General features: G+C 56.7%; 3 protein-coding genes and 1 non-coding gene across 5 annotated transcripts in view; 2 read left to right on the forward strand and 2 right to left on the reverse strand.

Annotated features, from left to right (window-relative positions):
- The window catches only part of BRD3OS (BRD3 opposite strand), a 4,779-nt gene extending 2,997 nt beyond the window's left edge, over positions 1 to 1,782 (forward strand). Inside the window, exon 1 of the mRNA XM_072985054.2 lies at positions 1 to 1,782. This exon is cut by the window's left edge and continues 2,997 nt beyond it. The gene's annotated coding sequence lies outside the window, so the exon portion shown is untranslated.
- Positions 43 to 17,268, reverse strand: BRD3 (bromodomain containing 3). The gene is given in 13 exon segments (XM_072985053.2): positions 43 to 2,776; positions 3,169 to 3,336; positions 3,715 to 4,013; positions 4,272 to 4,513; positions 6,460 to 6,654; positions 7,469 to 7,597; positions 8,384 to 8,755; positions 9,726 to 9,896; positions 9,898 to 9,962; positions 10,473 to 10,620; positions 11,020 to 11,157; positions 12,031 to 12,377; positions 17,001 to 17,268. Coding segments are annotated over 12 exon segments (2,244 nt in total). The 5' UTR covers positions 12,232 to 12,377; positions 17,001 to 17,268; the 3' UTR covers positions 43 to 2,660.
- A 2,722-nt stretch (positions 17,269 to 19,990) lies between these two features.
- On the forward strand, positions 19,991 to 28,688 carry WDR5 (WD repeat domain 5). Of its 2 annotated transcripts, none has more exons than XM_072985056.2 (14): positions 19,991 to 20,094; positions 21,709 to 21,870; positions 22,261 to 22,369; positions 23,008 to 23,081; positions 23,683 to 23,772; positions 23,924 to 24,013; positions 24,223 to 24,306; positions 24,875 to 24,930; positions 25,506 to 25,552; positions 25,656 to 25,731; positions 25,991 to 26,024; positions 26,964 to 27,038; positions 27,386 to 27,473; positions 27,784 to 28,688. In XM_072985056.2, the coding sequence occupies exons 2-14, from the start codon at positions 21,790 to 21,792 to the stop codon at positions 27,882 to 27,884; spliced, it is 1,005 nt and encodes a 334-aa protein (XP_072841157.1). In that variant the 5' UTR covers positions 19,991 to 20,094; positions 21,709 to 21,789; the 3' UTR covers positions 27,885 to 28,688. The 2 variants fall into 2 exon arrangements, with proteins under 2 accessions (XP_072841157.1, XP_072841156.1); XM_072985055.2 differs by lacking the exon at positions 19,991 to 20,094 and adding an exon at positions 20,271 to 20,496.
- Positions 28,689 to 30,370: 1,682 nt separating this feature from the next.
- LOC140703007 (U6atac minor spliceosomal RNA) lies at positions 30,371 to 30,498 on the reverse strand. The gene has a single exon (XR_012082291.1). It is a non-coding gene; the product is annotated as a U6atac minor spliceosomal RNA (small nuclear RNA).
- Positions 30,499 to 68,430: the final 37,932 nt, after the last annotated feature.

The following is a 68,430-nucleotide window of genomic DNA, read 5'->3' on the forward strand; positions in this document are numbered from 1 at the left end:
GTCCCACGTGCCTTAGTAGAGAAGTGGCGTCTGCTCTGGAAATCGGGTCTTTGTTCCTTTATTTTTTTAAATTTTTTTCCAAACTGTTCTACTTTAAAACAAGATACAGAGAAAAAGACCAACGTGGAAGGAGACTGGGAATACACAAATAAAACATGCTTTATCTGGAAGTTACCAATACCTGTAAGTCCAAAGTCTGTACAAAAAAGAAACCAAACAAAACCCCCAACGATGCTCGCGCCCCACCCACCCCCAACCCCCACCCCCAAACTGAACACACATACAAGGAAGGAAGAAGCACCGGGCGCAGGAAACGATGCAAAATCTGTAGCACCTGTTGGTTAAAAAGTCAAATACAGTTAAATAAAAAGGACTCCCAATTCTTTAGAGCTTAGGTTCTAAAAAACAACGCAAATCTGCATTCGTCGTCCATTGTAGTTGTCTGCTGTTCTTCAAAACGCAGGGCACGTTTTTAAGTGACTGACGGTGTTAATAAATAAAGTATTTCTATATACATGAAAAATAAGGGACAGTCCATTCTGGAGTGTGTCGTTTGCAAAAGAGCAGGTCTCGCAGGACAGGCTGGAGAGAAAAAAATAGCTTCTAGAAAATCCACAAGCCTTACAAAACAGTGTGATTTTCCCCACTGACCCCTGACCCCCCCCACCTCCCTTCCCCTTCTGTATTTTCTGCACACCTTGAGGTAAAAGGTTTAATTATTTGGAAACCTGCCCTTCCGTGACACACAAGGAGACCTCCACCCTAAGAGCTTCCTGATGGTTGCGAAAGGTCCAAAGAACTCGGATCGGGGGCTTCTCCCTTGTCCCCGGGGTGGGTGGGGGTGGGGTAGGAGAGCTGCTTGGGGGGGGGCTGCGAGGTTTTCTACGGCAAAGGGCCCTGCTGGTGCCTTGGAAGGGAAGCCCCAAAGGCCTACCACACCCGGGGGGACTGGGTTTTCTGGCGGCCACAAGGGCTGACACGAGTCCGGGGTTGGGAGTGGTGTGGAGGGGGAGGACAGTCTTTCCAAGCAGTCTGGCGGCCACACCTGGTCTCGAAGGTCTGTCCCTCCAGAGAGAGGCCAAATCCGTGGGTCCTCTTGGCCTGCCCCCCCCCCAAACGCTGTTGCAGGACACCCTGCAGGAGGGACCGCAGCAGAGAATGTGGCTCTTCTTCTTCCACCCGAAGGGAGGGTGGAACGGGAGAGCCGGGGCACCCCCAGGCCCAATGGACCAGGTCATGATCCGTTAACAAGTGCTGCAAACTCTTTGCTCAACAGAACCAGGATTCAGAAGCCTTCAAACACCCGCCGCCGGCCAAGGAGAAGGGGGCCCACGCTGTGGTTGTTGAGGGCGTCTCTCTCTGCTCCCCGGGGCAAGACAAGACCTTGGTCCACACCCAAGGGCCACGGCGGTCCCTTGCTCTTGTGTCCAGGATAGCCGAGGTGGGTTTCCGTGGCGCAGAGGGGCCAGGCCCCCAGCAGACCCCCCAAGTTCTCCCTGGGTGTAGAGAAGCAAGGTGCTGCGTAGCCAGCCCTCTGCCCCGATCCGCAGCCTTGCCAGCCACCCATCCTGCCCGGCATTTCGGAGAACGTGGCCTCAGTCCACCAACCAGTCTCTTGGGAACGGCCCCGCGTGAAGGTCTTGATCATTTTTTTTTTAAGATAAAAGAAATATCTAAAAAGATACAATTTTTAAAAACAGTCCACAGTACAGGAGCTTTCTTTTTCTTCCCTCATATATATATATATATGTATATCTATTTATATATATACGTGTTTTTTTTTATAAAAAAAAGGGGGGGGGGAGAATGGTCTTCACCACAATGCAGAGACGGAGGACCCAATCCGCCAAAGGTCTTCTCTGCAACGCTCCCCTCCCGCTGCCTTGCCGTGAACGGGAGCTGTTTTTCTCTTCCGCGCCGTCGGCCCTGCTTCCAAACGGGGAACCCTCTGGTGCAGAAAGAAGGGGCGCCCCGGCCGGACTGAGCCCACAGAGGTTAGGATTTCTACTGCTAAGAACGAACACATCAACTACTTCAAAAGCTAACATCGCTCGGAGACCGTACCATTTTACAGAGAGGGGCCACCTCCTTCCCTGCCCCCCTCTTGAAGGCTCTCCCCTTCCACCCACTGTCTCTGCTTCGTGTTGTGTCCTAAAGAGGAAAAGCCACTTTCCGGCTGCATCAAAAAATAAAAATAAAACTTTAAAAATATGGGACAATTTCCCCAGTAGAAATGTCACCTGGTCAGCCTTTCTCTCCAGAAGTTCCTCTGACGTTTCAGCCTCTCCTTGGCAAAGCAGAACTTTTTCAATTTTTCAAAAAAGTATAGAGACTTTTAAGGGGAGATGCCATCAAGTCTAGTCTCACTCACACGCACGCACGCACACGCTCACAATCGTTAACCTCCTAAAAGTGGGGCGGGGGGAGAGAAATTAATTTAGGAACTTATCTTTTTAGGATACTGAAGCCTTTTAAAAAAAATATTTAAAGACTGGAGGGGAAAGTGGGGCAGAGCAGGAGATTTCAAAAATAAAAATATAAAAAGAGGAGAGTCAAACCCCAGGGCAAGGCAGCACAGTTCCGGGGGGTGGAGGTGGGGGTGGCAGGTGTTTGCGAGGCCTCCGTCGGCTGTCCAAGGGCGTTCACGAGGAGTCTGTGGTCTACTCAGAGTCGCTGCTGTCGGAGCTGGAGCCGCTGGAGCTGCTGCTCCCGGATTCGGAGGAAGAGCTGCTGCTGAGACGGGACGGGCCTCCCGACGGGGCCGAGCCGGATTTTTCTGTGCAAGAAAAAAGGGGCCAAGCGCCACCGGTGATTTGAAGGCCACTGGCCTTGGTGGATTCGGGGAAACCCGACCGGGCGGCTTCTCTCCCGCTGAAGCCCTTGTCGCCCGATGCTCTGAGAGTCCCTCCCCAGCCCTTGCTAGAAAGGAGGGAGCCCTTCTGCGGGAGCCCCTTGGCAGGCTCAGCCCCACCGACGCCGCCTGGGGAGGCTGGGGGCGGCTTCGGCTGGCTTCTCTGGGCTGACCGACCGACTCCCCGCAGGAGGCGCTCTCTGGGGGGGGCCCCCCCAAAAAGTGCCTCTCCCTGTTTTCCCCTGGCCCCATGACCGGCTCGCCCCTCCCCAGCCCCGGAAGGAGAGGGCAAACCATGCCTGATGCCCGCCGGTCACCTTTCTTGGCAGGCTTCTTGTTGCTGCCACCACCGCCGCCGCCGCTGTTGCTGCTGTTGTTGTTGTGGAGCTGGCCACTGACGTCCTGGAGGCGCCTCTCCAGCTCCTTCTTCTTCTCCTGCGCCATCTCCTCCTTGGACCGGGCCGCCTGCTTCTTCCCTCCGGCCGCTGCAGGGAAGAAATGCCCACCTGCTGAGCCCAGGGTGTGGCGGGGCTATGGTGTGCATGCACGCACGGGTGTGCATGCAAGGGGGGAGGGTGCGCGGCCTGAGCCGTGCAGGCAAAAGCGCAACAGCACAAAAGGCACGCACGAACGCCCTTCCGGTCGGCAGGATTTCACAACTTTCAGCCACTGAATGGGGATTTTCTTTCTTTTTGAGCCTCTTTCCGAAAGCAAAGCAGCAAACCCTACTTGCAAGGCGGCATTCACTTCGGGAGCCATTTAAAAAAAAAAGACTGCCGCCTCCGGCCAGGTACGGGCACAAGCCGTGAGGCCCTTGCTTTTCGAAGCCCGCCCGCCCACGACAACCAGCGCCCAGCACTTACAAAAGGGTTTCCGCTGCTTCTTCTGCAGGCAGGACTTGACGTATCTCTCCAGTTCCCGCAACGTGGTGGGCTTCAAGGTCTCAAAATCAATTTCGATCTCATCCGGGTTCGAGTCGCGCAGGGAGGGCTCCCGCGACTGGATGATGTGCACCACCCGGCCCAGCTTCTCTCCCGGCAGGCGGTTGATGTCCAGGCTGAGCTGGCGCTTCTCGTCGTACGTCATGGGCAGGCCTTCCTCCTCCTCCTCCTCCTCGGAGTCGTAGGTGGCCGGAGCCTGCTTCCCGCCCTTCTTCGGCGGCCTGCGAGGGAGGGACGGGAGGAGAGGGCTAGGGAACGGGCGGACCAGAGGCTCGGCCAGCCTGAGTGGGGGGGCAACCCCGCCCTCTCCAAGGGCCGCCACCTCCCCCCCGGCTACAGACTCCCACCGGCCCTCCGCAGAGGTCAGGCCCCAGGGACCCCTCCTCCGGGCCAGGTCCCCCAGTGGCGGACGGGCTCCCTCCTGGCTGGGGGGGGTTTTGCGGCAGACCCCACCCCACCCCCAGGTCCTGCCGGCTCACCGGTTGGCGGTGGTGGTGCTGTTGGCCTTCTTGGCGGGGGCCTTCTTGGGCTGGGCCGGCTTGGCCGGGGGGGCCGCCTTGGCTTTCTTCTCCTCCTCGGCCTTGACCTTCTGCTTCTCTTTCTCTTTCTCTTTCTCCTTCTCCTTCTTCTTCTTCTCCTTCTCCTTCTTCTCCTTCTTCTTCTTCGGCTTGTTCACGGGCGCCTGCGAGAGGGCCGCCAGCTGCTCGTGGACCGCCTTCAGCTGGCGGGAGAGAGGAAGAGACGCGCTCAGCGGGGCTCCGGGTCCCCCTCCAGCCCAGCGGCCGTCTCCCCGCAAACCGCCCCCCCCCCAGGTCAGGGGGAGCCAGGGGAGGTCTCCCAGGGAGGAGCCCAGGACCTCCCCCACCCCGGTGCATGGGCCTTAGGAGCGTGGCACGCCCCAGGGCACCACCATGCCCGTGGGAGGGACCTAGCCAAGGGCCATCCCTTGGAGCCCATGGGATTATTGCAATCCACCACCACCCCCATCGTCCCTTGAGGGAGTCCCATCCCTCTCCCATCCAGTCCTCCTCCTTTCCTGCCCTTTTCCTGAGGTGCTGGTCTTCTCGGGCGGGGCCTCTGAGACAAGGGCACACCTCCCCCCCCCAGGGGTGGAAGCAACCCGAGCCCTTTGCCCTCTCAGGATCCGAACCCTCCTGCCTTTCTCTCGGCCTCCTCAAGAGACTCTACAGAACAAGCGGTCCCCAACCTTTTCTCAACCGCGGACCGGTTTTGGGGGGGGGGCATGAGGTCAGTGCGCACATGGGTATGGCGCGCTCGCACTCTCAGCGGAGCGTGCTCACGGAGGTTGGGGGGGGGGGGAAAGAAGAGATCTGTGTCCATGGCCCAATTCTGCCTAGGCCACGGACCGGGGGTTTGGGACCCCTCCCTCCCCCTGCTATAGAAAACGAGGGAGGCCAGATTCGGGAGGGTCATTTCAGACTCTTCTCTCTCGGTCTCTCTTGGTCGCTGCCAGGGGACCTGCCTACCTCCCGGTGACCTCGACTACAAGGGCCGAGGCTTCGAGGGGGTGGCAGCCGCCTCCCCCCCCAAAGGAGCCCCCTCGCAGGCCACCCGCCACCAAAGAACAGGGAGTTTGGACCCCTAGCAAACTAAAGCTACAGAACGGCACACACATTTCCGCACAAGAAAGAAACCGATAAAAATCAAAAAACAAAACTGGGCCAATACATTCCATCCATTCCATCCTCGGGAGTCTCTGACCCTCTGCCTCAAAGAGCCGGAGCGGTCCTGTGTGAACGAGAAGACAGGCAGGGAAGCAAACGGAGCGTCCACACTCCGGTGCAAGGGAGGTCAAGGGGAGAGAGGGGTGTCCGGGAATCACACCCGGGTCTCCCCCAGAGTCAGGAGGAGGGCCTTTCTTCACTTTTGAAAGGATCAAGTTCCTGGACCTCATGAACACTCCACAAAATGCACAGAAATCCAAGGGTTCAAAGGCGAGGCCACTGCGAGAGCATTTCACACGGAGAAGCCAGCTTCCATCCTTTCTTCTGCGCCCCCCCTCACCCCCCACCCCACCCTATGGACTCAGCTTCGCACTGGAAGCCTGGCTCCACGTTCCCCTTATCTGCTGCACATGTGACCCCTGTGAATCTGAGCCGCCCTCCCAGTGGGGCCGGGGACTCCTGGGGAGGGTCTCCCCAGTCCTCCCCTTCGGGTCCCGGGGGCCCACCTGGCTCCTTAAGGAACCCCCCCCCCCGGGACCCACGGAAGCCAAAAGGCATTGCTCTGCGCTTGCCTTTTGCTCCTGGGGGGACCTTCCTTTAGGGCCGGCGTGCCATGAGACTCCTCTCTCTCTCTCTCTCTCTCTCCTTACTCTCGGCCTGTCCCTAAAACCACTTGGCGTGGTTGCTTCTCCCCTCCCCTTCGATTCTGCCTCCTCGTTTCGTAAGGTGTTTTAGGACTCTTGCCTGCTAGACCCCCCCCCTGGCTTGTGTTTTTCCTGAAGGTTAAAGCAGGACACATTTCCGGCCAGCCAGCCATCGCTCAGAGGGCCGGGGGCTTCTCTGGCACCCCAAGACCATCTCTGTGTGCGGGGGAAGACTTTGTGGGGGACCCATCACACCCCCTCCAGGCCGGGGAGCCTCCCCGGCAGGCTCAGGCGAGGGAAGGAGCCCCGGCGGGGGCCGGGGAGGGGTCGCCTCTCACCTGCTCCTGGAGCTCGGCTAGCCGGGTGGCGCGCTCCTCCTCGGAGTCGGAGCTGTCCGAGTCGGAGGAGCTCTCCTCACTGCTGTGGCTGCTCTCCACGCTCTTGCTGACCACGGGGGCGGCCGGCGGAGGGGGGGGAGGCGGCGGCTCGGCTGGTTCGTCGGGCATCTTTGCAAACCGCATCTCAAAGACATCCTGCAGGGAGAGCCGGGGAGTGTGTGTGTGTGTGAGAGAGAGCGAGGAAGGGGCCTGGAGAGCCAGGCACAAGGCTGGGTTATCGACTAAGCAAACACACTGGACATCAGCAGGAGGCAGAGCAATATAAATCATTTTTTAAAAATAATAACAACATGCCAGGATGATGCATGAACCCCTGATTTAGAGGGAGGCAGAAGGGCATGCAGTGGCTAGCAGACATGTGGGTATCAACCTTCCAGAACAGTGGCTAAACTTACACATCACTTCACGGAACTGGCTCAGACTGGAAAAATATCTACAGTAGGACCCCCTATATAGAACCAAGGGGGGATCAGTTCCAACCTCTGTGGTGTTTGCCAAAAAACCTCAAGATTTACAGCAAACGCTGTTTTTCATAGCAACCACTATGCATAGCATGGTCTCTGGCTCCTCCTAGTGGCCGGTTCTGGTAAAGACATGGTAGAAACTGGTATTTTCAGGATTTATCCTTTAATGTTTTTAATATTTTCAGACTGGGGAATAAGTGAATCAGTGAACAATGACCTTGCAGATTAAGACGGTCCTGCTGTCGCTCTCTTATACAGACCGAAAAGGAATGCCAACAAAATGAGCTGCAACCCAGACCTTCCTACACAGGGAGCAGGAAACGCCCGAACCCTAGAAAGAGGCAGCTGGGCCTGCTCTCGACGCCAGGCAGGAAGTTCTCATGGGGCAGGCCGGGGGGGCGGGGGGGGGACGGTCACCGTTTTATTTCTCCCAAGGGCTGTTTGGGTGTGACCCGTTACGTTTCTCTGCTGGTAGCCACGTTTACCTGAAGCTTCCTGGCCATGGCCACCACCTCGTGGTCGGGAGGGTTGTACTTGTAACAATTAGAGAACATTAACCGAATATCCGCTGCAAAACCTTGAGCATCGTGATATTCTCGGCTGTCCATTTTTTTCTGCAAATAAAGGAAGCCAGAAATGGGGGGAAGGGGGGAGATGGAGGGGGGAAGGGTGGGAAAGGGAAAAAGCCATCAGCAGCACGCCTTCACGGATGAAAAGGGCAAAGCGAGGAAGCTTTGGCAAGGGGTAAGGTACCCTTTCAGACCACGGGGGAGCTGCCATGAACGGTAGGACCACCGCAAGCGTGTCGGACATTCAGAACTGCACCGGGTGTGTGTGTGTAAAAGCAGAGCGATACGTGGGGGCCCAGGCTTTGCCTCTCCCGCTCAGAAAACCACGTGCCAGCCTCCAGCCCACGACTCAGCTCGTTTTCCGAAGAAAATCGTTTCAGTGGAAACGGAGAGACAACCCTTTCAAAGCATCCTCAGGGCAACAGCCGGCCCGGGGCTCGCAACTCCTGCCTAGAATCAAAGACCCCGGCTCGGGGGCCCTGCTCCTCCTGCAACGACGGGCCAGTCGCAAAGGGAGGCAGGGGAAACCTGCCTGCACCCTCTCAGCCCGGCTTGCCCCAGCCTCAGCGGCTCCATAGGAAGTGGCCGCCTGCTGCATTCGCTCGCACACGCCCCCCCCGGCTGAGTCTGCAATAGAGGAACGCCCCATGGGAGGAGATCCTGACGTGGGTGGCTCAGGCCCCAGCAGGCCAGCCTGGCTGCCTTCTGCATCTGGACTGCCCTGCTCCCGGCAAGCCAGTGGGGCAGCCCCCGTCCTGGTGGATCGTGCCCTCTTGGCCCCCACCCAGCCGAACCCCAGCCCCCCCAGGGAGGCCCAGGCGAGAGCCCTACTTTGACGGTGCTGAGGTCCATGGGGTGCTTGATGATGTCGTGATAGTCGTGTAGCTCCAGGGCCTCGGCGTCCACCGGCTTGTAGAAGGGCCAGGCGTAGGCGGCGTGCTTCTTGGAGAGCATCTCCTTGAGGATGCTGTCGCAGTACTTGAGGTGCTCCGACAGCTTCCCCTTCTTGCCGGCGTGCTGGGGCACCTCCCCGTCCTCCAGGTCCTTCTTGGGGGGCTTGATGGGGCGGCCCCCGCTCTCCCGCCGGGCCACCACCTTGGCCTGCTTGGAGTCCGACAACGGGGTGGGCGACTCGCTCCGGCTGGCCGTGATGGCCGACGTGGTCGGGGTGGTCGTGTCCGCTTTCCGCTTCACCCCCTTTTTCTGAAACGCAACCGAAGGCAAACAGGAATCAAGGAGCCGGCCACGGCGGTCGGCCGCCTCGGCTACCCGCACGAGCCCTTGGAAGTCCAGCAACTGGACGACGGCCTTCAGATTCAGAAAGCAGGTCTTGGGGGCCCCTTGGTTTCCCACCCCCACGTCCAATCTGCTCTACCAGAAGCAACTAAATCCAACACCTACACGAGGAAGGCCCTTCTTTTTAAGGAGGAAGGCTGCGGAGTCATGTTTTAAACACAGACATAAAATGAACAAGGGATCTCGGGGCTCCCTTGCTCCCCCCCCCCAGCGGGGTGACAGGTCCTGCCGTGCCCAGCCAGAGATGGGCTCCAGCAACACCGTGTACGTGTGTCCATGTCTGTGGGGCGAGCACGGATCCCTTTCACACCAACGACGGCTGGTTGCAAGCAGTCCTAAATTAGGGTTCTGGCTATCGGGTTCTGAGCAGGGTGCAAGCTGCCCTCGGGGGGGGGGGGCAAGGGGGCTGTCAAGGACAGGAGGCAAAGCCAAGCAAAAATCCAGACAAGGGGTCAAGGGGTCCTGGAAAAGGAGGTCCCCCACCTCCGGCACCCCGATTCCAGGCGGCAGTCACCCGGGGCCCATCCAGAGGCGCTCTGACGGTGGGGGCCCAGAGCATCTCCTCGACCACAAGGAGCAGAAAGAGCCAAACCCCCTCCAAGGGGCTTAAGGTTTCGTGAGTTGTATTGACACCTCAGGGTTGCTTCCTCACTTTCTCCACCGCCCTGGGAAGGGGACTCAGCCTGGCAAGAGGGAAAGGCTGGCCCCACGGCACCCCCAGCACCTCACCCGTCCCAGCCCAAAGCGCTAACCACTGCCTCACACTACCCTCTGCGGCTAGACTGTCAAAACGGGGTATCTGTGTGTGGAAAAGTCCCGTTCCCCCCCCCCTTGCAAGGCCAGGCAACGGAGCGTCTCCCCGCTGCTGACGGCTCACCTTGACGATGGGGGGCGTCGGAGGGACGACGGGCATGATGGGGGCGGCGGGCGCAGGGGGCGGCGGGGGCGGGGGCACCGTGGCGGGAGGCGAGGCGACGGGGGCGAGGGTGGTGGTGATGGTGGGCACGGGCGTGACGGCAATGACGGGGGTCTGCGAGACCGAGGGGGGGGACGTTCTGGAAGGAGGCCGGGGGGGAGGCGGAAGAGACGGCGGCCGAGGCGGCGTGCGGGGCGCCTGTTGTCGCAGAAGAGAAAAGAGAGAGAGAAAAGTTACATTCCAGAGCTCCCCACCGGCCAGTTCGCCCTAAATATCCCCTCCACTGCCTTGGCTTCACCTCTCTGGGGGCCAGGAGTAGTTTTTCTTTTTTCTTTTTTTTTAAAAAAGGGCTAACAAATATTTGAAGCAAACTTTTATGGGGGAGGCAGAGAGGTGAAACAGGCACCCTCGTTCAAGAAGGAGGTGGTCATGAGCCCCCTCGGGGATTCCTGGGCCGTCCAGCTTCAGAAATACATCTGCCGTGGACGTGGCTCAACCGATTCTGTCCAAGGGTGGCCTCCAAGCTCCCATCCCAAGCTGCCCCCCTCCCCTGGCAAGCCCCTTCGGCTCTCAAGAGGAACGGAAGGAGGCTCCTGACTGGGGGGGGGGCACACAAGGGGAAGGCACCCCCCCTCCTGCTGGCGGCTCGGTCAAGCCCCCCCGCCCGGCTGCTTCCCCCCCGCCGCCGCACAGAGCCCTGCGCGTGACCTGCGTTGTGGGCGCCGGCTGCCGTCTTGCGCGCCTTGCCCTTCGGCACCGGGGGGAAGAGCTCCACCTCCTCCTGGGGCATCTGGGCCACTTTCTGCAGGAAGATCTTCTCCAGGGCCTGCGCCATCAGGACGATGTCGTCGGTCGGCTGGAGGTTTGGGAGGAGGGGGAAGAAGGGGGGGGAAGAGAGAAAAAGCCCATGGCACTTCAGGTCCTTGTCCCCATGGACGGCATGGATATGGGCCGTTCCCTTTACAGAAACCACGGGACGGCTGGTCTTGGAGCAAGACCTCCCAGCTCTGGGTGAGTGAGTTTGAGGCCAAACTTTTGTGGGACCTCCACGACTTTTCCTCTCTCTTCGCTGAAGAGAGGCGGGTGAAAGAAGAGCCCAATCTGGAGTCAGAGCTCCCGCGTTCGGGGGGGAGGGGGGGCAAAAGGTACCAAGGGCGGGTCCCGTCCTTTGCCAACACACCCAAAGCGTTCCCACCGCAAGCAAAAGGCCTGAACACCCAGCGGGTGCCTCGGGATCCTGCCCAGATCCTTTTACCTTGTTGTAGATGTAACAGTTTGTAAACATGGTGTTGAAATCCTGCATGCACTCGCTGGCGCTCCAGTAGTAATTGTGCTCCAGCCGCTTCTTGATGGTCCCCATGTCCATCGGGTTCTTGATTATTTTGTGATAATCCTGCTTGGGGAAAGAGGGAAAGCCGCCCGTTATTTCCGTGGCGTTATCGACAAACGCAGCGCTTTAATAAAAGCCGCAACCGTGTCCAGAGAGACCTGTCCTTGGACGAAAGAATTTGAAATGTGGAAGTGGGCTCTGGGGGGGGGGAGGGAGAGGGAGGGCAGAGGAAAACAAAGGGGGCAACAGGGCCAAACGGCTGTTTCCCCCACCTGGTAACTCCGAACCCAACGCCGACAGCCTTCCTTCGGCAAGAAACTCACAGTGAAGGGGTGCAATTCCTGGCCAGGCTTTGTGGCGAGATGACAACAGGGGCTCAGGCAACCTCATAAAACGATCCCCCAGACCAGACGTGGATGGAGGAGGAAGAGGAGGAGGAGGAGGAGGAGAGAGGGCGATTGGCTGGTAGTCACGGAAAGAGCTAAATGGACCCTCCATGTTCAGTGTCCGTCTACCCTGGAATATTAGGGGCGGGAGAAAGGCTGCCTCTGGGCCACCCAGGAGACGGGGCTCGGGTGAAGATCCCGACGCTGTCAGTCATCGGTTATGCGGGAGGGGGGCAAGGGCTGCATGGAAAAGGTGATCCAGCTGCACCTGGGGAGCCAGCAAGCTGCCCACCCTGCCACGGGGGGCGAGGGCGGTCTCAAAGATGATGCTGGGACCCCCTCCGGGCTCAGCCCTGCCAGACAAGACACAAGCAGACAGGCAGGCAGACGGACAAGGTGAGATTCACCGAGGTTGCCCAGTTCCATGCCACCAGGCTGGGGGAAGGAACTCCCCGTCAGTTCCAAAAACTGCCACTCTTAACGATACATACACACACACACACACGTGCGCGCACACAGACTTTCTGGAGGGGAACAGGACAGGACTCACGGGCAAGTTCAGCTTGGCGGCGTCCACCGGCTGGTAGAAGGGCCAGGCAAACTGGTGCTTCCACAGCGTCTTGACCACGACATTCTGCATGTACTGCAGCTGGTTGGTCTTCCGGCCGGGTTTGCCCGGGTTGGTGACCTCTGGGGGCGGGGGGTTGGCGGGGCCCGGCGGCACCTGGACGGCCGAGGTGACCGCAGACATGGCCTCTGGCCGCCTCGTCTCACTTGGGGTCCAGACGGCGACACCCACCACCGGAGCCGCTGCCGTGGGTCGCAGGAGACGGAGGGTCGCTTCTCACAGTCCCCCAGCCGGGCGGGCATCCCATTGCCAGCCGCCGGCCATGCAGCCTGTGGGCAAAGAGGGGAACGGGCACTTCTTCAGGTTCTCGGCAGAGGAGGGCGGGGGCAATCGGCCTTCCGGCCCTCCCGTTCCACAACCGAGGGCTCAAAACCTCAACAGAACCGTGTCTGGAATCTGGCGCCACCAAGCCGGGCCCCTCCTCTTCGGGCAAAGGGGAGGAAAGCCATGGCTTTAAAACCCTCTGGCCTGCTCAGGGTTTGGAGAGCGCAACGCTTGCACTCAAGCCACGGAGCTTCAGAGCGGCCAGCTTCCTTTTTGGACCTCACTGGGGGGGGGAGGAGAGGGGGAAGCCCTTTACACCTGAGCCACCCGGATTTCTCCGTGGACTTCCTTGCGTCTCTGTGAATCTCGCCTTTTAACAGAAATGCCACTTTCCTACTTCCAGTATTTAGATTTCTGCCATGTACTCTCCAAATTTCGCCCAGCAGCTGCCAGGAAGCGTGGTGAAGGTGCACGCAAAGTTTGCATCCACTCATTTATTAAAAGCGTTTCTCGCCTGCCTTGTATCAGCAGATCTTGGGGAAAGGAGCCACCGGCCAAACCAGCGAAGACCGTCCAAAGGGCTTTGAAGGGACAGAACCAGAAGCAAAAGCCCAACAAAACCTGCCACCTCAGAGACCTGGCCGGCACAGCCTCGGCACCCGCTGGGTCTCCCAAAGGAAGCCGTCGCTCGACGGATGGGGGCACTGCCATCAAGGCGGCTCTCCCCCCCCCCCCCCCCCGCGTTTCCACCGGGCAACAGCAGGAAGCTCAGGAGCCTTCCTTTGGGAAGGGGCTCCTCAAAGCCTTCCGTGGCTTGACGCTCCTCTCCACCCCAGCCTCTGCGGCGGTTTCGGAAGGACTGACCGAGAACGGAAGCCATTCTGGCAGGAAGAACGCCGGAGCCAGGGCATGACGGGCTGCCGGCCCCAAAGGTGCTCCGGCCGCGGCAGGGTCCCCGAGAGAGAGAAAGAGAAACCGTCCGATGATGCGAGCCCGCAATTGTGACACCTGCGGGGCGCCAGCGAATCAGAGGCCGGGGAGGACTTTTCAATGGAACCCCGAGAGAGAGAGAGAGAGGGTGGGTGGGAACCGGCCACCTCCTCCATCGGAAGCCCCGGCCAGGAACAGCCGAGAAAGAAGAGGCAACAAGGGCCGTGAGCTTCCCGGATGGCTTCGCTTTGGGAGTCAAGGGCAGCCGAGGGTCCCTCCTCTAGAGGAGGAGCCGAGATCACCCCCAGGAAGACACAGACAGCGAGCGAGGTCTCGCGCCTTCCTGAGTCGGATCGGAGATTCTCCTGGCCCGCCGGCCCTCTCTCACTAACCCTGGACAACCGAGGGGCATCCTCCGCCGTTAGATCCCAATCTCTGGTCCCCAGATAGACTGCCTCTGTACCTGCAGGTTCCATTTGCGCCACGCAGGCGGACTCCTGCGGATCCACGGAAGGCCAGGGCAGGAGGGGCCTCACTGGGGAAGAGGCTGCCTCCCGACATGCCCCCTAAAGGCCGAGCAGGGACCACCTGGAAGCATCCGTCCATCATTTACTCTCTAAGGGACCTCACGGGCTGCCTTCTCTAGCAGGTCCTTTTCTGGCCTCCTTCTCTGGTGTTTCTCTCTCTGCTCAGCTGTTTAAAGCGACTCCTCTTCTGAGGCTTTTTTTTTCCCCAAAAAACTTCTTTTTCCTGTTTTGCTCTGTACCCTTTTAGAGGGTGTGTGAGCGGTGCTCCAGGAACCCTCCGGGCGGAAGGACCAGTGAGAAAGACAAAGGCAATTATTACAGAGCGCGCAGGTGAATTCGGGTGGAGGAACTTGTCAGGGGGCGATCCGCCGCCAGCAGGCACCTGGAGATCTCCTCAGCCCCAGGTGGCTTAGCCAAAGCGAGGGGCACTGGCCAGCACCGGAGGGCCCAAGGCTCCCCCCATCCAACACCTGCCCTCCTGTGACAGAGGAAGGAGGTGTGGGGCACAGCCCAGCCTCTCTCTCCATCCCGGCGGAGCAGCTGGGGGTCTCCTGCCAGAGCAGCGACGACGGCCCTCACCTACTTCCCAGGGGCGGAGAGGAAAAAGCGGGCCAAAGTCACACCACGGAGCGTCTGCCTAGGGGAGCAGCTCCAAAGCAGGCCAGCTTCCCTCGCTGAGACGCTCGACGACAGCAGACACCCCAAGCCAGCCACGCTGGGTGAATCACAGCAGGGAGCTCCAGTGCCAGGGGTGCCAGCGAGGATTCGGAAACACAAACAGGCACCCACACGCCTGCCTGGCTGGCAGAAAAGGGCACCCCTCCCCTTCAAACGTGGGCCGTCCCTGCTCCCTTCGCCTGCAGAGGGAAGGCGGGCAGGCGCCGGCTGGCTGGCATTCCCGTCCGTTTAAAGGACTTCCATGCGCCCCCTCCAGCAGTTTGCAGCCGAGAGCGGCGCTCGTTTAAGGCTACCAAACGGTCCAGTTAGTCCGAGGCGGACGCTGGCCCCACACTTCATCACCTGGGGGGCAAAGCCGCCCCCAGGTCTTCCTCCCACACGCACCACTTGAGGTGCAAGCAGCTCATGGGCACCCGAAGCCCATCCCCCCCCACCTCCTCACAGGCCACCACCGGGCAATCTGAGGCTTCGCTTGGGGGTTTCCCACGTTCCATCGACAGCAAAACGTACGAGCGATCTGGGGCCCGACACGACCATCTCGGGTGAGCGAGGCCCTCGGCCCAAACGCCATTCGCAGCAACCCCCCTAGAAGCAGCAGGGGCAGGGGCAGGATCCAAGCTCAAGTCCCTCACTCACTCACGGCGCAGACCTCTCTTGCACCTGCGTCGGGCAAGGGCGCCCCCCCTCCAAAGGAGGGGCTCCCGTAAAGCAGAAGCCGAGAGCCCCGCTGGCCAGCCGGCCCCTGGGGTTCCCCCCACAAAGCAACCCTCAGCGTGTCTCCTCAGGAGTCAGGCCCACCCAGCTCGGTGCTCTTTTCCCCTGGGTTAAGGCAGGGAGGTCCGCTCTTGAGACTGCCCAGGAACGCTGGCCCTCGGAGGGAGGGGAGCCGGTTTGCAGCCCAACGTTAAGAAGGAGAGGAAACAGATTTGCTCTGGGCTCTCCGGGGAGGGGGGCGGGCGCTCTGTCCTGGGGTGTTTCTAGGCAGCCGTGGGCCAGCCGGGATGCTCGAGCCGGGGGGGGGGGGTCCTGGCTCAGGAGGAAGAGCCACACGATGGGACAGGGCGCCCGCCCCCCCCATCCAGGATCCTATCCAATCCTGGACTTCAGCAGAGGCGGCTCCCGAGTCGGCCAGCACCAGGGCCTGATCCAGCCGGGCTCCTGGCCTTCGCTGCCCCCCCCCTTGGGGGGGGTGAGTGTGCCGAACGGTCTCCTCTCTTGCCCAGACTTGTGTGAGGGGCCTGGTAAGAAACAGGGGCACCCAGCCATCCGCACCCCACCAGTCACAGAGGGCACCCACTGGGGATCCAAAAGGGAGCCAGAGTGCATGGGGGGGCCCTTGTGAATGATGGGGGGGCCCCCTGAAGGCCCCATGAGATTGGAGTGGAGTGATGCTGCCTGGTGCGGGTGCTTTGCCTTAACTGGGGGGGGGGAAGGAAAGAGAGGGGCCAGGTAAGCAGCCACCCCCGGGAGTGCAACAGGTGCACCACATCGGGCCTCTCCAGGCAGTGCTGCCAGCTGGGGGGGTCTCTGGGGAGGGTTCTTCTCCCCCCCCCCCCCGCCAAGGACTCCCGGGGAGGCACCTGTCGCCCCCCCAACCCAGTTCTGCTGAGGTAAAAGAGGGGGCGAAAGGCTCTCCCCCCCCCCGCCTCCTCCTGTCCCAAAGGCTGTGTGTGTGTGTGGGAGGGGAAGGGGGCTGGGCCGGGGGGGGGGAGGAACCGATTCCCCCCGGCGCCCCCCCTCCCCAGAAACACAGGGGACGTGGGGGCGAGGCCGAGGAGGGGGGCCCCGGAGCATGTGCAGAGGGCTCTGCGGGGCCCGGCCGCGACCCTTGGGAGACGCCACGGGGGCGAGGGGGGCACCGGGGGGGCGGGGCGGGTCGCCCCCGAGGCCCCCGTCGGACCGGCGCGCCTGAGGGGAGAAAGAAGCCGCCGCTCCCGCCGCCCAACCGGGGCCGCCTCCTTCCCTTCCTCCCTCCCCGCCTCCCTCCGACCCGACCGCCCCCCCCCAAAAAAAGAGAGCGCGGCCTTCCCGGCCCCGGCGGCCCCCTCAGGCCGCGCCTCCCTCCCTCCCTCCCGCCCCGCCGGCTCCTCCTTTGTGCCGCCCCAGCCGGTCCCCGCGCCGAAAGATGGCGGGCCCCGGAGGAGGAGGAGGAGGTCGTTCGTCGCGTCCCCCCCCCCGGACACCCTCGCCGCCCCCCCCCCCGAGAGGGGAGGAAAGGGAGGAGGAGGAGCCGAACCGGGGGGGGAGGGGGGACTCCCTCCCTCTTTCCGCCCCCCCCTCCTCCTCCTCCGGCGGGGCGCCTTTTGTTACATTGTTGCGAGAAGCGGATCCCGGAGGAGGAGGAGGAGGAGGAGGAGGAGGAGGAGGAGGAGGAGGAAGCGCCGCCGAAAGGGGGAGGGGAGGGAGGGAGGGGGCCCCGACCCCCCCCGCCTCTACCCAACGCGCGCGCGCCTCCCTCCCTCCCTCCCTCCCTCCCCCCGTCCGCGCGCTTACTTGGGCCGGGCGGGGGCCGCCTCCGCCTCCCGCGGTGCGCCTGCCTGCCCGCCTGCCCGCCTGCCGGGGGATCGCCCTCCTTCCTTCCTTCCTTCCTCGCCCGGCGTCGCTCCTCGGGCTCCTCTTTTCCCCTTTTCCGCGCCGCCCCCCCCTCCCCTTCCTCCTTGTTGCTCGAGGAGGGCTGGCTGATGCGCGACCGAAGAACCGGAGCGATCCGCACCGCTCATGCGCCCGCCCGCGCGCGGCCCGCCGGGAACGGGAGTCACGCCGCCCGGGCGGGCAAGGCGCCCCGCCCCGCCCGGCACTACAACTCCCAGACGCCCCTGCGGCCTCTTTCTTCCCTCTTCGCCGCCGCCGCCGCCGCCGCCGCGCCGCTCCCCCTCCCGCCGCCTTTTCTCTCTCTCTCTCTCTCTGGCCCCTCCCCGCCGGAGATCCTGGGGGGGGGGAGGAACCAAGGGGCAAGGAGGGAAAGGCCGGCCAGAGAGGAGACTCCCCCGCCCCCGCCCCACCGTGGCGGGCCTGGTAGGGGGCCGGGAAGGCCGCCCTCGCCCCTCCCCCCGTGTAAACCGGATCGGGCCTACTTGGGCGGCGGAGCGGAGGGGAGCGAGTGTGTGTGTGTTCTGGGCCCGGGCCCCCTCCTCAGGGCCCGATCCACCCGGAAAGGAAGCCCACCTTGTGGCGCCTGGAAGGCGGCAGGTTCCCCTCTGGGGGCACCTCCTCTGAATGGTGTCCCGGGTTCCCTCCACGCAGGATCGTGGGCAAGGATGTGTGTGTGTGTGTGTGTGTGGGCACCAGAAGGCAGAAATGCTGTTGCGAACCCGGGTCCTCAACTTGCACCCCTAAGCTATGCACGTCTCTTGCAGGGGGGCCCTTGCCTGGAATACCTGCCCCTTCCTCCTCTTCATCTGGAGGGTGCTTTTCTAGCTCAGGACCCACCTCTTCTTCAGACCCTAATCTAGAAAAGAGGATGACCCCCACCCACCCACCCCATCATCTGCAATTCTGCTCCCTGCAGATGAAGGGCGGTGGTCTGTCTTCAAAGTGCCCTTGGGAGGAAGCCGCTCGGTGAAGAAGAGGCCTTTGCTTTCGTCTTCGATTGCGGGCAAAGACCCGAAGAACTGAATTACAGAAAAACCTTCACCCCGAGCTGTTTCCAGGCAGCTGGAGGGAACAGGGGACTCCAAAACCCACTCACAACTTTCATCGGATGGGGGGGCCCTCCAGAGGTCCTTCGGACGGGCCTGGGAGCCGCTCCGAGTGTCGCCCGAGGCGGTTTGTCTGCTCCTGCCCCGCTTCTCGCCCCAAGCAGCTCACGACGTGTTTAAACAAAGAACTGGCACAGTACAGGTAAAAACACCACAAGTTATCATTTTAAAACACAAGGTTATGCCCTGCAGAGATTTAAATTCCCAGCCCCAGGCGTTTCAGCCCACAGACGTGGAACTAATAGTGAGCATCTTCCCCTAAGGGGGAAAGGTGTTGAAAGAGGCCCACCATAGACATACAACGGAAGCAGACAGTGGAAATGATCGCTTCTTGATCAAAATTGCCTTCAATACACATTTTTATGCAGTTTCTCAGTAGTAGGATCGTGGGTGTTCCACTTTTTCATTTTTATGACCCCAAATATTGACAGCTTAGTTTCACTGACTCTTCAAAGCCTGAGAACATTTATGTCATAACAATTGCAATATAAGACTCTTGTTGTTGTTTTTCAAGCCACCAAGTGGCCCCAGAATAAATCTGTTCTCCTGACTTTTTCCTCCCATCTTTTTCCCTGCGAGTTCAAAAAACAGAACCTGCTGGAAAAAGTGAATTAGTGTTGAAAGCAAAACAGAACTGAGGCAGTGGTAGCGTGGCAGAATGAGAGAGGCTACTGAACACCTGACACTTATCCTAAGGTGGAAGGGGAAGCTCATGTGGCAATTAAAAAGCACCTGTTAATTGGCCAGGGACGGCAGTGTTGCGGTGTGTTGTCAGGGCATTGCGGAGTGACAGCAACCCTGCCAAAGGCGGGCCTCCCAAAGGTCTCGTCACACCAACAGGTCTTGGAAACTCAGGTGGCAAAAGGTGCAGCTTTGTTTGCATCCCTCGCTCAGCCCACCTCGTGGAGGGTCTTCCTTTTTCCCCCCTTCCAGCTTTTCAGCATATTTCACACAGGTTCAGGGGCTTCCCGTCAGCTGTCGGAGATCCTGTCCCCGAGCCTTTGAGGTGATCAAGGAAAAGCAGCACAGAGCACTCTGAACAAGTCATATACTACTGTAAAGGGAATGCTGAATGTTGGCAAACGGTTTTATTTAGAAACAACCACCAACCTTGTGGCACCTCGAAGACCATCAGGTTTTCTATCCCTCCAGTTTTTGTGGACTTTGACCGGCATCCTGAGAGGGGCCGGAGGCCCTTCAACAGATCCTAAAGGCCACAAGACTTGTTTTGTCATTTGTGTGATACAGAAATTGGGGCGGGGGGGGGGCAGTTACTATAGAAATGAATGAATACTATAGAAATGAATGCCCTTCCTTCACAAAATCAGCTTTTAAAAAAAACCCAGAAAAGGACCATGCAGTCTTCAGAACGATACCAAGCCAGGAGCAGGTGACATTTTAGTATTAGATCGCTAATTATGAGGCGAACCATAAAGGTATTGCCTGCTCCTGCATTTGTAAGCTTAGCATCTGAGCTTGCATTTTAACAGACGGCAAGGGGAAGGTGGCCTTTCTGTACAAACAAGGCACCCTTTTCCTAGAAAGGGGAGGCCTTGCGCGTCCCCTTCTCCCCTCCGTCCCCCAAATGACGAACACGGGCGGCTGGGCAGGGAGGGATCAGGAGGACTTTGCAGGAGCCCAGAAATTTATTTAAAAAAAAACCGGGGGGGAGGAGAACCGACGTGCGGGCACTGACCCTCTTCCGCGCTCTCGCAGGCTTTTTTTTTGCTTTTTTTTTGTCCCTCCAGGAGCGCCGTAGCGGCAACGGTCGGCGCGCACGCCCAAACGGACAGGAGGGCGCTCTTTCCCGCGCGTGCGCGCAGGGACCGGGGCGGGGCCGCCCTCGGACCGCTCCGCTGAGGATTTCTGACCCTTGTGAGGCACCGTAGGTGAAGCGTCGGCGAGGAGGGGGCGCGGGGGGAGTGGTGCTGCTGCTGTTCCGCAGGGTCGAGCGAGCGAGGGAGGGAGGAAAGAAGTGGGCGGGGCTTGCTCGGCGCCCGCCGCGTCCGCCTCGGCACGCAATGCGCCTGCGCGAGGAGGCCTTGCGCGTCGGCTCCCCGCCCCCACCGCCGCCTGGCTCGCCTTCGCTCCTTCTCTCTCTCTCTCTTCCTCCCCCCCCGCCGCCCCGGGGAGGCCGTCCTCCCTCCTTCCCGCCTTCCCTCACCGGCGCCTCGGCCCGAGCCCCGAGGGAGCTCCGAGGGCCCGCCCGCCCGTCCGCCCGGCGTGGCCACCGCCTCAGAACCGAAAGCAGGCAGGCAGGCAGGCCAGGAAGGAGAAGGAGGAGGGTTCAGGTGAGAGGGAGGGAGGGCGGCGTGGCCTCAGGCGGCGTCCCGCGTGGGGCGGCCTCCTCCCCGGGGAAGGAGGGAACCGCGTCTCCCCCCCCTCCCAGGCTGGGAGAGTATAAGGCGGGATGGGGTGGGGTGGGGGGGCGCCCTCTCCCCTCCGGCCTTTCCCTCCCTTCCCCCCCTTGCGCCCCTTTCTCTTATTAGGGGGGGGCGGAGACCCTCCCGGGAGGGGGGAGGCGCTGCTCCCCTTCCCTTTCTCTCCTCCTTCCCCCCCCCCGAGCGAAGGAGGGGTTGGGGGCACAGAGGGTGGGGTCTCTGAGGAGGGGGCCCCCCAACGCCTCCCCTCAGGACGTCAAGGCCAAGGTCCTGAGGTGGGGGAGGGGGAGAGGGGAGGGGGAGGGAGGCACCAGGAACCAGCCTTGCCCCCCCCCACACCCCTGAGGCAGGAGTTGGTCCCCTGGGATGCCTCCCGCCTCCACTGTGTGTGTGTGTGTGTGTATGTGGGGGGGGGAGAGAGGAAAGAGCATCAATGGGTGTGTGTGGCTGGGATGGGGTGTGAGGTCCGAGGCAGCCCCCGCTGGGCCCCACCCACCAGTGCCTGCCCCACCCCCACCCCCCTTTTCCAGCCAGGGAGGAGGGAGGGAGAGAAGCGCACGTGGGCAGCACGGACGGGGGGGGGGGGCGGCTCTTCTCCCTGAGTTCAGCCCCTTTGCTGTCTGGAGCCACCCTGTGGGCACCACCCCCGCCTCGCCTTGTGTCGACCCCCCCTCCCCCTTTTCCTCCAAGGTAGACCCAGACCCGCCTGGCTGGAGAGGCAAGACCCCATCAGGAAGCGCCAGGCCCTGCGGTGCCAGCATTGCAGCCAGCCCCGTGTGCCCAACGTGTGGGCAGAAACACCGTTGCCCGCCAGCTCTCAGCTACGGGTGGCAGCGTTTGCAGGGCCGTGGTGTGAGAACTACCAACAGCACTGGCAGGGGATAGGGAGGCATTCAGCGTTCCTACCCCCACCCAGGGGGGGTCTCCCTTTTTTTCTCCTAGTGCCGTTCTCAGCACTCGGTGGTACAAGTGGGGAACCCAGGATCCCCGCCCAACAGCACCTCTCTCTTCTGATCCCCCACTTCAAGCGCACAAGGTCGCATACACCGCGGTTCCGGGGGCATTTATGATTGTTTTGGGATCAAGTGCTTTTTCTCTCTCTCTCTCCCCCCCCCCCGGCAGAAGTAGACGTCTTGTTCTGAAAAACGCAGCCTCGTCCAGCCCTCGCATCACCCAAATCCTGGCTGGCTTGTTTCTAGAGCCATGGCGACAGAGGAGAAGAAGCCTGATGCAGAATCCACCAAAACGCAGTCGACGCCGTCCTCGTCCACCAACCAGAGCAAGGTGGGTCTTCGGTGCCTCCCAGCAAGGCCCACTGAAGTGCTCGGTGGGGGTGGGGGGCCGGCTGAAGGCAAGGCTGCTTTTTGCCACTTGGTGTGGGGATCTGCCCAAGTCCCTTGACTTGCTGGGCCCTTCTGGGTGCTTGTGGGGCTCAGGCATTAAGGGGGGGGTGTATGTGTGTAGAGCGGGAGCCACTTGTTCTAAGTGCAGTGTCCGTAATTGCCTGAAACTTTAATTCATGGTTAGGTATGCAAGGCTGGTAGATGCTTGCACAATTTCTGACCCACAAAGTGAAAGCCCATCTATTGATTGTGTAGGGCAGCCTGCCAGGAGCGCAACCGACACTCTGGGGTCGGTCTGGTCTTTATACATTCGGGTTTCCTCTCTCCCCAGCCTGCACCCGTAAAGCCAAACTATGCCCTGAAGTTCACCCTAGCCGGACACACGAAAGCTGTCTCATCGGTAAAGTTCAGCCCCAACGGGGAGTGGCTGGTTAGTTCTTGTAAGTATCCTCTAAAACAGTGGTGTCGAACTGTGGCCCTCCAGATGTTCTTGGCCTTCAACTCCCAGAAATCCTGGCCAGCAGAGGTGGTGGTGAAGGCTTCTGGGAGTTGAAGTCCAAGAACATCTGGAGGGCCACAGTTCGACACCACTGCTCTAAAACATGGACTCAAAAGGATTCTTCCCCTTTTTCTCGTGGTTGACCTTTGTGTTTGCTGTCAAGTTAAAGAAGCTTTGGTTTATTGCATTTGCTTATATGTCACCATACTTAATTGGGGGAGAGGGGGCCAAGCTAGCTAACCCTACAGCAGGAATTTTCTCCTGTGAATGCTGTCTAGGCCCCTGTCATTCTTTGTACACGGGGATAGCCTTGAAGAAAATCTGAGAGGTTTAATCATTTTGAAAAATACAGCAACGGTGGTCCTGACGAGAACTGCTCACCAGGAACACGCCTTTCCCCCTTTGAGAGATTTCTGCCTGTTGCTATAACTGAGGAGCCCTGCCCTGCCGTCCTCCGAATGGGGAGTGGAGGAGATGGGCGGGCGGAATTCTGCTTCCTGGGCATGGCATGGATGGCAACGAGGGGCTGATGTACAAAAGTCATCCTTTTACAGCAGTGGCTGCTTCTTCCTCCCACAGCGGCCGACAAGCTGATTAAAATTTGGGGCGCGTATGATGGCAAATTTGAAAAAACCATCTCTGGCCACAAATTGGTGAGTCGCTCTCTGTTCCTGGAGGATTAATTTGATCAGGTATTTACTGGTGGCTGTCTGTCTCAGAAAACAGCAGTGGCTTTTGCTAGCAGAGATGAGCAGCTGTGTGTGTGTGACGGGGGGGGGGTGTCTGTTGCCTGAGATGGCGGGAGCAAGGACCTGCTTGCTTGCTTTCTCTGTGGCTGCCTCTTTCTCTGCCCTAAGCCAAAGATCAGCCTCCAGGGGGGATTTCCGTGGGTCTCATAAAGGTATCACACATTCTTGTTTTTGAAATGTGTTTGTGAAGGGGGTTGTCTGGTCATCATTTGGAAAGATGGGTTGGAATCTAGATGTGATATGGAAAGCAGTGGGAGTAGAATCTTGTCCTGTAAATCCCACCCCCCACCCCACCATGTCATGCAGGTAATAAACTCTTGTTGGTAGGGTGTCTGCTAGCCCTTTCACAGTTCAGAGCAACTTTCTGCTGGGGAATAATGCAAATATATATACTGTATATAGGCCCACATACAGGCTGAAATTCTAATGCCTCATTCCAAACTCATTGTACAATTTATAAATTGTTGTGAGCGAGTAAGATTTTAAAGCACCTTCTCTCTTTCAGGGAATCTCCGATGTGGCTTGGTCCTCTGACTCAAACCTTCTTGTCTCTGCCTCAGATGACAAAACACTCAAAATTTGGGACGTGAGCTCGGTAAGAGGTGGTCCTTTCTCTTTTTGCCTGCTACTTGCCTTACCATCGGTAGAATGGCCTTACTTGTGGCTTCCCAGGGAGAAAGGTCTAGACCGCAAGGCTTCACTGGTCCTGGAAATAACCCCGCTCTCTTTCTCGCGGTCGTTTTCAGGGGAAATGCTTAAAGACCTTGAAGGGCCACAGCAACTACGTCTTCTGCTGCAATTTCAACCCCCAGTCGAATCTCATTGTCTCTGGATCGGTGAGCGTGCTTTGCAGGGGGGAAGTGAGCAAACTCACAGGGGTTCCTTCTCCAGGACAGAAGTCGGTGGGCCGAAGTTGGCTCGCGGGCTTGTGCGTTCACGGTGGGGGTGGGGGTGGGTAAATTCTGAATCTCCATTCTGGGCGTTTTGGAAGGGGGAGAGACCCTGAGCTTTGCAGGTCCTGAATATCTCCTCTCTGTATCTCCAGTTTGATGAAAGTGTGAGAATATGGGATGTGAAAACGGGGAAATGCCTGAAAACGTTGCCGGCTCATTCTGACCCTGTTTCAGCTGTAAGTTCTTTCCAGATGCCAGGGCAGTGGGATTCTTTGGGGGGGGAATTCTGAGCTAGGTTGCCTCCCTTGCCTCTTTCTCACCCTCAAAGTGAGTCAAGGGGAGGCTGAAGTTTCTGCTGGCTGCCACCTGAAGTCCCTCCGAGGCCCTGGGTGCCAATCATGCCTGCCCTTAAGGCTCAACAGGGGGGGACACTTGACAAGTGCCTGAAAGGGCAGCAGTACCAGTGGGGGGAGAACGGTTGCTTGCAAGGTGGAAGATCTGGGCTCCAGTTACGCTGCTGCCCACGGTCGGCCTGGAGGAAGATAGTCCCTCGCGCGTTTCTTCCAGTGGCACTGGGCGCTCCCTGCAGCTGCTGTAGCTCGTGTAGGGAAAGGGTGGGTGGGAGGAAGGCAGGTGGGCAGGGACACAGCAGCGCTAGGTCTCAAACTGGGCCTTTGTGAGTAGGGTGTGTCTTAATTGGGCAGCCTAGCATAGAATGCCAGGGAATGAAGACCATTGTCTGCCCCTCTCCTCACCCTGAAAAGGACCCCAAGGGCCACCTCGGCTTCTTCTCCTTCCCTGCAGGTACACTTCAATCGCGATGGTTCTCTGATTGTGTCCAGCAGCTATGATGGCCTCTGGTAAGTGGATGAGGGAAGGAATATAAAGTTTGTAAAATGGAGCAGTCCTTTCAGCGCTGCTAAAAAACAGAGGGGCTGCGCTTAGCCTTGCTCTTGACCAGAGTCCTCTGCCTGGGCCTGCTTCTCCTGCCTCCCCACCTGGGTCTCGTAACTGTCGTTGGAAGTGACTGCTGCTTTCGCCGTACCTGCAAGCGTGTAGGTGCTTTGCTCTGTGCCCCCTTTGTGTTTTGTGCATGAACATTTTGCATTTTCTGATTCGTTTAATTTGGGGACAGGATCGTTTGGCTGCTCAAAGAAGGTCCCTTGGGGTCAGTCGTAGGCAGAGTGGGTGTCTTGCACCCAGATGTTTCCTCCTCCAAGCTCCTGTAAAAATAATCTGCATTGCCTGTTCAGTTACTAATCTCAATTAGGCTAGGAGAGCTTCTGCCGGCTGAAGGGGGCAGTGCTCAGCTGTGCCGCCTGCAAACCCGCAGATTTGGATCCTGCCCTTTGTAACCCGGAGTTTGGCTTCCGTAAAGCTACTTTTTCCATCCATCTTTTCCTGCATTACTCAGAGCGGCTCTCTCTTCTTTCAGTCGGATCTGGGACACAGCATCGGGGCAGTGCCTGAAAACGCTGATTGGTGAGTGTCACCCCCACCACCCCCAGCCCCAGCTTCTGTTGACCTGTGTCCCCGGTGGGCAGAATTTCCCCTAAACCGTGCTCTTGTTTCCTCTTCCTTGCAGATGATGACAACCCACCTGTGTCTTTTGTAAAGTTCTCGCCAAACGGCAAATACATTCTTGCAGCAACTTTGGATAAGTAAGAGTGGTTTTTCAACAGAAATATAATTCCACTGGTGGGGTTTTTGCTGAGCCTTTAGAGGCAGTAGATGTCTTGATTCCCCTGGCAGTGGAAGAGAGAGAAGGTGCTTCACTACAAGGCCCTGTTCATGAACTGGGTTAAAAAACAACAAAAGCAGAAACTCCTGTGTGAGTGTGTGTGTGAGAGAGAGAGACAAATGTGGTGCCAGGCTTCAAGTCCTGCTGATGGTTCTTTTCTTTCATGTCCTTCTCTCCAGCACTCTGAAGCTTTGGGACTACAGCAAAGGAAAGGTGAGTCTCTAGGATTTTCTCCAAAGATTTGAAAGGAAATCTTTCAAGCGGGAAACTCGCGAAAAAAAGGTCTTTCTCCAAAGTTGGTGATTAGCTGTTTTTTTTTTTAATCTACCCATTATGGCTCTCGCCTGTGCACCTCAGGACCGGATCCTGCTGTGCTCAGTAGGGCTTACTTCCTAGAAGGTGATCCTTGTGACTTGACTTCCCTCTGGGTTAGGCTTGTGTGTGAAGAAGGCGGAGGGGAGAGAGGATAGTTCTCTTCAGAGGCTTGAAAGGTAGGCCTGCCGAGGAGGGGCAGGAGCTCTCCTCGATTCTCTCAGAGTGCAGGACATGTAAGAACGGGCTCAAGCGACAGGAAGCCAGATTTCGGCTGAATGTCGGGAAAGATTTCTCAACTGTTAGAACAGTATGACAACAGAAACCATGACCTCGGGGAGGTGGTGAGTGCTCCAACGCTGGAGTTACGCAAGAGAAAATGGGACCACCCTCGGTCAGCTCTGCTTTGAGTTGGATTTCTGCCTTGAGCAGGGGGTTGGACTCGATGGGCTTCGAGGCCCCTTCCAACTCCACGATTCTAGGATTCTACTGCATGCTTTCTGTTCTGCAGTGGAAATGCAACCTGTATCATTTAATAGCATTGATGAATTGCCATTGTGTTGACAGGGCGCATACTTAGGATATACCCCATCATCTAAATATTCTTAGAGGGTTGGAAAAAAATAACAAAAAATGGTGACAGGGCACAATGGGAGTTGCAGCCAAATCTACCTGGAGGGCACCAGGCCAAGAGAGGCTGGGCCCGGCCACGGTCCTTTTTATCCGGAAAAGTTTGAGGAAAGAGGAGGCCCGTAAAGGTTCAAAGCCTTGGGCCCTGCCGCCCCTCTGCAACTGCTGACCACCTGCCCTGGCTCACTTCCCACCCCTTTTACCTTTCAGTGCCTAAAGACGTACACTGGCCACAAGAATGAGAAGTACTGCATCTTCGCCAACTTCTCGGTCACTGGTGGGAAGGTGAGGATGTTTTTCCTGAGCTGTCTTTTGGGGGGGGGGGGAAACAGAGCCCGGATCCGCAAGTCTCAGAGCATTGCTGGAGGCCTTGTGTGTCAAGTTTCAGCAGTAGGGGGAGAGCATTTGCCTGAAAAGAGCATGCATCTTCTCCACATGGGGACAGGCGCGGCCTGGAGCATTTGTCATTAGGTAAATGCACATGCTTCCTACATGCCTCCTTTTAAAAGGTAAACACCAGCTTTTTTCTTTCTGTACTGCCCCCAGATTTTAGTGATGCAGCCGGGGTGGGGGTGCTGCTTCAATTGTCCATCCTTGGTGTTTTTTTTTAACTCACTCACTTTCTTCTTTAGTGGATCGTATCTGGTTCAGAGGACAACCTGGTTTATATCTGGAACCTCCAGACGAAAGAGATTGTGCAGAAGCTGCAGGGCCACACAGGTAAGGAAGGAGGGGCTGGCCTCGTGCTGGGAGCTAGAAGCCAGCTGTGGGTCTGGACTATACTTCCAGGAGGAGGCTTCTTTAAAAACGTTGAAAGTTGTTGTGCATTTAACCACTTTCTCTCTTGATTGTCATCCTCCTCCTGATGCTTGCCTTTGAAAGCGGGGCCAGCTGCTCTCCAGCTTTTGGAATGGCAGTATCTAAATAGACGCTGACGGATTCTCTTTCCGGGCCATCAGCTGGGCAGATTTTGCAAGTCTTGTCTCGAAACCGTTCCAGGGTGACCGTCTCTTTGCCTCTTTCCACACAGATGTTGTGATCTCCACAGCTTGCCACCCGACAGAGAACATCATTGCCTCGGCAGCCCTAGAAAACGACAAAACAATTAAACTTTGGAAGAGCGACTGTTGAAACCTTTCACGCCAACATCACTTTAGAGACCGTGGGGGGAGGTATCTGGGAGATTGGGGGGGTGGGGAAGAGGTGTTTTGTGTTTCTGTTTTTTTTAAAAAAAGTAAAAACCCACATAAGGAACATTTCAGCCCCACTGGCAAAAAGCCCTGACGCCCGTCTGCGAGAGGCTGGCCTGACGCTCAGACCTTCAGCCTCCAGGAAAGGTTGTCTTCTTGGGAGGGGGTGGATGGATTTCTCCCCACCTTCCCTCCCTTGTCCTGGAGCCCCAGCAGTTTCTGTTTCTTGAGGATACCGGTTGCCTTAATGCTGGAGGGCGCTTGGTCTCTCTCACAACCGGCAAGTTGTAAAAGTTAGAAATAATAATAACCTGGATCTTTTCAGAAGTTTTTCTTGGCCGAAAGAAAGCCAGGCCCTAGCGCCTCTAGACCCCAACGAAGGAAGAGCTGTGTCCTCAGAGACATCTCGCCACTGAAACCAGAACGTATTTTTTTTCAACGCGACCAAATGGATATGTTTCCTGATTCCCCCCCCCCCATTTTTTTTTTTGTCCGGCCCCTCTGTTCCTGGCTTCAGGACCTCCGCCTCACTTTTCTGTGTCCTGCGTCCCCTTTTTGTCGTGCACTCCACTTAGATGCTTCTGCAAGTGACCGTTCTTACAGGCTTTTCTCCCCTCTAGTAACCGTTCAAGAAACCCCAAGTCCTTTTGCTTGTGGCTTTAAAAAAGAAACCCATCCAGACAAAAGTTCATGTTACCTGTACAGTTGTTTCAATGTAAAAAAAAAACTTTTTTTATCTTGAAAACTTCATTGTATGAACTTGTGTTGCTGACTGTATGGCTGTTTCTTTTCTGGCGTTCTTATTCCTGTGCAGTTCTTATTTCCTTTTCCATTCACAATACTTCAGACATCCAAACCGGTCACCATATGCCATAATAAACAGATGCGAGTTTATGTGGATAACTGTAGTCCTGGTGGGCTGATCTGGAGAGATCTGTGGGGCTTTGCCCCTCGCCAGGCCCTGTGATCTCAGCAGCGTCAGCTTCAACCTCCGTCTCTCCGAGACGGCTTTGGTCCAGCTTCTCAGGCCTTTTGTTGCGGAGAAGGGAACAAGGTAGAGCCCAAAACCCACGATAGGCTAGGTTGCCTAGTGAGCGGGTCATTCCGGCTGCCCCTGGGGCCTTGCCTACAGGCCTCCCTCGGGGCCTTCTGGTTGACGGAGCCCCCACCCAATTCCTGCCCTGGAGGTTGAGCCGCACCTCTTAACATTCGGTGCAATAAAGGGCACGGCCTTCGGGTTCAGGCTGGCTTTCTGCTCCCCGCCTGCCTCCTCGGCTGGTTTCTTTCATTATTTATTGAGCCAATGGGTTTAGCTGGAAAACTAGGTTATCCAGAGGCAGATGGTGGGGAAGGTCCGACCGCCTTCGCACTGAAAAGCCCACCGGCACTTTTGGTTCGAACCCATCCTTTCATCCAGCTGTGCTCGCCCCACGCCTGGGTCTCTGTAGACTCTCAGACAAGAGTGGAGGACTCGGATGGGGTTGGGGGAGGTCACCTCTTGACCCCTGGCACTCCTTGCGGGCTGCCTTAGCCTACAAAAAGCGGTTTGCGCAACTGCTTCTCATCTTGACCGTTTGAGGGTTTTTTTTAAAACCACCTGGAGCCTTTAGGAGTGTAAAATGCCTTTAATTCCTGAAGGAAGGTGCAGAGAATCAGCATGGGAGGGACAGGGACCCTCGAAAGTGGGAGAGTGGGGCTGCGTGGCCCTGCTGTGCTTGGCCCCTTTTCCAAATTTCCGCTCAAAGAGGGTCTTTTCAGCTGAGGTTTCCGGCTGCAACTTGGGGCCTTCTTGGCTGGTGGCAGGCTTCTCCAGCCCTGTCCTTCCACTGCCTTGTTCTGGGTTTAGCAAATGGCTTACAGGGTCTAGCCACGATCCTACACCACTTCTGTAGGAAACCCACGATGACGATCCCCCTCCCTGTTGTTTTTTTTTAAATAACAGTAAAGTAGGTTATGTGTAAAATAAATAGGGGGAATCACAGGAGCCGCGCTCCCAGAGTGTGCCTCCAGCCGAAGAGAAATTTTTTCCACCACCCCCCTCCATTGGTGGTTTAAGTGCCGTTGAAATCATCTCTGACTTAATGGCAGCCCTCTGAATGAGCGCTCTCCAAAATGTCCCTTGCTTTTCCCCACCCTGAGAGTCACATCTTCCAGCACTATCTCTCTCTCGTCTGGTTTGGAACAGTCCCTGCCACCTAGTCGCCTCCAGCTCATGGCAACCCTACCAACGAGTCCACCACCGCCTTACTCAGCTCTTGCCAACTCAAGCCTGGGGCTTCCTTTAGGGAATTGAAACTCCTCGTATTGGGTCCCCTTTTCCTGCCACCGTCTGCCCCATACACACACACCCCGTTGCAAGCCAGAGGCTTGGTCCTGTGGGTTTATTTCAGCGCTGCTCCCTTGGGAGTGGGGCGTAAAAGGGTGGCCAAAAAACCATGGTTAGATGCCGCGAGGTAAGCGGCGTTGCCTTAACCATATGCGTGTTGTACAGACCACAAGGGCCTCTTCCATCCTTATCAAGGGGAGTGCTAACCTTCTCTCCTTTCATACAACACGTGTCTACTGCTTTCTCCATAGGTATTTAAATCTGTCTCAGAGACACTTTCTCCTAGTTATGGTGAGCAATATGGAGCCGTATCACCAGATAGACTTCCTGGTATCTCCTGTTTCGTCTATTTGCACCGCCGAATACAGAGCGAGGACCGATTAAAACTCAGAGGCGAACTTGAAGCCCCTTAACTGCGAATTTCTGCACGGCTTCGAAATCTCCCAGGCTCGTTGCGCCCGTTCCTTAATTTATGCATCGCTTCAGCCAATCGGGATACAGGATTGCAAACCTGACTAAAATCCGTTATTTTGCATCCGTTCAAAGTCAGGCCTGGGGCTCCCGCACCTGCCGAACTCCCCTCACGGAGAGACTCGGGGCAGGTTTTCCCAAATAAACTAGAAGACCTCGAAGAGTCCCGGCGCGAAAAGGGCGAATCGGCTTTTCCGGAACGACAGGTGGATCTTCTCGCCATCTTAAGGATGGGCAAACCATGCTCCGCAAGGGCTTCCCGTCCCCCTTCCAAGATGGCGACCGGGGTCCGTGGAGGGAGGGCCGCGGAGATTCCCTGGTTCGAATCTCCTCCGAGCTCAAAGGAGAGCCTTTTCCCCAATTGCCTTAGAAAACGAGGAGAAGAAGCGAGTGCATTTCTATTCCTGTCTTTCAACCTTCGGCATCTTTCATATTCCTTTTGTCCTGCACACGCTCCCTTCCCTCGCCCAGCAATACCCCCCCCCCCGGGCACAAGACAAAGGGGGGGGGCTTCCTTTCACACACACACACACACACAGAGAGAGACACAGACACAGATACACACACACACACACACCCCTTTGTGTGGCATGCTGGCCCCAGAAGAAGGGAAGGCGTGGTCTGCAGGAATCCTGCCTTTGGGCTGCCTGTGTTCTTTTCTTTTCTCTTTTTTTGCAAAAACACTGTGCAAAAGCACCTTATTTTGCACATGCCGCTGATGAAGCTCGCCTCTTTGTGCGATTCTCCTTTGTGCTCAGCCGGGGGGGGGGGAGCAGCACCTGTGGAATTCCGGCCTGTCCAGCCCAGGAGCGAGACGAATGGCGATGAGGGCCACACACAGCCTGCTTCCCCCCCCCCCCAAAAAAAACCGGGCGGCCAGGAAGGGGAGGGAGGGATGGAGGGGAAGGCAACAGCTGGTCCAGCCGCGCCAGAGCTGCGGGATCTCCCGGCCCTGAACGGATCCCGCCGCCGCCGCCGCCGGGTATCCGGAGAGGATGAGCGCTAAGCAGGATTTGGAGACCCAACTGACTAATCTGTGCCGGGCGATCCGCCTCTCTGGGCATCCCGGAGGTCTAAAAGCGAGAAGACGGGGGCTTGTTAATGGCAAATAAAGGGGGAAGGGGGGGACACACCGAGGAATGGGTTCGAACCAAGGGCCGAGGGGGGGGCGCATGCAGGCGCTCTTTGGCCCCCTTGGGCAGGACTGGGCGTCCGATTCAGGCCGGCAAAATCCTCCATCCCAGAATAAGAGGGAAAAGCATCATCATCATCGCCGCCGCCTCCTCCTCTTCCTCTCTCCCCTCTCTTTCCTCTCCTCCTCTGGGTCTGGAGAGGGTTGGCAGCGGCCTTTGGGCGCCTCGGTGGCCCTCCCTCCCTCCCTCCTTCCCAAGGCGCTCTTCCACGCCGCCGGGAACCGCCTCTCCTCGGCCCTCACCTGCGCGGGAGCAGGTCAGGTTGGCTTTTCCTCGCCAGCCTTGACGATGAACCAAACCGACAGGAGGAGAACTAAAAATATATAGGGGAGGACAAGAGAGAGAAGCAGAAAGGCGGCCGTCCTCTTCCCCCCCCCCCCCCCGCCCAGTCAAGGGGAAAGAAAGCCATGCCCCACACCTGCCCCCCCCCCATCTCTCCCAAACCTCAAGGAAGCCGATAAGGGCTTCCACGCCTGGGACCAGCCACGAGGACTGGGGTCCAGCCTCCGGTCTCCCTGGAAGGGAGCATATTTCCCTGCCGGGGTCTGACCTGCTTGGGAAGCAAAGCAAACACTTCTGTGAGCTGCTGCACTGGAGCAAAAGGGTGAAGGTCACCGTCCAGGCTTGAGAATGGGACTTCCTCCCGTTGAGCCCAAATCGGACCCCTTGGCGCCGCTCTGACCCTCTGGACCAGCAGGAAATGAGCTCGCTCCGCCTTCCCTTCCTTCTGGAGGTCTGGAACTGGTTTCCCCCTCAGTCGGCTCTTTTCTGAAACAATCAAGGGCCCCATGGATGGATGGATGGATGGATGGATGGATGGATGGATGGATGGATGGATGGATGGATGGATGGATGGATGGATGGATGGATGGGTCAGTCAATGGATGGGCAGACCCATAGCCGGGCCGACCTCCCCACTGGGTGGAGAGGCTGGAGAACAGAGACTTGGGAGGAAGAGTAGGAGAGGTGGGATAATCAGCCAGCAGGGTCCCCGGCCAGAACGGGGGGGGGGGGGGCGGCTGTCCTTTTGGTCCCTTGGCTTCCTTCAAGGGTGGTCCCTCCTGCCTCTCCACCCCACGGCCGGGTGAAGGGCAGCCATGAGTCTGGGCAGCGCCGTTGGGTCTGCAGGCCTTCCGGGGACAACCACGGCATTCATCTCGGATTACAAGTGTACCTGTCCATCTCGGCTTTGGGCATTCATGGATTTAATTAATCCCATGATTTACGGGCACCGTACCCTGTGGACCACAGCTGCCGGGGTGGGGGGGAGGCAGGGGGGAGCCCTTTCGTCATATTGTGGGATAAGCAGCTGGATCCATTCAGAAGGATGAGAGTTTTCGGTGAAGGGCCTTTCCTGAAAGGAGGGTTTCAAACGGCCTCGCCAAGCGGAGTGTCTTTTTCGCTTGGGTTCAGGCCATGCCGTCGTCGTGCGGAGCAGCTCTTGCTCATGAGGCGACAGACAGCGGGGGGGGGCTTCTGGGTGGTGGCCCAGCTGCAGCCGCCTGCCTTGGGCTTCCGAGCGCTAAACAATGTGCCCAGGGTCACGTCCTTCCTTCCCAATCTGGACGAGAGGCATTCCCTAGAATGTCCTCCTAAGCACTGCCCTGTCCTGCCAGATTCGCTTCTGCTACTTCTATTTAATTCGGTTTGATCCAAATCGGCACCTCCTGCCCTCCGTCTCCGAGATGCGTCTCCTCTCTTTTTCGGCCGTGGGTTCAAGGCCACCCAACCCCCTGCTGGAGGTCCAACAGTGAGGACAGCCTCAAGGGCCAACCTGGTATTTTTATTGGAGAAGGGGATCCTGGAGAGAGGCCTGTGGTGGTGATGGGAGTCGGAGTGTGAGGGGGGGGGGAATTGGATTTAGAAATCTCATGTTTGCAGGAGAAAGCTGGCCTGGAAGGAACCCCCTCTCCTTTTTCCTGCTTATTCTGGCTTGGCCCTCCATGGAGGGTCTGTGGCAGGGATTCCCCCCCCCCCCAAGCCAGGAGTGGCACAAGAATGTTTTTTGGGGGGCAGTCCCACAACCCTCCCCCCCCCCTTCTCCAGATGACATCCTTCCAGGTTTAAAAAATTACCCGTCCTGTTATGCAGTCCTGCCCTGGCATTTTATTTTGCCCTTACAAGGGCCAGAATGGGTTGCGGGGGGGGGGCAGGTCTTGGTAAGAAGGCCATGGGGTGGGGGAGATGAATGAACCGGGTGGGCAAGATTGCGGGGGGGGGGGTAGGGGGTTGCACATGGAGAAGCTTCCTCTAATCCAACTGAATTAGAGGATTTTGAAGTGGATTTAGAGTTAAATCTTGATTAGGGAGAATTTCTCTCCCACAGCCTCTGCACGCTTGTATTAATGGGTAATGATCGTGGGCAGAAGAAATAGGACAGAAATAGCTAAGGGTAACATCACACACAACACAACACACACACACACACACAGAGGTTCATCAACCAGGAACATTTCGGAGGCGGTGGTGGTGGTGGAGGAACCAGACCGGGCGGGTGTGTGTGTGTGTGTGTGTGTGTGTGTTGGGGTGTGTATGTTGCCTGCGTGCTCATTCCCAACGCCAGCCTGGAAAGGGAGGTTCGGCCGAAAGGGAAACCCGGCTCTCGAAAAAGGGGGCTGCTCTGCCCAGAGGAGGGATCCCGGAGACCCACACTTTCCAGAAAGAGGCGGCCACCCTCCACCCTGCTGCCCTCGCCCTGCCGTGATGGCTTAAGAGACCCAGAGGCCGCTCTCTGCCTTTCTCCTCCGGAAGATCGGTGTGGTCGGTTTGCCGGGCAGCGCCGGGGGGGTCTAGGGGGGGCTGGTCTCCATGCTGGTGGGACGCCACTGGGGCGGCACAGCCCGTAGGATGATCCCCCTCGTGACGGCCTCTTTCCTGCTCCCCATGGGTAAGTGCGGCTTCAATTTTAACAAGCAACCCACTGGCGGGCGCTGGGGTGGGACTTTTGCCCTTTTGCCCAGGGATTTCGGAGGGGGGGCCCCTCCTGGATTCTTCTGGTTTCCCGTTTTCAGGTATAGCCTGAGTTGTCCTCGTTGTTGTCATGTTACCTTATTTTGTCCTCTTTAGAATTCTGACACCTGCCCTGGCCTTGCAGACCTTCGGGCGGCTGGCAAAACAAAGCCGAGATCAGCTCAGACGAGCCCAAGAAAGCCGCTCAGTGAGAACAGCTTCACTGGAGCGTCCCGGCCGAAGCCTGAGCCACAGGCAGGCCAAAAGGGGCTCAGGCTTCTCCCGCTCGGCCATCCTTGGGCGGGAGAAGGAACCCCTCTTTGGGTGCCTGCCTGCCTGGGGGGTCTGGATCCACTAGAGGGAGCCCCCTGAGCAGGGCAGCCCTGCCGGAGCGCTTCCCGGGAGGTGCTTTGCTGGCCAGGATTTCAGCTGCCCCTTCGGTCGTTTTGCTCCTCTGTTTTTAGGGCCAGGGCCCCTGCTCAACCTCTTCCCCAAGGCAGGACCTGGCGGGCCCCCTTTCAGCCCCCTCGTCTCCCTCTCATATTTGCACTCCTGTTGTTGTAGTTGTTATTGTGGTTTAGTCAGAGCACGCCAGGCCTTCCACGGCCTCCCAGAGTTGGGTCCAATTCATGTGGGTCGCTTCGGTTTTCCCTCCGACTCACCCCCTAATCGCAGGCCGAGGGTCTGAACTGCAACAGGCTGAAACTCTTTGAGGCGCTTCTATATTCTCCAGAAACCAAATGGAATTCACCCCACTTTGCTCTCAGCGAAGGCACTTCGCTGTCCAATGAACACGTCACAGGTGGGTGAGCATCCTGCCCTGCCAGAGGCCCAGGAAAGCCCAGGAAAGGGTCATCATCATCCTTCCATCGCCAAGGAGCAAAGCCCAGAACAGTCACTCCTACCGAGAGGCCCCCTTCGAGGAGGACGACCCCTTCTGCTCAGGCTTCGTACTCAGATGGGCTCAACGCTGCAGAGAGAGGGCGGAAGGCGAGGGGTGTGTGTGACCGAGTGAGCCAAGCCAGAGCATTAAATCAGGCAGAGGGAAACCGAGGCACCCCCTTTTTCTCTGGGGCGTTTGGGAAACGTGGCGTCCTCTTTTCATCTACCCTTCGTGGCGTTGCTCCTTCAAGAAGGCTCTCCTCCTTCAGTGGAGAAGCCTCGGGAAAGGGCGCCGAAGAAAGAGCCGTCGGCAAAGCCCGGCCTTCTCCTGAAAGGTCCCCCTCTCTCTGGACACCTTCCCCCTCCTCCTCCTGCGCGCGGGGACTTGGGATGAGGGCCGAGAGCGGCTCAGCTTCCTTCCTCCTGCCATCCTCCCCCCCCTCCTTCCTTCCTTCTCGTTTGGCACGTTTCACAGCCGAGATGGGGAACATATGGCTGTCCAGATGTTCACCACTGGCTCTGCTGGCCAGGGCCGGTGATGGGCGTTGGGGTCCAGGAACAGTCTGCCCCACACCCCCCCCCGCTCCAAAGCATCTCTCCCCCTTCCTTCATTCAGTCCGTCCCTGCCTGGCCCTATGAGGGTCGCCTCTTCCGAACGTTGGGTCCCTTAACCTGGCTTGGGGAGTTAGTGCCACAAACGTTCCCCCCCCCCACCGGCCAGCTCAAAGGAAAGGCGGCTGTTCACTGCCTGCTTCCCCCCCCCGCTTTACGCAGCTGCAGGGCTCCAGTGCTACGGGTGCAACATCCTCGTGGGCAGCCGCTCGGTGGCCACCGGCTGCACCCATCCCGAGGTCATCACCTGCTCCCATTCGCACCAAGGGTTCAAGCACCGGTTTTGCATCAAGATGGAAAGTGGTAAGTTGGCACGCAGCCGATCGTCTCTTCGTTTGATTTTGCCCACCGTTCCACGGCCTTCTGCTGGAGAGGTCGGTGGTTTGGGTTTCTGGCCTGCGGAGCCAGAGGTTGGGGGTTCAAATCCCCCCCCCACTGGCCCTCCTGGACTGAGGCTGGACTGGATGATCTCCGGGGTCCCTTTTTCCAGCTCTGCAATTCTAAGATTACTGTTGTTGTTGTTGTTGTTGTTCTCCTCCTCTCTGCTGATGCTCCACACCGCCTGCCTGTCCAGAAAGGACCTTAAAAGTGCAGCTCCACGAGGCTCTTTGCCTCTAAGCACGCGATGGAGGGAGAACGGGCATCTTTGGGTGGACTGATGGGTGGGCCGGTGGTGGTGGGGCTTTCCAGGATCCCACCTGGTCAGGTGCTGGTGGAAGGGTGAAAGACAGAGGCAGAAAAGGGCGGAGGCGAGGACGTTTGGAGGATGGAGGGGAAAGAGGACCTTTGACGATGACCCAAGTGGGTGGGTTTCCTGCACCGTCTTCCTTGAACGCAAAACCTGCATCAGAGATTTTGCTCAAAGATAAATGAACACAGATGCAAACATTTTAAATACAGTAATAGAGACGTAAGCAGCTGCTTCCTCTACTTTCCAAAAAGAAGCTGGTGCTTAGTCCATCTTGGCATGTTGGCAAAACTGAATGGGGGTGGGGGTGGGGAACCATTAAGGAGAATATAGGGTGGCCCTTTCAAGGCAAGATTTTGTAGACGTGTCTGAAAAAGGAGATTTTGCTCCCTGAACGCTTGCGCTTGAAACATGCTTGTTAGTCTTCCAAGGGCCTTCTTGTTTCCCCCGTGATATTTATTCTTTCCCCTTGAATCCTGCCAATGGAGCTGCTCGCGGTTTGGTTGTTATCTTTGCGCCCCCCCCCCCCCCGCCCTTTCTTGGCTCATGCATCCATAAGTCGTTCCTAAGGACCGGAGTGTAAAGTGCAGTCAGATTAGTTTTCCAGGGACAGGATTCAGGGAAACAGTCACAACAAAGCTGTCAGACTTGCAAAGGAAGCTTCTGCTGGCTAGCCACACAAGCAAGGAAGCCACGGGCAAACGGCAGGAGGTGAGGAAAAGGGCAGTTTTCAGCCATTCAGGAAATTCCTTCTCTGAATGATGGATTGCTTGTAATGTTTTCCCAGAAGTCATCTCTGGCACTCCGTCTTCTGATTGCTCTCTCTCTCCCTCTCTCTCTCCCCCCCCTTTGTCTGGCAGAGGTCCTAGGAATCCTCTTGACCAGCGGGTGCGCCACGTCCCGCCACTGCCAGCAACAGGAGCTCCCGGGGGTCCGGATCCACTGCTGTGACAAGGACCTCTGCAATGGGTCCCCCTGGCCCACCCTCCTGGGGGGCTTCTGCCCCATCGTCTGCTGCTTGGTGGCATGCTGGGTGATCGTCCGCGTCTTCCTCCTCTGAAGGAAAGCCAGAGCCCCCAAGAAAGGCCAAGCAAGGGCTCTTCCTCACAAGAAACCCCACCCTGTGGCACAGCCTCTTCAAAGAGCGCCCGGCGGCCTCTGTGGACCATGGAACTCCCTCTCCGTCCCGTTCTTCTCCTCTCCCGGTCCTCAAACCATTTGGCGTTGCAAAGCCCATGTCTGTATCTCATGCCCAGAGGTTCATGGGGGGGGGGGTTTGGGGGGTTGGGGGGGTTGGGGGGGAGTGGGTTCTGGGCCTGTTTCACCTGGGGGGGGAGAGGGGCATGGCCTCAAAGCACCCGAGGGCATGGAAACAGAGAAGGGTCTCTGGCGGACACCTGCTGGCTTCGCTGACCCGGTCTAGAAGAACAGTTGGGTCCCAAATAAAGCATTTGGCCAGAGCGGGTCCTGGTTTTGAGTCACAAAGAGGCCCCTGCCCATACAGCAAGGGGGGGCGCCGGAACAGGGCATTGTGGAAAAGGGCAGCCGCCCCCAGGGAGTGTCCTGGATGCTCCCCTACCAAGGTGGGCAGGCCTCCCCATCGCCTCCCTCCTCTTCCTCCTTCAAGATGCACATGTCCTGAGCCCCATAAATGACATTTCCTCTCGAGACAGGGGACGGGGTGGGTGATCTCCCCATGCAGCCATTTAGTTATACATGATGCCACTCTCCCATGCAGGAAAAAGCAGCTGGGGTTGGTGGGTGGGCGGGCAGGGGGAAGCCCTTGTGTCTATTTGTGTGGAATTTCAGTGTGATCCATAATTTTTAAATTCAGCTCCCATCGACTTTTCTAGCTTCTCCTCCAGCTATTGAATAGAGATCTTTTTTACATAAAACTTTTGAAGTTCCTAGATCCTCCCCTTAATTGTCTCCCTTGATTAAGGTCATCTCCCCTTGTTCTATCTAACGGGTTTTCTGGCTTCCCTTCTGGATGAGCTGGTGGCCAGAAATAAGGAAATAAATTCCTCTGAAGGGAGGTGTCCTTAATCCATTAAGGTGATTAAGGTAAAGGGATAGGCTTGTAGACCAAGAAAATGAAGACTGTAAACAATATAGGGACTTAAAAGAAGTTGGAATAAAAATAAATAATAATAAAAGCAGCCGGGAGTTGTGCCCGATTTATGGCGGCAGATTGTTCTGCCGATCCGGGGGTCGTCTTTAAATGTATTTTTAAATAACCGGGGCTCGGCTCTACCCCACTGAACGCCGCGGCTTCAGCCGCAAGGGGCGCGATCCTGTGGCCTCGGCGCTGCGCCTCTTGCACCGCGCGGTGTCGCTGTTGTTTGCGCAAAGGCGCAATCGCCGCGGGCGCCCATTCTCAGGGCGGGGGGGGGGGAGAGCGGGGAGGGGAGGGGTTCAAGCCCCCCCCCGGGTTGCCAGCTGGGCGGAGAGGGTGGGAGGGCGTCGGAGGGCCGCCGCTCCGCCTCCCGGGGCCGGGGCTGCGGTCGCGCCGGGCCGGCGAGAGGCGTCTTTCTGCTCGCCCGTCCGCCCGCCTGCTCGAAGGGAGCGGCGCCCCCCCCTTGCCCCCGGACTACCCTTGAAGGAGACCTCAAGCCGGATCCTGGCTGAGCCCGGGCTTCTGTGCCTCGCCAAGGGCCCCTCTCTCGCTTCGGCTGCGCCCTCGCCTCCTTCGGCCCCCTTGCGCTGGAGTTAGACGACTGGGGACAAGCAAACACGCAGCCGTGCATGAAGCGGTGATGATGATGATGATGATGACGATGAAGAACGTGATAAGGTGGAAGCCTTCCTCTCCTAGGAACCGGAGGGGGGGGAGGCAGGGCTGCTACAGTCCTCCCAGAATCGCCGAGGTCATGGTCCGCTTGCAAGCCGCCGCCCGCCCTCCCCGCCCCCCCTCCAGTTTTTCACTTAAGCTGTTTGTGCATCAAAAGCCGCCTCACAGAAGGGCTTCAGTAGCTAAAGCGCGGCCTTTGTTTCGGTCCCCAGTGAGTCCCGGGCTTAAAATAATTCCAGTCTAAAGCACGCCTTGACATCCTGCCCAGACAGGCGAGCGAGCGAGCCGAGCCGGGGAGCGTCGCTGCAGGAGAGAGGGGGGGGGGTCTGGCCGCAAGTTTTCAGCTAGTCCGGACCGGGCTTCCTCCTTTCACCTGGCCTTATGCGTATGTGTGTATGTTTGTGTGTGTGAGAGAGAAAGAGACAGACAGGCAAAGAAGGGGGACTGCGAGATCCCTTTAGTCCAGGGGTGCTCAAACGTCGGGGTCTGGAGCAGGAATGTCTGCAGGAACTTTTCTGGAGAGCAAAGCTGCAGGTTAGCATCCTTTCCGTGCACAGCGTCTCACAGAAAAACAGCGCATCGGTCTCTTTGGTGCACATCAAAACAATGAAGCGCATTTAGGCTTGGAGGAGGGGAAACCCTACACCTGCAAACGCCTTTATTTGTTGATTTAAAATATATTTCATCCCACCTTTCTTCTTAAAAAGATTCCCAAGGCGGCTCTACCAGTCAAGATGGGCACCCTGTCATCAAGAGGCTGTCCATGCACCTGGTGATGCTTCTCTCCCCCCTCCCAAGCAAAGACTGGGTGAATGAAGTGGGCGCCGGAGGACCCCGAATGACCAGTTTTATCTTCATGGCTCTGCTGGCCCTTCAGAAGTTCTGTTCCTCAAATAAAGAGCCTTTTCCAGCAGCTGCTCTCACGGTCAGTTGCCATGGGAGGGGGCACGAGGGCCACTCACAGAGAGAGAGAGAGAGAGAGTTCGTACCTTGGAAGACAGGAAGTTCCGGAAGACCTTCAGGGGCTCAACCAAGGGCCTGGAAACAACAGGGTGACCTTGTTGAACAGGGACAGAATCCTAGAATGATGGACTTGGGAGGGGGCCCCTCGAAGGCCATCAAGCCCAACCCCCTGCTCAAGGCAGGCCTCCCAATCTGGAGGTAGGTCATGAGAAAAGAAGACACAGGGGATAAAATAGGAGAGCACCCTTCAAAGATTTGAAAGGCTGTGATACAGAGGGGGGGGGGGCGCAGGATCTGTCCTCCGTCATCCCAGAGTGCAGGACACACGTCATCATGGGCTCACAGGACAGGAAGCCAGATTGAGGATGAATATCAGGAAAAACTTCCTAACTGTTTGAGCAGTACGACTACGGAAGCCCTTGGGAGGCGGGCGGGCGCTCCCATGTGGGAGGGCTTCAAGAGAAAACGGGCCCAACCCTCTCTCCGATCTGCTTTGATTTGGGTTCCGGCCTTGAGGAGGGTGGGTCGGACTTGATGTCCCTCCAGCCCCCCCCCCCCCGATTCTTTGGCTCTCAGCAGTAGATTTCCTTTTGGCCGCCTTCCTGCTCCAGTTTCCAGAAGCTTGTTTTCCGTCACCACAGTAGCGGGAGGAGGCCTCTGCAGTCTGCTGGTAAAGACCAGGTAACCCAAAGAGGGACACTCTGCCCGCCGAAGGTGACCCAGCTGGGCCTGTCCTTCCATTGGGTGTTTGCCAAGGGCCTCCCGGCTGCTCTCCTCCCCCCCCCCCCCCCGAATTCATCCAGCCAGGCTTCAAGGGCCTCCCCTGCTCCGGGTGCCTTGTCCTCCCCCCACCCCCACCCTGTCCTTTTAGCATCTTAACACCCTGCCTGCTGATTCTGCTGAGAAGGATGGAGGCAGAGTGCTTTCCTGACAGGGCTGGCTCTTTCCGTGTCCTTCAGAAGAAGGTCGCCCACTTGTCAGAGTGCGGGAGTGACATGCAATTCAGCAACCTCAGTGCCGGAAAAAGGGGGGGGGGGCGGCAGCGGCAGTGTAGAGAAGGAGGGGAATCTGCCTTGTTTCTAAGGATGGAGGTGGGCGGTGACTTTTCTCTTTGGATTTCATCCTTTTCTGCTCTGTTCACCTTCGTCTCCTTCTCATCCCTCTGGCCAGGTAGGACTTTTAGGGCTTGGAAACACCTGGAAACCTGCTTTGACCAGGCGCTGCTCCATGAGATGCCCAATGGGAAGAGAAGAAGGGTGTTCGTGGGTCCTGGCCCTAAAAAGCAGGAGGAAAACAGCTGGAGCAAAAAAAAAAAGAGTCCCGTACGGACCACATTTCCACCAGACGTGATGTGATTACTGGGAAACAGAAGTCCAAAACATGATCACGTTCAGAGTCAGCCACTGACAGTTGGATTTGGGCCTCAGTGATGGATTTTTAAGAGATCTACTTTCCTCTGCCTCTCAACTGGTGCCTCGTCTTCCATCCTTCTTTTTCAGGCATTATTTGGGGGGGGGGGGTGTTGTGCCCCAAAGAGCGAGGGCCTGCCTGCAAAGATGGCTTGTCTGTTCCCGAAAGAGAAGTTGCTTCTTCTTCTTCTTCTCCTGCCAGGATCCCCTCTTCCACCCCATCCTAAAAAGAAACAGGACCCCCCCCATCTCCCTTGGCCCCAACCCCGCCAGGGAAGCCGATCCCCTGTTTTTAGACTTCAGCCTCAGAGGTCTTGTAAGGAGAGCATCTCTCTCTGGCGCGCCTGGAGAGGCCGCAGAGGCCCCGCGTGTTGTTTTTCTTTCAGTTGCTGCCTCTCTTGATCAAGGAGGCAGCAAACCGTCAGGGGAGGAATCGGAGCTGTCGGATGCAATCAATCCGAAGCTCTTACTTTGGATTCGCCGAGTGGCGAGGAGAGGAGAGGTAGACAGCCACAGATGGATGGAGGGGGATGGTGGGCTGTCGGGCAGGTGGGCAGTTGGGGGGGGGGAAGAAGGTAGTACAGAGAGGGAGGGAGGGAGGGAGACTCCCCCACAAGAAGACACGAGGGCCAAACAAGCCTCACTCCGGCCGGCCGATGGAGAAGGGCCATTTCACCTCTTCCTCTCTGGCCGCAGCCCTGAGGATGGGATTTGCTTTCCGGTGGGTGGGTGGGGGAAGAGAGAGGACATTTCCCCCCAATGAAAAGAGCTGCACCAAAGGAGGGGTGTCTCTCAGAACTGCAGCCAGGGAGGGAGGGGTCCTGGTTTCCCTCTCCATGACAGATCCCCTAATTGCCACCTAGACAACTCCCCCCCCATCCACCAGGTGTCACTTTGCCCATTGAAATAAAAAGCAAAGTACACTACGCTGCTTACAGACCATCCCATAGCGCCTAACACACTCTCTGGGCAGTTTACAGTTTAATTATGCAGGCTACACATTAACACACACACACACACACCTCCCCTGCGAGCTGGGTACTCGTTTTACTGACCTTGGGAGAATGGAAGACAGATTCAACCTCAAGCCGGCTTCCTGGGATTGAACCCGGATCGTGAGCAGAGTTTTGGCTGCAGGACTGCAGTTTAACCACCACCGTGCCGTGAGGCACAAGATGATTTAACTAGGGTGGCCGCCCGATTGCTAACTGGGGCTGATCCCAGGGACCCTCATCTGTGCGTCATCTTGTTGGGTTCAGAGTGGATTTGGGGGGGGGGGAATGACTTTGGCACATCCCGGACGGATGCGCTCTTGCAGGCGACCGATGAGCGACAGGTTATCCTGGAAAGGAAAGTAAGTGAGAAATCGCAACATAGCTAGAAATGAGGGCATAGATGTCTTTAGGAAGAGATGGGGGGGGGGAGAGGGAGGGAGGATCCATGTGACTCTGACAGATGTGTGCAGAATGTACTGCGTAACAAACAGCAGCCAAAGAGGCAAGTTCCACAAAACATCAAAAAATAAAAATAAAAACAGAGAATCTTCTTGAAGGCTTCGTCAGAGGCTTATTAAGGTTGATCTGCCTGGGGGATGGTGGTGGTGGAGGAGGGAGAGAGAGTGAGCTATACGGCATGTGCAACGTCTCTCTTTTCCTCTGCAAAAGAGGACTGCCGCTCCCATGAGCCCCGCTTGGCTTGCCGTTGTGGTCCATGCCTGCCACCCTTGTTCAGGCTGAAACCCAGACCCATGGGGTGGTTTTAACCTCCCCGCTCTGCCTTTTCATTGAAAGCTCGGCCCCTGCACGCACGGAGATTGAGTAGGGGATCACGTCAGCCTCTGGTGAGCTGGGCTCCGCGGGCAGCAACTGATAGAAGGCCTCCTCGGTCGCCTTCTGCGAGGGAGAGGCCAAGGGCGTGATGACATTCGTGGGTGGGCAGCAGGTGAAAATCTCCCAGTCTGGTGTCAGAAGATGTTGAGAAAACTGTGATCGGGCATGCCTTGACGTTGAGTGTTCAGTGGAAGGGACCCTGCTCTGCTGTTTTACTACTTGCCACTCATTAAGTTGGCAGAGCTTTTCCCCACTTCTGTCATTGGATCCTGTCCCTTTTTCTGCCTTGTTTTCAGGTTCCTTTGTTGCTGTTTTTTGGCTCTCTTTTTCCTCACCCCACCTTTCAAGACGCATAGAGCATGGATTCTTTCTCTGTGCCAGAAGCCTAGGGTTTCTCCTGATTGTAACTGAAGAGGATAACTGTGAGTAAAGGTCACTTCTCTTCTCCTAGACACATCTAGAGCAGGAGTTCCCCACCTTGGGCAACCATGTGTTCCTGGACTGCAACTCCCAGAAGCCTTCCTTATATCTGTGCTGCCTGGGGTTTCTGGGAGTTGTAGTCCAAGAACATCTGGCTTACTTGAAGATTAGGAACCCTGGATCTAGAGTTATCACTTCTTTTTTTAATTGCAGAAGAGCCAGACAGTGCGTCCCAAAGGAGGTTTGTTGAGACTGAGATAAAGCTCACACACTTTTTCTCTTCTTCCTGATATTCTGCTGATAAACATCAGTGTAATTGCTTTTAGCCTATTTTATTGGCTGGTTTTGCTCTTTTTTAAAATAATAATTTATCTTTACTGTTATAAAATTTGTATTTATTTTATTTGTTTCTTACCTGCCCAGAGTAACTAACAGTGGAATAAATGAATGAATGGGGCAACAGAGGAAACCCAGGATTCAGCTACCCAGTGACAAGAAGCCGGGGGATTTTCCGTTAATATCCCCATGAAAAGGGAGTGAGCAGATAGCAACCGTTTCAGACCAAAAAAAGCAGGCAAAGTGGAAGCAACCCAATAAGCGAAGAACAGCCAGTCTTAGCGGGGAAATGAATGGGCCATCAGGACGCGGTCGCTCCCAATAGGTAGGTGTTCAAGTCCAGACAAATGAGATTGTTATCGCGTTAGCTCTGCTTCTAGCAGGAACCGGCCTCCGGGCAACAGTGGAAGAACCCGAAAATAATAGGAAAGACATCAAGGCGTGTGGCCGCCACGGCTGGGCCTCCATCGCCTAAAGGATCAACAGCGCAGGCTGGTCTTTCCAGCTTAGTTCTGTTCACCCCCCCCCATGTGTGGGGAGGGCTGTGTTTGCTCTCCCCTTCGCCTTCTTTTGCACCCGCCCAAGGGAGACAAAGGGACCCTTTTCCTCAGATGGGCATCCGCCCACCTGCGCTCCAGCTTCCCTGAAACAAGGAGCCTGAGACGGACGTCCAAAATCAGGCGAGTAAAACTGAATCATCCATCAGCTTGACGTTGGTCACGCAGATCTCCTTGGAGGCTCCCCATCTGCACACATGAGCACACCTCCTGCCCCCAGACAGTCCCCCCCAGGAGGTCTTTGGGCAGCTGCCTCTGTTGTACCACCCTTTTGAGGCAAGGGCAGAGCCGGGGGGTCTGGGGCACAATGCGAGGGGGAAGGGCGGATTCTGTCTCCTCCCTGGCATCACGAAGGGGCGGAAGGTGCCCGTCTTTGGGAATCCTAAAGCCTGTGGCCCTGCCCTGGAGGCTCTGGATTGGCCTTGGGTCCTCCAATGGTCTCGGACTACAACTCCCAGGAGGCTTCGCCACCACCTCTGCTGGCCAGGATTTCTGGGAGTGGTAGTCCAAGAACCCCCCGGTCTAGAACGATAAGTGTTGGAGAACATTCGTTCTCCGAAGAGGACGCATGTGTAGAACGGCGGGCAATTCCTATGGCAACGATGATCTGCCACCATTTGCCCGGATCCGGAGCATTTCCCTGCTTCCGTCTAAACAACCAAGAGCTGGTGACATCTAATCAGCCATTTGTTGCCATGGATATCTGCTAGGGAGATCTCATTTAATCATCCTTTAAACAAGAAGGAAAATCTTTGGCACCTCTTCAGCCCAATAAATTTCGATTCACATTAAATCATTTCTTCAAAAAAAAAAAAAAAGATCTGGCCCATGACATCATCATCCCTGTTGGCTCGCCAAGGAGGTGCTTGGAGAACGTCCACCCTGCCATCATCTCTCCCCCACACACACACACCGCAGCATAAAGGCAGACCAAAGAACGGAGTCTGGCATCATCCCCACCAAGAACTGCATGCCTTGGGGTGCTTTCTTTTTGCAACCGTCAGCCCACCCCACCCCTCCATGACCCCTAAATTAATCTCCACTTTCCCCAGTTATCAGTTTTGCCAAATGAGTCCTTATTTCCCCCCCCCACACACACACAACCCCAGCAGGCGGGCGCTTGACCTCCAGAAGCAGAAGAGGCCAAAGCAGAGCAACAACCAGCTGGGGTTCAAGGCCGCCTCTTTGAACCCCACTTTTGGGAGAGGAGGGAGGTCAGCCGAAGGCCAGGAAACCAGGGTGGACGGGAGAGGAAGGGGCTGCAACCCATTAAGAGCCTTTCCTCCCAGGGAGGGTGGGGGCCCTCTGCACGCCCTTGCGGGCTCACTCCACGGCCTGTCAGGGGTTAGGGGGTGGGAGACAGGGGTGGGGTGGGGGGTCAGGATTGGAAACAGAACCCACCAGCCCTAAGCGTTACCAGCTGGAGCCCTTCCAAGAGAGGGAGAGATTTAAAAAGCAGGCCGAGGGGAAGGACTGAGCTGGGGGGGGGATATCCAAGAAGCCACCTCTGCCCACCCTGATCACAAGGGGGTCCTTGGCCAGGGAGGTCGTCCGGTGGGGGGGGCGTTCATTAGCCCTGACTCCTTGGGATGGAGGGGGCCGCCCTTGCCTGCCCCTCAGGGACCTGTTTCCCCTCCAGGGTAGTCACGATGGGGCTTTTTGGAACACCCACAGCCACAACAACAGCAGGGCTGGGACGCTCCGGAAGGGGCCCTGAGATTTTTTGGCCTTCAACCGGAGGGGTGGGCGGGGAGCCTGGCCTCACTCAGGCACCTTCCTTCTGCTTCTGCTTTAATTCTCCTTTGAACTCCAAGCTCCCTCCCCTGCTTTCTGGCACCACTCAGCTTGCAGTGGGGCAGACCACACTGGCTGGGGGATTGTGGGCATTGTAGTCCAAAAAGGTAACTTTCCCAAGCTCCAGCACAGTGAAGGGTCTGTCCACTCAACCAGACTGAGCAGAGAAGGAGCCTCCCCTCCCTGCCCTCCACCCCAGCAGCCATCGGGACACACACACACACACACACACACACACACACACACACACGTGCGCGCGCGCACGCACGCACACACACACACACATACACAGAGGGCCAGGCGGTGCTCCCCTGCAGCGGCTGAGCAGAGGGGCAGCTGAAGGTCTTTGCATGCAGGCAACAGGAGGGAGAGGGTCCTCCACCGTACCCAGGTGGGCAGGTCTGGCCAGGTCACAGGGCATGAACTGACCTGTGGGACTAGGCTAGCCCCAGGGACAGCTGGCCTTCAGGAGGAATGTGCCAACCCCTCTGCGGCTGGAGGCTCTTGCGCCCATCTCCCTCCGGCTCTGTGATGGCCGGCTGTCCCATGCCAGGCTCCCACCTTGCCCGCCCGCCCACCCACCCGCTGCCAAAGGTCACGCTGGGCCCTGGCGTCTGCAGCCATTCGAGGCCTGCTTTTGCTCGCCTTAACCTTTCCGGCCTCTTGGAGCCCGGGGTCCAGTGTGACTGGCCTCTATGCGTTTCGGTTGGACCCCTTCTGCACTGACCGTGTAGGGCCCCCCCCCTTTCCCACTCCTCTGCAGGCTGTTACTGAACCAAAGTGGAACCGGGAGGAGGACCGGATGGCAGGAGGCTGATTGGCTGGCTTGAGCGCCTGCTCTCTGAGCGGGCCAGCGTTTCACATTTCTCCGTGCTGGCAGGGAAAGGCATCAGCCGCCGCGCTGCTCTGGAAGGGATCTGCTGGGCTCATGGACCGACCCTCCGGGATTTTTCTTCTGGAGCCAAGCTGACCTGACAGTAGCTTCGAGGCTCATCGTTCTTCCTCTTTTCTTTTCACTTCAGTGGGGAGGATATGGGCTTGGCAAGCGCCTGTCTTTCACTCCGGCCTCCCTTGCAGGGAGGTTGTGAGAATAAAATGGCACCGTGGTGCGGATTATTTAGGTGGTGGCCGTGCGGCAGGGAATAACCACCACCATCCCCGTTGCTTTGAGTGAAGTTTTGTGGCCATTTGCTTGTAGGAGGCAGAAGGCAGGGACGCTGAGCCACGGGTGGATAGTCAGAAGGCCACTGGCCTCTGGAACTCTCAGCCACAAGATGCCATGCTAGCTCTATAAAGAGGAAGCCATGGAAATAAGGTGAGATGGTGGCGGCTGGCTGCAGGAACGCTGCCTCCGATGCTGGGGATCCCCCCCCTTCCCAAAGACCTCTGCCGGGAGAGGCAGGAAGGTTTTCTGAAAGGCGAAAAACCAAAGGCGGGAGCCCCCCACCCCACCCGAGCCCGCCCCCCGCCCTTCTCTTTCGAAGAAGAGAGTAGCTGTTTCAAAGGCAGGCGATGGGTCCCTAGAACAAGCTGCCCCACTTAGCAGTTGGGGGCTGACCCAGGCCATGAGGGGCCCCGGAATGAAGAAAAAAAGAGGCCTTTTAATGAAATCATCCTTTAAGCATAGGAATATGTCATTTCTCCTCCGTCCGCGTGTTTGTTGTCTGGAGCATAATTACTTTATGGCACTATAAAAGACATTGTATTTCAAAGCCAGCTTCAGATAATTTATAGCACGCACTCCGTTGCCAATGAACCTTCAGCAAGAAGAGAGGAACCTTTGGAAAAGGGAGAAAGGGAGGCTGAGAACAGCAAGGGCCGACTTCCGAGGCAACTCTTCAGGGCCTCTGGAGATCACCGCGTCCTCTGCTTGTGCCCACCTTCCAACCACGATTTCCTGGCCTTTTCTTCCGCTGCTCGGCCGCTGTATTTTCCACTCCGCTTGCGCTTCCACTAGCAGTTCCATGTCTCTACACCAGTGGGTCCCAACCAAGGCGGGGGGACCATGGCTTTTTACACTCCTACTAAAACGAAGTGTCGGAAGTCCTGCCGTCCTGTTCCTCTCTCTGGCCACTCGGACCGCCAGTTCTGCCAGTTCCACAGGACTTCCACCAGATCCTGTAGCACCCCTCCAGCGGGTGGAACTGAAGTCCTACTATAGGATTGCTCTCACAAACTATTGCTTCTTGAACCCATTTAAGTAAAGCAAAGGAATCTGGAGGGCACATCCTGAATCTTATCCAAAATCTGACCATCCAGCCTGTTAAAAGAAGAAAGCGGTCCTAGTGCATGCTGGGAGTGGTAGTTCCACTGTCCTTTAGGTTCTACAGATGGCGCCTCCCAAAGAACTACGACACCCAGGAAGCGATGCGGCCCTCTGTTGTACATTAGCAAAAGGAAGCCGGCTCAAGCTGGCCAGGGAGCTTGAGGGAGCTAGGCCTGCGTTCAGTTGAGTGACATGGTGATGCCCAAAGGTTTTGGGGTCTGGCATGTCCAGAGGGTGACGAGAAGGAAAGGGCGTCCGTCCCCCACCCCACTGCTTCCCTGCTAGGAAATGTCCATCCACCAGAGTGACCCCTTTTCCCCTCTGAGTTGCAAACAGGCGGAGAGCATGCAGGAGAGATCCTGAGTCTCCTGACCAAGCGCCAGGTGAGACTCCCTTCTCCTCCTCCTCCGACTGACCCTGACCCTAACCGCTGGCCTTGGGGCGGGTCCAAGGCACTCAAAGAGCCGTGCGGGCCCCCTCCCCCAGATGCATCTTCAGCAAAGAGGCTCATAAACGTGGCCCAAGGACTGAAAATCAATCCCGCAAAGTGGAAATCAATAGCTATAACTAATATTAATAGTGATTAGGCTGCCTCTCTTTCACTTTGCAGCCGGGAATGAATTGTTTGGCAGGTTTTAGTGCCCGCTGAACTTTGCAACGCACCGCAACGAGCATGGCAAGAAGTTCACTAAGGAAGGGGGTCTCCGTGGGCAGAAAACGAAGGCTCCTGGAGGAACAATCAGGAGGAGGTTTTAGGGAAGCCTCTCTTGAACCCGTGACCAGGCTCCTAGGGGAGATCCGGGGCGCAGAAAGACGAGACCGGATGGAGAGCTCTCTGGTGGCTTCCCCACTGGGCCCGGAGCCTCCCTGGCGGCTTCCCAGCTGGCCTGATGGACGGCTGTCCCAGCAAGGCCAAGCTCTCTCCAGGCCTCGCTTCTCTCCCTTCCCACAACACCCTTCCTTGGCCGCCTGCCAAGACCAAGCACCCCCAGAGGTGGCTCGGCCCCGGTGGTCGAACCCAGGAGGTAACGTTGGCCTTTCTACGTGGCCCTCCTTGGCACTAAGGAAGCGGGCTTTTACGCTGGGCAACAGGCTGGGCTGGGAAGGGCCGACCCCCCTCCTGGCAGACCTTGTGGGTTCGGGGGAGAACTCAGGTCCATGTGGAAGCAAAACCTCTAGAGGAGGAGGAGGAGGAGGAGGAAGAGGAGGAGACGGGGGGGTGTCTAGCTGCACCCTTGGGTGCTCTCGACAGGGACGGTCCCACCATCCAGCATCGACCAGCCCCAGCGTGAGGGTCTCTGGTGGGCGGCCTCCCTCACAGCCTCCGGGACTGTCTTCCTAAATGGCATCTAGGAACAAACGAGCTGCCGTTCTCCGGGACGGCCTGCGTTGTTCCATCGCATGCGATGCGGAGAATGTGCTTGGCTGGCAGCCTCGGAGGAGGCACACAAAGGCTGCTCCTTCTTGCTTTCTTCCAGGCGGCCTGGCTTGAAGGGCAGCCCGGGCTGGGCTCGGGCCAGCTTTTGGCCCAGCTTCCCCCCCTCCCCACCCCACCCCCCCATGTCCCCACAACACTCTGGAGGGGGGGGCGGAAACAAAGCATCCACCCTCCGAGATCTGGAGTGGGAAGACAGGAGGGATATTGCGGACAGGTGCGTGCGCATACGCGCGCACAAACACACACAGTGTTGTTCATAATTACTGCAAGACCATGGATAGCCTCCTGGCCCAGCCCGGTTGGACGGTCCAGGCCAATAATAACCCTGGACATTTAGAAGCGTTTGTATTTAATTGGGAAGGTTTGGAGGGAAAGTTTGGCTGGCGGAAGGAAGGAAAGGCCGGCCGGGGTTTTCCAGCGGTCTTGCCAACCCCGGTCAGCGTCCCCTCTGGTGGCTGTCTCTCCCCCCCCCCCGGCTGGCTTTTTGGGCCTCCTCCTTTCTGGCCCAGCCTCCTGCTCGGTCCCCCAGTCAGTCCTGCCCGAGGGGGGGATCCCCAAAGATGCCCAGGTGGGAAAGGGCACCCCTTCCGTAGACATCGTTGGGAACCCCGGGCCGACCGAGGCCTTTTTCCTCCTGGGGAGCAGGAGGAGGTCTCCTCGAGGGAGGTGACACAGCCACACGTCTGCCTGGCCGTAAATTTTCTTTTATGGTCCTCTCAGTGTAACGGGTAATGGAGATTTATGTGGCCACAAAAGAGAGGTTTGTTCTCCCAATAACTTAATTAGGGCTATTTTTAGCCTTGGCCACTGCGCGCTGATCTGGCCGGCTACGCCTTGGCTTCGGCCTCTCAGCTTCTCACTCGCTCCTTGCGTGCCCTTGCAAACGGGTGGGGTGCGGTCCTGCCTGCTCTCGTGGAAGACCCGTTGGAGAAGGGAGGCAGGCAGAGCGGGTGCCCTTGGCTTGGCCTGCCAGGCACCAAGGCCCCCCCCCTCCGCTCTGGCTCTGCCTATTTCCAGCAGATGCCACCCCCACCCCTCCGCCCCCACATCAGCCCCCTCAGGGCACCAGCTCCATGGTTTTACCCACACGGCCGGACAACAAACACAGATGAATACCAGCTTGTGTCCACAGATCAAGGGAAGGCGTTGGACCCTCTCTCCTCTGCTTGGGTTGGACTGCAACGGGGACCCCGTGTCCAGTTCCGGCACCACAGTTTAAGAAGGATCTTGAGAGGCTGGAGCGTGTCCAGAGGATGGCCCTGCTGAAATATCTCCACAGGAGGACAGTCCACCACCCTCCGAGGTAGCCGGCCCCACTGCCGGACAGCGCTTAAGTGTCAAGAAATGACTCTTAACATTTGGCCGAACTTTCCATTCTTGAACCCCCCACTTCTAGTCCTGCCCCCCTGAACCAAAAAATAAAATAAAAACCCAACCCAACAGGCTCTGTTCCATCTTCCATGTGACAACCTTTCAAATGCTCAGATAGTCACCTCTCCTGTTTCTCTCCTCCAGGCTGAACATGCAGGTCCCCTCAACCTTTGGTTTCCAGATCTCTTCCTGTTCTGATTGCTCTCCTCCGGACATGTTCTCAACATCTTTCTTAAACTGTGTGCCCAGAACTGGACACAGGATTCTAGAGGAGGCCTAGCCAGTGCAGAAGAAGAGAGGGGGACTAGTATAGTCGGAAATTACGCTTCTACTAACACAGAGCATTAAAATAGCCTTGGCATTTTTGTAGCCACATTGCACTGTTGCAATGGAATCAACTGTGATCTGTGAGATCTATAATCTATAATAAGAGGGCCTTAATTAGCTAATATATCTGTGCACAGGCAGATGGCCAGATGGAGATACCAGGTTTTGGGTTGGAAAGTGAGGTGTTTTACTCGGCTGCAACAGAGCCATTTATTCTAAATTGCTTGTGAAATCAATTTATTTTGAATCGTTCCGACCTCTGCGGATGCTGATCTAGTCAAAATGTCTTTGGTGAATTTCAGCCAGAGCTATGAGTGTAGGCACAGATGTGTGTTTCCCTCCTTCACAATGTCGCTAGTCAATGTCGCTAGTCAGTTTCAGCCCCAGCTCGCTGTCTTCTCACCTTCTCCAGCCTCTGGGTGTTTCTGTCTCCCTGCACATGTGCTGAGCTACAGAGAAACCTCCATTTTATTCCCCCCCATCTGTCATTCTGTCATAGCACTATGCCAGTTTGCAAGAAATAAATAATAATATATTTTAAAAAATAACACCTAGCACTGTGAGAATCAGCCAGAGTGAACGGAGGATGCGCCCAGGAGTATAAAAATCTGTATAGCCCTATCGACTGATATGCAACACAGTTTAAAAGCAGATTAAAAGTTTTTCCAAGAGGATGCACACACCAACCACGAACCCACAAAAAATAGTTTGGAAAATTGCTTTATGGCTATTGTTCCATGGAAAACATCCAAAGACCCGTGTCAGTGGCTGGCTGCCACAAGAAGCAGGCTGCTGTAGCATATTATCTTTATTCCTTAAGTTCTTCAGTCCATGGAAATTGCTCATCTGACAAAAGACCCATAAAAGGAGGGGGGGGAGGCGATGCAAGGGGTGCCCCTGGAGACTATATCCCACCACCGCCCCTTCCAGAGGGCAGTGACATGAGCACCCCCCTCCAAAACGCACCCTTCTGATTAAAATGTCAAATCTGGATGCTAAAGTTTGATGTCTGAATTTCAGGACCTCAGTATAGAGTTGGGAGGGTTCCATTTTCATTAAATTAATGAGTGCAGCTAATTAAAACCAATTTACAGTATTGCCGACAGCCAGTCCCTCTCAATTACTGGCTCCTGCGGGAAACACTTTGAACATCAAATGCCGATCCTGAATAAGAAATATTTCCTAAATATTTGCACATCTGAGGGGCGCTGGGAGGATCTTCGCCACGGCGCAGAGGGGAGTGTGTGGGGTAATTTACCAAGGCCCATCGATGCAGGCCCTCCCTTTTCCTCGGGGTACCTGCACAGCTCCTTTGATGCTCTGGGAAGGCACCCTCCCCATCTCCTCTCTTCCACCAGGAGATTACGAATTGTCTGGAGATACCAGAGCGAAACCGTGCGATCTGTACAAATCGTATTACACGGCCAGGCATGCCGTGGGTTCAAGAGGTGAGGGAGTCATAAAGGTGAAGCCAGTGTCCTCGGGATGACTCGGTCCAGGCCGAGGGCAACACTCGGTGCCCCTCCCTGCCAGGATGGTTTGCCCAACCTGCTTCTCGCCCACCTCTGGCACTGTGGGCGGGCAAAGGTCCTCTCTTGCGTCCAGCTCACACTTTGCCCTGTCCGGTTTTCTTCGTTTCCGCTGCTTTGTGTCCCAAAGGGCTCATACGGAGCAGCAAAAATAGCAGCAGAGGACAAGGCGGGAGGTCCCGGCCCTTTCTCCTTGCTGTGCTTACTCACCCTAAAACCCACCGCAGGGAAATCAATAGCCCAGGCCGGCAAGAACTTAGATCGAAAGGCTCGGGAAGCTGTGCTCGGGGAAGAAGGGGGTGGAAGTGAGTGCCTTGGAAGAGATCTGGAGAAACGAGTTGGAAACAGCCCAGAAAAAAGCCTTCGTGGAACACTCTCTTCCCCTCAAGGGGCTAGTCCCTGCTGTTTACGGGGCAGTGGTGTGCCTGCTGGAACACTCCAGATCCATTTCCTGGAGCTGGAGGTGGCAGCCACATTTTAGTCCTGCATCAACTGCTGGGACTGAAATGATAGTTATATGCAGTATGACCCTGGTAGTTCGAAGCCCCACCTCTGTGGGGTGGGATGGGAAATAAGAAAAATATGAGGAGTCAACCCTAAATACTGTGTGGTCTCTGGCTCCCTCTAATGGCCAGTTCTGGTAAATACTCCTTGAAAATATATATAAATATTCGGTTTTGTTTTTTTAAATTTAGTAAACTGCCTTATACCCCAAATGGGCATGATTAAGAAACTCTCTTGTTGAGCTAAGAAAAACAGCAACAACCCACAATTCTTCCTGCTCAAAATGGATGAACTTCAAGCCTCAGCAGACCCCCAAGTCCTTGATCACCTGCATTTGGCAGTTTCGGGCAAATAAGGAGTCAGGAGCGAGGAAAGGGGTTTCCTGGATTTGCAAAAGTTTGGCTAAAACTTTTGCAGGAGGAGACGTGAGATCAGGCCTCAGGAACTGCACGGTAAAATATTTAACTGAGCATTTATGCTTTGAAGGGTGGGTGTGCTTGTGGCCCACCCTTCTGAAAGGTTCCCTCTCAACTATTCAGGCCTTGCTCGGGGAGGGACAGCATGTCCAGCATCCCATAATGTGCAGAGAAAGGGCATCAGGGAGCTGCCGGGTGACACGACCCATCCTGGTGGACCCCCCCCCCCACCAGCCCTGCAGGGGAGTCTTCCTCCCCTCCCCTCCCCGACCCTCTTTTCCATTCCCCCTCCTGGGATGAATGGGGTGAGGCGAAGAATAGGCTAAGGAGGGTCAAGGTTTTCCCCTCCCAGCAGCGCAACCCCTGACCTCCCAGTAGCCCACCAACTGCAGGGGGGGGCATGGTTTGCTGGGTTTGTGAATAAGTGGCTTTTTTTTTAAAAAAAAAAATCTGCCCTCCCTTTGGGAGCCTGAGCACAGGAACCAATGAAATTATATGTGTTGTTTTAAGCGGCAAAGAAAACGTCCCTTCCTCTTTATTGAGATTTATGGCTTCCCCCGAGCTTAATTGTCTTTAGGCGGCTTAGATGTCCTTCCTTAACTGTCTGCGTAAGTGGTGCGGGGGGGGGGGGAGGGTCACGGCCTCTGAGCAACCCTGGCCCTCGCCCTCCTTGGGCTGGACGTCAGGGCCAGGGTGGAGGACCACGGAGGAGGCCGCCTGGCCAGGAAAGGGCCCTGGGAACGCGCACACGGCCCCAGGAAAACACTGCACCAAGTGGCTGCCTGGGATCGTTTCCCCTGCATTTGCAGGAGAGGTTTTAGAAAATGACCCATCCACCCCAAGGTGGTGCTGGACAAGTGCTGGTCAGGCGCCGGGCTTTGCCAGAGGAAGAGGAAGAGGTGGGCGCCAGGTCAAATCGAAGCAAGCTTGAACTCTCTCGAGTGTGTCCACATGCCACACTAGCTAGGAGGAAAGGGAGGTAGTAGGAGAAGAGGAAAGCCTTAACGTGGGATGCATCAGCACATTAAAGGAAGCCCCAGCCTCGAGTCCGCAGCCAGGACCCAAGTGGGGCTGTTAAGGCTGGATAAACCACTTCTCCCTGTAAGGGCGCGCCTCTGAACAGGGGGCTTTGCCCAGTCTGAACCGGAAAGGGGAACTTTTCCTCCCGCGTCTTTCCTCCCTTTCCTTCTGCCTTCCTCTGGTGTGCACCTTCATGCGCACATGTTTGAACGGCTGGTGCTCTCAGATCACGACTCTTCGTGGGTGTGAAACCATGTTTTATCTTTTGTTTGTTTGTTTGTTTGTTTTTAAATAAATGCCAGCCAGCCAGCAGGTGTGAAAAGCTCTCTGGCAGGTGGGGGGGGGCTCTTCCTTCCATCTGATCTGCAAAGCTGGCACCCCCCCCCCCCACCGCCACCTTTCAAGGTCTCCACAGTGCCAGAGGAAGGCCGGGAAGAGGAGGCCTGTTGCATCCTCTAAGGGGGCCTTTCGGGAGTTTATCTGGTCCTCCCCACCCCACCCCTGGGCCCATCTGCCTGCCTGCCTGCTTATCTTCTGCTGCTCCCGACAGAGAGAGCCCCCCCCCCCAAAAAAACCTTGTGAAATGGTGTGATTACCACCGACTCACAGGGCACATGTGCGCCTTTGGTCAAGGGCATCGGTTAACAACAATAACAAATAAAAAGGATTTGTCTCCTTTTTACAGAGGACCATCGCCTTCTTTGGAAAACCCCTCCCAGCTGGGGTGGCCCCGGAGGCGACGCTGCGGCCCCAACGCCAGACAGGAGCAGCCGGTCGGCCGGATGCCGGTGAGGTCTCTCCTTGGATCCTTGTCCAGCTCAGAGCCCAGTGGCCGTTGGGAAGCCAGAATCAGGCCAAAGAGTTGCCCCTGCCATGTGGAAACATCTGTGTGGAACCTCCCATTAGAGAAAGAAAAAACATATCACGGTCCTGCAACAGAGGATGCCGGGAGGATCTCGGCTTCTGGACACATCTGGAGAACTTGGACGGCACGGCGATGTTACGGGCTCAGGTGGAGGCAGGCATCAGCCCTGAGCGAGCCGCCCAGCCCGCAAAGGAAGGCGTTGCTTCCTCGGTCTCATCCCGGCACCCCTCTCTCGCTTTCTCTCTCCTAACCTGCTGGCGAGGGACTTAAAACTCTGCAGCAAGTTGAGACATACACGCCCCGAACCGCCAGGCCCTCGCAAATCCTTCAGCATAAAGTTCTGAATAGGAATCTTGACTCCGTTTTGGCTGAACGCCCTCGGGAGCCTCCCTGCAGCCTGCAAACCCGCCTCACCAGGGCTGAAGCAATGGCGCCGGAGAGCGCAAGGTGTGTGTGGACGCTTGCCCTCCCCTACAGGGTTTTATGGGGGGGGGAATGGAAGAAATAACGGGGATAAAAGGTAAAAGGGTGGCCATTTGCCTCCTCATGAACCTCTTTATGGGCCTAAATGTGACCTTCCACACCTCACGTGTCCATTTAAGGGCACAAGCAGCTTCACAATTAAAAGGTCATAAAACATTATCCCTCCCTTGGAACAGCCTTCAAGCCAGGCACCCTGGAGGCCGATGGTCCTTTGGGATGATGGGGGGGGCCTCCAAGTGGGGGAGGCCTGTGTCTGCCCTGATCTCTCCTGATGGACTCCCCCCCCCCTCGCTTGCTTGCCTGGACCAACGTGCAGAGGGTCGTCAAAAAGTCTGAACTGACTTCACAGCACATCCTTCTCCTTCTCCTTCTGCTTCTTCTTCACAACAGCAGCTCAGCAGAACTAAACAGGGGCCCTGGGAGAAGTGGACATTCAGAAAGATCCGTCCGGTGCTGGCACCTGAGCAAGGAAGAAGCCAACGGAGCCCAAAATAAACAAAGCCCTTGTTGGGGGTGCTGAGCGGAAAGGCCCCCATCCTGACTTTCCGTCTCCCTCTCCCTCCCCCTACACACACACACACACACACACACACACACACACACACCTGTCTCCCGTCTCCCTCTCTTCTTGCAGGAGATGGGGAGGCACCATCTGGCAGCCCAGGAGGGATTTAACCTTAACTCTGGCTTAATGTCAAGCTGGGGAACTCTCGCTTCGCTTTTGCCTGAGATCTCCTGCCTCGAAGGAGGGCTCCATTTCCGAGAGCCACCCAGCCGACGTGACATTGGACCTTTAAAGGAGGCAGAAAGGAGATGATGGGAAGAAGGTGAGCCCCCCCCTTTAAAGGAGGCAGAAAGGAGATGATGGGAAGAAGGTGAGCCCCCCCCACCCCACCCTGCAAACCCCCTCCCCACACACACACTCTCCTGCTGCAGCTGGAAGCTTTTCTCCCCAGACGGCCTGGCCTCCCCTCCGTTGTCTTTGTGATGGGCCTCGGACTCTGGGGTTTCACCTTCTCCCGCTTGAGCCTTCTGTAGCAAAGAGGACGGAGCTCCGAGCTGCTCGATGCACGTTCCAGATACTTTATCCGTGGCCGGGTGTCGGTTGCAGGAAGGGAAAACTCATGAAAGCAAGAAAAGTTGGGAGGGGTAGGGTGCCCTCAGACAGGGAGAAAGGACCGCATCCAAACCGTGCCTTCTCTGGGAGCCGTCTCCCTTAAAGCAACCCATCGGTTAGGCAGGAATCCCTACAGAAGGTAGCCAGTTAATGAGAAAGGGGTGGACCGCCTGGGGAACTGGAAGCTATTCTCCTCTGTGGATCTCTGTCCTGTTGCACAGCAAAAAGAGAGAGAGAGAGAGAGAGAGAGAGAGAGAGAGAGAGAAGAAAAGAAAAGAAAAGAGAGAGAGAAAAAGGAATTTGATGAGAAATTCAAAACTTGGCCACCCAAACAGGGAGTTTGCTCCAGTTTGCAGATAACCCCCAATCAAAAAAGCTGCAGAAATAGTAGTTGTAGTTCCTGCCCCGGCCCGGCTTTCGCAACAGGCTTCAACCCGAGGTTGCCAGCCCTTCCCCCAAGAGAGAAAAGCAGTCTCTGGAGAAAGATGCCGAGTCTTGTGCTGGGGCAGGACCGTGGTGGGGTGGTGGGGGTGACGGAATCCAGTTCCTGAAAGGAGTTTTTATGAGAGTTTCTTGGCACTTCACTCTGGGCACGCCTCCTTCCTCCTCCCAGCCCCTCTTCTGGGGGGGGGAGAGCCACTCCTTCCCCCTGGGGGCAAAGGGCTGGAAAGCTGGGAAAGGGAAACCAGGGGGAACGAGAGAAGTAGGAGCAGCTGCTCCAAGCCTGAGAGCGACACAAGAGCAGGAATAAAAGCTTTCATTTACTTAGAGTCGGACAAAGCCAACAGGGAGCGGACAAACGCGACTGCTTTCAGCAACAGCCTCTAGAGAGGGGGAAAGCCCGGAGCAGGCAGGCGGGGCTCTCTTTGAATTCAGAGGCCATGAAATAAGGATTAAGGGTTAGTGCTGGATAGACAGACTGAGCGTTGCCCCAGCCTAGAATAAGCCCTTAACCGTGGGGCCTGTGGGCCACCTTTAGACCGAAGGGCTGCCACCCCGACCTCAGACCTTGCCCGGCCTTTGCCCTGAAGGGCAGCCGAGAGCTGTGGCTTCCCAAGAAGAGAAGGCGCTCCTCCGGTCAAGGTGCTCCTCTGGCGAGGGGGGGGGAGGGAGGGCTTCTTGTTTCACAGCTTCTTGCAAAGCCTCTCCCTCTTGCAAAGTCTGGACCCCCGTGCATGGAATGCGCCAAGAAGCGCAAGGATGCGCCAGGTGACCTTTATTCTCCAGAACGTCCAGAGGACCTCCGCTCCGGCTTGCGAGGTCAGGTCGGGTCAAGGGTTGGGGAGGGCGCTGGGTACGGTTATCACCAAGTCCGTCTCCAAGGTCACGATGGCACCCTCGGGGGTGGCTGAAATGCCCGGCTTGCAGCTCTTCTTTCTCCTCGGCTCCCCGTTCCTGCCCGAGGGGGCTCTCTCGCCAGGCGGCTTCATTGCCATAGCAAAGCTCTTCAAGCGACCCTTGAGGAGAAACGAGGCGCCTGAAGTGTTTGTTTTTCCCCGGATGCCGAGTGCCCGGCTTCGGTCCGGTCTTGGCGAAGGCCGGCTCTTTGTCTCTTGGCCGTCACCGCTGCCCCCCCGAGCATCAGAAGATGAGGTCCCTCTGGGGGTGGCCGGCCCACTTCGAGTCCCTTTAGCCAGGGGGGCTTCAAGCCCCCCGCCTCACGGGCCGTTTCATTCGTTCGGGAGGGGCCCTCGCAGGGACGGGTATCATTTCTACCCCGACCCTCCCACCATCATCGCCTGTCCCGACTCGGAGCTCACGGGGAGGTGGGCTCACTGTTATCCCAAGGAAGCGCACGGTGGCCTCGTAGACCACGAAGGGAAACCAGAGGCCATCCAGTCCATCCCCAGCCAAGGCAGGAAGTCCAGCCACAGTATCCTGGAGAAGCGGCCCTCTGAGGAGAAGGGGGAAGCCAAGAAGCCAAGAGACGGCTGTCCTTCCTGGCAATTCTGCCAGGCTCCGGGTCCTGCTGGCTGTGGACGATGGGCTTTGTCAAGGCCCCAGCGCTCCCTCCTCCTGCTGGCACTTTCTCTTTCAGCCAGAAAGGGACTGGAGAGCCCATCAAGCGGAGAAGGGACCTCTTCAAAGGGAGGACTGCCCTTCCGAGGGAGGGCTCTCTTCCTCCATGCGGGGCCACTTAGACCAAGAGAAGCCTTCCCCTCTCGATCACAGCCCTTGGATCCACGTTTTTCTCTCCGTGAGGGGAGGAAAGTCCACGAGAGGATTTCTCTTTTGTGGGTGGAGGCGCTGGAGGACGATCTCAAGCCACGGTGGTAAGACTTGACCGGTGAGCCCACAGGGCAGAGAAGCAGCTAATGGGACCGTTGCAAAGGCGCGCTCGAGTGGCCGGCTGGGCGCCCTCCTCCAAATGTCTCATGGGAGACCCTTGGCTGCCCGCCAGTGCCGGGGCTGGACGGTCCAGGGGCCCGGCTGGGTGGCGCCCCCTCTTGCGGCTCTTGTGCTTCTGCACCATCCCCCACTCGGAGGAGTGTCTGTCCAGGATGAACAAGACTGCAAACATCAAAAGGAAACAACGTTCAGGGCCCGTGTGGGGAATCTCCTGTGGGTAGGAAAGACAACGTTTCTGGGCAGCCCTGCATGTGTGTGTGTGTGTGTGTGTGTGTGTCTGTCAGTGTGCGTGCACATGTGAACTCTGTTCCTTCCCTGCTATGGATGGCAGAGGTGGCGCTGGCATTGCGGCCTCTCAGTTAAATGTTAATTCTTTCCCCACGGGCGCTGTGAACTTTGCCCAGCATCCATCCAGAGGCCCACCCGGGGCTGTGTCATCATCCTGCACCCCTGATCTCTGCAAATAGAGGGTTGTATGGCACAGATCCCGGGCAATTGCCTTGATCAGGGAGGGATCCTTCAGCCCCCGCGTCCTCCCCTCCTGGCCAGCCCCAGCTCTCGGGAAACGATCCCCAGCTTGTGCCAGCCACAGGCCAAGCTCCATCCGGCTTTTCTAAAAAGGTGGGACTTGGTTTCAGAATGTGGGAAAGGGCTCTCATCTCCTGGAGCCCCGGCTGGCTATAAACATCGGCATGACCTAAAGGTAACGCAGCCAATTCTAACCGCCCGTGAAAACAGGCTTTGTTGCTCAAGAGCCAGGGGCCTGACGGAAGAGTTTCAATGATCTCAGCCACTCTGAGAGAGGGGCATTCAATCCTGCCAGACGGCGCTTCGCCCACTCAGGCCCTCCTGGCCAATTAATGGAGGTAATGATCCTTCAGGAGCGTAGACACAGCCCTGTATTATTGGTCAAAGACAATGTGGGGCCCAATCCACCAAGAAGGGGGGTCCCGCCTTCTCCTGCTCGGCCTCTGCAGAAAGTCACTCTGGGGATGGGAATCCCACCCGATTTGCGCGTCTGGCCAAGGAAGCTCCTGTCCCTTCGCAGGGAGGCCTGAGGATGGGGGCAGAGGGGAGGGAAGTGGGACCGACTCCCACCAGACAGAAAGAAGGGAGGACTCAAGCAGGGATAAGCATGTCGGGAGGGCAGCTCTCTCCAAATCTGATGGGGACAGCTCAAAACAACAAGAGGGCTCAGGAAAGATGGATGGTCCAGTCAGGGGACAGAATGAGCAGCTTGGCCACCCTGGCCTTCATCCCCGCCAAAGGAAGCCGACAAAAGCAAATCAAGTCGGAATCTTCTCTGGAGGCGAACATGTTGAAGCTGAGGCGCTCCCACCTTGGGCACCTCACGAGAAGGCAGGATGCTCTGGAAAAGATGATGATTCTGGGGAAGGTGGAAGGCAGTAGGAAAAGAGGAAGACCCAATACGAGGTAGTCTGACTCCCTCAAGGAAACCCCAGACTTGAGTTTGCAAGAGCTGAGCAGGGTGGCGGAGGACAGGACATCCCAGAGGTGGCACGTCCATCCATCCATCCAGAGAGGACATAACCCAGACCTCCAGCCTGGTCAAGACGCCTGCCTTCCTTCTATTTCCCTTCCCTGTACTTCTGGAAATCTGTTTGCCATTAGTTTGATTTCAGTGATGAATTTTTTAAGGGCTTATGCATTATAGAGGTGTCCTCACATCCCTCCCTGCATCTGCTCTCCGCTCACGAGCCGGTGGGGCCGGACTGGTGCACAGCGGCAGGGCTCTGAATCGGGAGGAGGAACAGGGAAGAACCCAATTTAGACGGGACTCTGCAACGGTGTGTGCCGATGGCATTTATATTCTGCACCCTCTGAGGTTTATAGCCTTTGTTTGACTCCCAGAAAATGTTTGGGTTTTTGCAGCCTTGCATGCTGCTTCTCATAGTTATGCCTGGGAGGAACATTTTTCTGGGCTGCGGTGACTGTCAATCTATCCAGCACAGACCAATCATTCCTTACGGCATGTGAATCGAAAGATAGTCCCACCTCTCTGCTGAGTGCTCTTTTCCCCCTCTCTTCTCTCAGTTGGAAGCAGTGGTTTGTTTGCTGTTGATCTGATCCGTTGGTTGCGAATATGAGCGCAGTAAAGAAAGCTGGGGCGGCAATTCTGTAATTTCAAACAGCTGTAAATAAACATTTTTATTCTCTCTCTAACAAATGTCTCAGAGCGAGTCACTGAGACTTTCGATTCCAGTTAACGAGAAAGGGCTGAACTTGGGGAACTTGGTCTCTATTCTGTTCCGAGGATCTCTGTACTCCTCCTGCAGAACAACAAAAGGGAATTGTGCGAGAAATTCTTAACCCTGCAACAACATTTACACAGATGTACCACAGCTGGAAAGCCGGCGGGGAGGAGTAGGATGATGGGAACGAGAACTAGCATCCCACTGGCTCAGACAGACAAGCCAGAACTGCCCATCCAATTCCCATCGGATTTTGGACTCTAAGGAGAGTCTGGCTTATGGGTGGGAGACCCCAGCAGAATCGCAGGTGAGGAAAACAGAACGAGAGTCTGGCTGGAAAGCTGGTGTGGGGGGGGGATGCTGAGACAAAACAGGTGGGCAGCAAGCCCTCTGTGCGCATACGTACGATGTCGTGGCATGCACACGTACACACACACACAGACACACTAAAATGTTTTGTGCTGTAATGCACCTAGACAGGTTTATTTGCTTTAAATATTTATACACTGGCTTTTAATTTCAAGTAAACTGAACCCTGAGGTGACTCACGTTTTAATGCTTCTGCTGGTTTGCTTTGGCTTGTGATATCACACACACACACACAGAGTACACGTATCATCGTGACCCTGACTGCGACATTTCTGGCTTCGGGCCTCCTCGCTCAGGCTTCTCAGACGGCCAGGATTACCTCATAAACTCCATTTTCAAATCCATGCACAGTCATTAAGGCTCCTCGCACTCGGATCGGTCCTTCTGTCACAAAGAGCAAATCTAATTTTGAAATCAAAACCATTTGGGGGGCGGTGAGAAGGCTGGAGCCCCATCGAAGAGATCTTCCCCAGCTGGGACCCAGCACACCGGCCAGCATCTCCCCTCCGGAGAATCTGGGCAGCCAAGAGATGCTTTATATAGAGAGAGTGTGAATGTGGAAAATATTTGGAAAGCAGGTGGCCCTGAGGATTATGCGGAGGGAGCGAGCGGCAACGCGCGGCTCCTTGATAAAACGCAAGCCTCCACGGACACTTTGATTGCACACGGATGCATTTGGCACGGAAAGCGGCAGCGCTATGCAACCAGACGGTTGCAGATGTGTTCAGACAGCGTCGCCAGAAAAGCCACGCGCAAGGAACCGGGGACTCCTAGCCACGACGGTGTGTTTTGTTGAGGGAAGAGTTAGCCATCTCTGAGGTTTTTGTGCTGATTCTTCTTGATGGCGCTGCCGGCTGCCGGGGTGAAGTACGGGCAGGATGTGCTACACCTCCCAAGTAGCCCAGAAAAGGAGCCGGATCTGAGCTTTGCGGAGGTCTGTTTTCTCTTGGATAAAACCGGTCCAACTGATTTCGTCACAAGTTGGCACCGAAGAGTAAGTTGTGCCGGGAGGAGATGGGTTCAGTTTAGGGTTGCCCTAAAACTTTGACACAACCAAAAACCACCAAGGGCCTCGTGGCTGTCCGGCCACATTTTAATGGGTCTTTTTTTTCAAGACAGGCTTGGGCTGCACAGAGGAATGCCTTCAGACAGCAGACGGCACTCAGTAAACCTGGGCACAGGCCCACCTGCCTTTAGTATTCTCACAGGTCAGAAAAAGAAAAGGGGCCAAGCGACTCGGTTTTGGAGACCAGGGCCACTGAACCACCGGGGCCAACACATCGTGAATGCTGGTGAGGCCTGCTGTTCTCCAGGTCCTGCCCACCTCCGGGATGGTCAAGGTCTCTGAGCTCCCTCCTTCATCGCCCCGTCATCTCCTTTTCAGCCAGATGTGGACGTGGAGTGGGGGGCTTACACGGGAGAAAGACCCTTTGGAAAAGGAGGCACCCCCTGCAAAGGGTTCTCTCTCCAAGAGACACCCAACGACCCTCCCAGGTTCTCTTTGGCCCTGCTGAAGAGAGTGGCCACTCTCTGAGCCCCAGGGAGCAGTTGGCGCCCTCCTACCCCACCCCCCAACCTCCATTTCTCTTTCCTGGGACATCTGCCTTTGGAAGCTTCCATGTGGGGCCAGCCAACTCCGAAGGGTGTTCCTCCACCCTCCACCCCATCTTGGGCCTTCCTGATTCCTTTTGGGTTCTGAATACAGGGCTCCCTCCCTCCTTCAGCTCCCCATCCACCCCGTGGGTTCCTGCAGGGTGTGTGCGTGCGTGCGTGTGTGCGTGCGTGTGTGTGTGTGTGTGTGTGTGTGTGTGTGTGGTTTCACATGACCCACTTTTGCTGCTGAGGCTGCAGTTCAAGGAAAGAGGGGGGGGCTTGCCAGAGAGTTCTCAGTGCAAACCTTGCAAGGCTGTCCAAGATCAACATTACAAAAGAGACCAACGAACAGGCCAGGCCCAGCAGGCGGGGGAGGGGGGAGTGGAGCAAAGAAGCAAAGAGAGGTGCTGAACATGGGTGGGATCCTGCCCCTTTTTACTCAGCTGTTCGGTCCAAGGAGGCCTGGCCCATCCATAGAGTCAATGGAACAAATCGGGAAGGAGTCCCCCCCAGCCTCGCTGGGCTTCAGGAGCAAAGACCGATCTGTTCAGGCAGGCTTTTCCTGAGTAACTGCTGCGCTGTGTTGTTTTTAAATGTGCTTTAAACACCACTAATGTTTTTTAAGCATTTATTTACGTATTTAGAATATTTTTTACCCCACCTTTCTCCTTAAAAAAAGGACACAAAGCGGCTGACATCCTTGAAAGACAATATTTAAAATATGCTCTAAAACATTGTCTTGCTAGTGATGCAGCCTGCCTTGCGTGCTTTATTAAAGAGAAAGACAGAGTCAAAATATTCTAAATACATCAGTGGTCCACCCTTGGCTCCTTTTCCTGCCCCACCACCGCTGAGAGCTTTCCTCCAGAGAAGGGGGGGAAACCCTGATGAAGCTCTGCCTCACTGAGCCTCCCAGCCTTTGGATCAAGGCCTTTTCTCCCAGGTGCATCCCGTGCAGATGATTGCCAGGTGCCGGCCAGGAAGGCAGAACTCCCAGAAGGGAGCACAGAGGCTTTTGTAGCCCAGAAGATCTGGAAACCCCACACCCAGCTTTCTGTCCTCTTGTCTCTGGGCGTGGGCAGCAGCTGCTCATCGGAGGGATGCTGCCAGGCAGACTCTGGATGATGCTGGTGGCCATAGCATTCCTGGGTTTCAAAGGATAGCTTTGGAAGCTGCCTGGATCAGGCCCTCCCGACATGCTGGGCCAGCCCTCCCCTCTCAGAGTCTGTTGCCACTGACGTCCAGCTCTCCCATCTTAGAGGGCTTCAGCCCCGCTTCGGATAGGTGAGTCCCTGAAATGCCTTTTTAAAGTTAAGGAAGTGTTTTCATGTTTACTTGCTTCTAATTACTGAATTGTATTTGAATGAGTGTATCATTTAATTGTGGTTTTTTTAATGTTTAACTTATTCTGTTATCACGACAAAGGTGGCCTATAAAACAAACAAACAAACAAACGTTCTCTTTCTCTCTTGTGCAGAGCATAGTTCTCCGTTGGAAGAGTTGGACCAAGGAAGCTTTCCTTGGGAAGAGGGCCTCTGTTTGGAGGATGATGGAAAGACCCCGGTTGACCTGCTTCCAACTGTAAGTGATGAAGCGTGTTTATTCTTTCTCCTACAAATGTCTCGGGATGAGTTACTGAGCGCTTAAGGGCCCATTCGTGAGAAAGGGGTGGACTATCTGGGGAACTTGGAGCTATTTCCCTCTGTGGGTCTCTGGGAATGTGGGGGTGTGTGGGGGGGTCACCCTCTTCAGAAATCTCCAGGGTCAGGGAGAAGAAGGAGGAGGGCATGGAGGTGGGAGGAGTGGGATAAACTCCCGTTGGTCAGAGGAGCGTGTGAGGGTCTTGGCCGGTTCTCCAGCCCAAGGGAAGGTGGTGCCTTCCTGGCAAGAATCGAAGGGGGAAATGGCCTGCAACTCAGAGGGGTGTAGAGGAAACCCCCTTTTTTAAAAAAACACCTTGGCTTGGCTTCGGGGCTGGCCAGTGACTTATGTGTTTGCCAGTATGAGGAGGGGGGGAAGCATGTGCTTTATGAGCCCCATCAATAACAGTGACAGCCCTCCCCTCCATGCCTCGCGCTTGCCACATATGTGATACTTAAAGCAGAGTTCCCACCCTCGCCCACTGCGGAGTCTTGCGGGGAGCCGTGGCGAGGATCAGCCGTATTGAAAGGATAATTCATTTCCTTTTCTCTTTTGGGGTGTGTGTGTGTCTCTCTCTGCTGACATGCCCAAGGGGCAACTGTTCCTGCCCAATAAATCCTGAATACGGATGCTCGCCCTATCTGGCCGCTTGCACGAAGCAGGGAAAGAGGAGGGTGGCCAGCACCACTCATGGACGCCCCTCGTTAAGGCGACATCGAATTCACAAGTAGAATTCACCAGTAGCCCAGTTCCTCATCCAAGAATCCCACCCACCTCCCCCCCCAAAAAACAACCACCCAAAGGAGGTGGTACGAAGGCAGAGCCTGCCCCCTTGAGAGAAAGAGGGAAGGGCTTCAGAAGGCCTGAGGCAAGTCCAATCATCCTCTCTAGTGCTTTTTAGGTCCCCGTGTTAAAGGGAGGTTGCAGTGGAACATCGCCTGGGCCTTTTTTGCAGCTGCATCACACAGTTGGGCTCCCATTCAGCTTGTGAGCAACCATGACTCCAAAGACCCTTCACCTTCTCTCGTCGCTTGGAGCCTGGCTACTCGCTGCGCCAGTTTTCTCTTTCTCTTCCAGCAGTGGAACCCTTTTGCACTTGCCGTTTTGCTTTCAGTCCCAAAGGCAAACCTGGCACCCGCCTTGCAGGGACTCTCCACGACCCTCGTTGCCTTTTTCCTTTCTTCTGTTGGTTCCTGAGTGACCCTTTCTTTGGCCTCCCCTGCCTTGAAAGAGGCTGGGAGACTCTCTGCAAACGCCCGGCCTTTCTCACCCTCTCCCGTCCAGCTCCCGGCTGCTCACCCCTTGTGCTCCGTCTCCATTTTTTTGTTCCTCCGCTGCGTTTGCTTAGGAGCAAGCAAATGGAAACGGAAGCTTGTGCCCAACAACACTTGCCAGATTTAATTGAGTAGCCGACTCCCTTTACTTATTTAATGATGCCAGGGGACTGTTTCCTGTGTTTGTTGTTCTCTGGGTGCATTAAAGCAGATCAATTGATTGAAGCATGGGCTAAAACTCCCCATGTGATTGATTAATAAATTGATTAAAAAAAAAAACTGAGTGGAAATGTTTCTGGCTTGCCTTGAAAGCCAAGCAGAGGGGGTGAGTGGCTGAGAAATAGACCAGGGGGACTTAACCCAAAGGGGGTTCTGTCTTCCTGAGTCTCTCTCTCTCCCCCCCCCCACCCTTGCTGTCCTTGACCCACCAGGACGTGGCTCACCTCCAGGCAGAGGCATTTGCTTCCAAAGAGCAGGCAGGGGACCCTGTTA

The sequence above is a fragment of the Pogona vitticeps genome, chromosome ZW-PAR (assembly GCF_051106095.1).
Source record: "Pogona vitticeps strain Pit_001003342236 chromosome ZW-PAR, PviZW2.1, whole genome shotgun sequence".
NCBI lineage: Eukaryota > Metazoa > Chordata > Lepidosauria > Squamata > Agamidae > Pogona > Pogona vitticeps.

Coding starts and splice junctions, on each gene's coding strand:
- WDR5 (XM_072985056.2), top strand. CDS start 21,790: ATGGCGACAGAGGAGAAGAAGCCTGATGCAGAATCCACCAAAACGCAG. Junction 24,307..24,874: donor ATTCTGACCCTGTTTCAGCT/GTAAGTTCTTTC, acceptor CCTTCCCTGCAG/GTACACTTCAATCGCGATGG. Junction 24,931..25,505: donor AGCAGCTATGATGGCCTCTG/GTAAGTGGATGA, acceptor CTCTTCTTTCAG/TCGGATCTGGGACACAGCAT.